Source organism: Chinchilla lanigera, unplaced genomic scaffold (genome assembly GCF_000276665.1).
Source record: "Chinchilla lanigera isolate Chin_1 unplaced genomic scaffold, ChiLan1.0 scaffold00001, whole genome shotgun sequence".
NCBI classification, from domain to species: Eukaryota; Metazoa; Chordata; class Mammalia; order Rodentia; family Chinchillidae; genus Chinchilla; species Chinchilla lanigera.
In genome coordinates this window covers 35288170-35358753 of record NW_004955402.1, presented here as the reverse complement: position 1 = coordinate 35358753, position 70584 = coordinate 35288170, and the positions used below count along the sequence as shown (strand labels likewise).

The 70584-nt window shown below is 43.0% G+C and overlaps 3 protein-coding genes across 18 annotated transcripts; all 3 read left to right on the top strand.

The window, feature by feature from the left end:
- The first annotated feature begins 17862 nt into the window (after positions 1-17862).
- Positions 17863-23234, top strand: Cxxc1 (CXXC finger protein 1). Of its 4 annotated transcripts, none has more exons than XM_005372924.1 (15): positions 17863-17968; positions 18636-18754; positions 18855-18955; positions 19430-19665; positions 19754-19930; positions 20320-20346; positions 20424-20669; positions 20836-20955; positions 21114-21298; positions 21564-21771; positions 21851-21961; positions 22101-22150; positions 22297-22393; positions 22611-22763; positions 22839-23234. In XM_005372924.1, the coding sequence occupies exons 1-15, from the start codon at positions 17966-17968 to the stop codon at positions 22983-22985; spliced, it is 1980 nt and encodes a 659-aa protein (XP_005372981.1). In that variant the 5' UTR covers positions 17863-17965; the 3' UTR covers positions 22986-23234. The 4 variants fall into 4 exon arrangements, with proteins under 4 accessions (XP_005372981.1, XP_013366148.1, XP_013366153.1 ...); XM_013510694.1 differs by having other exon boundaries at positions 20836-20964; XM_005372925.2 differs by having other exon boundaries at positions 17864-17968; positions 20836-20943.
- Positions 23235-24002: 768 nt separating this feature from the next.
- Mbd1 (methyl-CpG binding domain protein 1) lies at positions 24003-37999 on the top strand. Of its 12 annotated transcripts, none has more exons than XM_013510642.1 (17): positions 24004-24293; positions 25607-25741; positions 29582-29696; positions 29795-29961; positions 30049-30131; positions 30374-30414; positions 30819-30965; positions 31059-31187; positions 31368-31442; positions 31687-31803; positions 31887-31955; positions 32601-32768; positions 33093-33392; positions 33486-33623; positions 33962-34093; positions 34180-34241; positions 37462-37999. In XM_013510642.1, the coding sequence occupies exons 1-17, from the start codon at positions 24076-24078 to the stop codon at positions 37601-37603; spliced, it is 2238 nt and encodes a 745-aa protein (XP_013366096.1). In that variant the 5' UTR covers positions 24004-24075; the 3' UTR covers positions 37604-37999. The 12 variants fall into 12 exon arrangements, with proteins under 12 accessions (XP_013366115.1, XP_013366096.1, XP_013366141.1 ...); XM_013510646.1 differs by lacking the exon at positions 37462-37999 and adding an exon at positions 35393-36874 and having other exon boundaries at positions 24006-24293; XM_013510687.1 differs by lacking the exon at positions 31368-31442 and having other exon boundaries at positions 24005-24293; positions 32604-32768.
- Positions 38000-39953: 1954 nt separating this feature from the next.
- Cfap53 (cilia and flagella associated protein 53) lies at positions 39954-63747 on the top strand. Of its 2 annotated transcripts, XM_005372915.2 has the most exons (8): positions 39955-40160; positions 45074-45303; positions 45970-46143; positions 53969-54272; positions 55323-55541; positions 59152-59368; positions 61570-61672; positions 63512-63747. In XM_005372915.2, the coding sequence occupies exons 1-8, from the start codon at positions 40092-40094 to the stop codon at positions 63738-63740; spliced, it is 1545 nt and encodes a 514-aa protein (XP_005372972.1). In that variant the 5' UTR covers positions 39955-40091; the 3' UTR covers positions 63741-63747. The 2 variants fall into 2 exon arrangements, with proteins under 2 accessions (XP_013366160.1, XP_005372972.1); XM_013510706.1 differs by lacking the exon at positions 55323-55541 and having other exon boundaries at positions 39954-40160.
- Positions 63748-70584: the final 6837 nt, after the last annotated feature.

Below are 70584 nucleotides of genomic sequence, written 5' to 3'. Positions count from 1 at the left end.
CAATACAATTAAACTAAACAACATACGGGTCAAAAAGGAAGTCTCAAGGGAAAAAAGAAATGTTGAACTAAAAGTAATTAAAATGCTTAACTGAGCAAAACATAGACGCAAAACTATTAATAAAAAGTTATCTCTATACGTAGAGAATGTTTTTTGGTAATATACAACAATGCCCAATCAGCAGGGTATGTAGAGGAATAGGTTTCCAAGATTATGTATGTATTATAAAACACAAATTACATACACTAAAGGTGAATTTAGACATTGAATATTTCCTCTTCACATTAAGAAAATCTAAAGGGAGCCACTGGAATTATTCCTGCAGTGCAGAACCTCAGGCAGAGGGTGCACCCAGGGCTACCTGGATGGAAGGAAATCACATATTCCAGCGTCATTGGTTCCCAAGCCTACTGGCTCCATTTCTGACCAATGTCCCCACCCAAATGGTTACCCTTCTCTGAGTGTGACTGCCAGGACAACCAAACCAGTATGCATGGAAGGACCAGAAATGTATCCAGCCAGTCATTTGAGTTAGTGCAGCTACAGGTGAAAGACCCACTGCCAATGTAATTATCATGGTAAACTAGGCATTGGGGATATAATGGGACACTAGGCACAACCCAGTCCAATGGACCAACAGTTAGGGCTCTGTTTAAGAGAAAATATGAGCTCATGTTTGAAGGAACAGCTTTTACTATCCACCACAGTTGGCTTAGATCCATCTTATGTATCAGTTCTATATTTGGAGAAACATCATTTGGTTAGTTGGGCCTCAAAAGACTTCCCTGAGAGGTTGTTAATGGGGTACTGGGGTTCTGTGTTCCTTCCTGGGGTACTTTTTAGGCTCTGGTTGTCCTGAACAAAGAATTGCAGAGGCAAAAAAATGGCAAGGTTTTACATTTATTAAAGCTATTAAGGGTAAGAAAAGAAGGGAGAAATGTTCTGAAAAGAAGTGCTCTGCAGAGTAAGTGTGGACCAATTAAAGTAGGAAAAGAAATAAACTCTGCAGAGCTCCACAGAATGGGCCACTGAGAAAGAAAGAAGGCAGCGGCCACAAGGCCAACGGTCACTGTCCTTTATACCCCCATTCTTGTGCCAGAAGAATTGAAGATAGTATTCTCTGACTGGTACCAGGTTCAGGGCTTGGAAGCTGTTCTGTGTATGTCCTCGATAGCTGTGATTGACAGGCCACCCTGGCTTGTAGAGATTCTTTGCATTACCCTAATATCCTGCCTCAAGCATCTCCTTGACTGTGGAGAAGGGTGTCACAGAACACTCATCTGATTGAGAGGCAGGAGATCTGGGTCCGAGTTCCCTGTTATGTAGTATGATAGCCAAGACCCTTCCTGAGCTGTGCAAGGTCATTGAATTATACACAATTTTGGTTTCTACACTGTTGTTACACTATCACCTCCAACCATGTCAACTGCTAGGCAGGAAGGATGGGTTTATATGCACCCATTTTTATGCTATGGTGGCACAAAAATGCTGCAGAATGTTGACATCCAGAAAAGTCACATAAACAACTGGCCCACGGACCTGGATTCATTTGTGACTGCAAACCAGTTTCACCAGGCCAGACTCCTCTGTCCATACTTAGACAAGCAGAATTATTAATTATGCCTCCACTGAATGCAGAGCTTGGTAGAGGCAACAAAATGAGCTTGGAGAAGTTTGTGTTTCACTTTTTAGGAGGCTAGTCCCTGTCTTCAAGTAGCTTATAATCTACAGTGAAACAAATCATTATTTGTTGCTACAAAGAAGTACTACACTGTCTGTTATAGTAGCTTTGGAAAGAGAAAAGAGCTATACTCAGTTTTATGAAGGACATAGCATTTGTAAAGAATTTTACACTTCACACGTGTCACACCCGAATCAATGAAGAGACCTGCTTCCTTTTCTCTCTAGATAGGACTGTGGATCTGAAGCTACCCAGCTTAGACTACAGCCTCCTGTACACTGCAGAATTGAAGGTGGTATTTGCAGATAAGCTTTGTAGGTTTATCTCCTTGTGAGTATATCTCTTTTTAATCAGGAGATATAGTTTTAAAAGGTACCAGAGTCACATATGAGAATTAGCTTCCCAGCTCTGAAATTGAGCTTCACACCTTGGTACTTGGAATCAATAGAAGCAGGAAAAATCTACCAACCAATCAGAGGTACAGGTCAACTCAACACTTTGGATCACTAAGGAAATAAAGGCAAAGAAGAGAAGGCAAGAGTAGAAAGATGACATGTCTGCTCCTCTCCAGGAGTTAGAATGTGCTAAGAAATGTGGTAGGTGTGCAGGTGTGAGATGAACAAAGAGATTTCGGGAAAGGAAGGATTTGAAATCACTGAAAGAACCTAACTAAATGATTTGTAAGTATGCCCAGCCCAAGGCTCAAGGAGCTCATGCAGCCCTAGACAGTTAATAATGTGGCCTCCCAAGGTCATAAACTTTCAATGTTCCTATGTGAATTTTAGCAGTATTTTTCATTACTTTATTGTGCAGCACTCGAGTGTAGAAAGAAAAACCCTGATCATGTCTCCCTACAACACTTTTATAAGTCTTATCTTCCCAAAGAAAACCTCACTTCACAATCATCCCTTGCTCATGTCATCACTTTTTGGTAGTACATTTGTGAACTACTAGCTTTGGTGATGAAGCACATGAAGAGTACAGTCAGATCAAATGTTTCCGAGTACCTTGAGAATAAAGAATTCCAACCATGTATTTGAACCAAACATTGATGCATTAGTTCAAAAAAAAAAAAAGGAAGGGGGAGGGTAAGTATCCACTAATTCTGTGTTTATATTGCCCTTTTTTCTTTCTTTCTTTCTTTCTTTCTTTCTTTCTTTCTTTCTTTCTTTCTTTCTTTCTTTCTTTTTTTGATACCAGGAATCAAACTGAGGACCTTGGGCTTGCCAGGCAAGGGCTTATGCCACTGAGCTATATCCCCAGCCCTATATTGCCCTCTTTTTAAAATTGTTACAGAGCTGGGCATGGTGGCACATGCCTGTAATCTCAGCACTTGGGAGGCTGAGGTAGGAGGATCATTGTGAGTTTGAAGCCAGCCTAGGTTACAAAGTGAGTTCAATACCAGCCTGAGGGAGACCCTGTCTTAAAAAGACAAAAAAAAGTTACAAAAAATATTTTAAAAAGAAAATTTTGTAATTTATATACATTAACAATATGATACACTTTATATTCAGCCCATGACAATTCTTCTTAACTCAGTGAGGAGCAGTCAAGTCAGAAGATTGGACACCCATGAAAATGAATGAGTAATGGCAGGTAGCAGTGACTCTAAACATCTCTGTGAGCCAATAGTTAAAAATGTAACATTCCAAGTAAAAAGACACCACTTGTTGGTGAGTTTTTCCCCTTGAGTTGCTTTATTTAACCCTTACAAGAGCCTTTGTTGGAGGATATTGATTTTGCTCATTGTTTACAGTTGAGGATAGTGATATTCAAAAGAACAATTGTTTTACACTATTGAGCCACTAATATTGCTAATGCCTAAAACCTAACCAACATTAAAAAAAGATCTTGTTCTTTAAGTCACTGAACTATAAATTGTAAACTTTGGTTTTAGAAGCCATTATTTGAGACCTTAAGACCCCAAGTACCTATAAAACCCTTTATTCTGTGACCTCATCATGGTTTTGAAAATACTAAGGCTATGCCTGGATGGGCATCACTTTGTTGTCAGAGGACATTCCATGTCTCAGGTCCACATTGCAGGTCATTCCAGGTCCATCTAGAAACTAAGTCCTTCCCAGACCATGGATAATGGTCATTCAAGATGCGCCAAGACTTCAAGGATATAATATCTGTACTAAGCTGCTGTCCGTGCTGCTTGTCATCCTCATTTGCCCTTCTCAGCCAGGTTAGTATTCTCAGTGCTGCAGCTGCTCAGTCTGTCCCTTCTACCCATGAGTCACCTTCCCTTCCTGACCTAGGGCCTTGGTTCTGCAGGTGGAGTTTCTGCTGTGATTCGCATCACAATCCAGCTAGCCTCTATTCCTGACTGTGTATTCCTAAAACACAACAATGATAACAAGGCGGTGGTGTACTGGAGATGCCTCATCACTGAGAGCTAATTTGCAAATTTTAACAAGCTTTATAAGCTAGTTGTTAAAAACAGCCACTATTAAAAAGTAAATGATAGGCATGGTGGGCCATGCCTATAATTTCAGTACTTGGGAGGCTGAGGCAGGAGGATCATTGCGAGTTCGAGGTCAGCATGGGCTACAAGGTGAGCTCAAGGCCAGCCTGAACTGCATAGCGAGACCTGTCTCAAAAAGACCAATAATAATAATAATAATAAATTATAGGAACATATAATTTAAAAATTCTACACTGAAGCAAAGGTCATATACCATTATCACGTTTTGCAATATTGTTTACATGCTGATACCCCCCGCCCCTTGACCTACACATTCAATGCCAAAATGATAAATAAAAATAATAGTTGAGGTCTTAAAATTTCTGATTTCAGCCAGGCATGATAGCACATTACTATAATCCCAGTATGTAGGAAGCTGAAGCAGGAGGATTGCAAGTTTGAGCCCGGCCTGGACAATTTAGTGAGACCCTGTCTTAAAATTTAAAGACTGTTGGACCCTAGGTCAGTGGTGGCAAACCTATGACACTCGTAGAGCCAGAGTAGGCACTCAGAGCCCTCTCTGTTGGCATGCAAGCCAAGTCACCAGCCAAGGTTTGACAAATTATCAGCAGGCATACAACAGCAAGGATCACATTAATTGTGCAAATGTATATCAAATGCAAACTTTTACCTTTCAATAAAAAGCTGTTTGTGTCATTAAAAGCTCTGTTATTGATTTTATCTTAAGTTAAAAGATGTTAATATATGAATTGTTTTTTCTAAACTATAACCTCAGTGTTCAGGTTTAATGGCAGTGTTTGCACTTTGCAACAAACAAGTGGGTTTTGGGTTGCAGTCTCGGCACTCAGTCTCTAAAAGGTTTTCCACCACTGGTACAATTTTTTTTTTCATGTATTTACTTTTAACTTGTTTCTTTATATTGAGGGAGTAGTTTTTGTACAGAGCACAAAATTAGGTCGTATTTATCTTGAAGAGTTTCTCCCTTATCACTTATTGATATGGTGGAATTTAGGTGTACAATGTCCCTTTGTGTGTGTGTATGTTTTTTCTATCAGACTTTTACTTTTCCTGTGTCACACAGTTCCTACTTTCCTACTTGTTATGGGCTAATTCTATTTAAAATTCCTTTTCAAAATTTATCTATTGAACTTGTAGATATTTCTCCTTGCATGATTTTTGGGTTATTCTAGGAAATATCATACTTTTTTTTTTTTTTGAAACATGGTCTCACTATGCAGTTCAGGCTGCCCTTGAGCTCACTTTGTAGCCCAGGCTGGTCTCGAACTCCCACGGATCCTCCTGCCTCAGCCTCCTGAGTGCTGGGATTACAGGTGTTGGCCACCACAGTCTGCTACCATGCTTATCTTTAACTTCTTCATCCTCTTATGATTAGTGTTTAACGTCATATAAATTTTAAGAACCCTGCAACCGCGCAGGTCCATTTACCCCCTCCCCTGTTCTTTTATGTTCATTGTCACATGTATTACATTTATATAACCACAATAGTGTTAATCACTTACAAAAATATTTTTACTTTAACCAGATATGAACTATTTTAGATATTTTTTATTTTCTTCCTGATTATCTTGATTTGCATCTGATATAATTTCCCCCTTAGTCTGAAGAAAATCCTTTAGTATTTCTTGGTGTGTAGTCTTCTGTCATAGTTCTTTTAGTTTTATTTAAATTGCTTTATCTCTTGGATGATGCCAAGGTCTGCTGCCACCTGGAGCAGTAGCCAAATTTTCTTCTCTGTTGACCATAGGTGTCGAATACCTGGATTGCTGGACACTTTGAATCCAATTCTAAGGAGCAAATTCTCTGTGCCACCGCCATTTTGGAACATGGTGCTCTGTGGCTTTCTTCTCAAAGCAAAATCTTTCATATTTGCAGTTTTGAGGCTGCAAAGGGTGGAGACTTGCTGCTTCTTTTGATGCCCTCAGGCCATCTTTTTGATTCTCTTGTGCCTTCTCAGTTATAGAGATCTCCTCAACTCTGTCTTTGTAATCCACAGCTTTACTGGAGCTTCCTTTCTGGCCAAACTCAAAATATTTTAAATTGTCCTGCTGGGCTCTTTGCTCTTGATTCTCAACATTAATCTGGCTAAAAGCCCTCCACAGTAGCCATGCCACTGCCCCAATGTTCCACTGCCTTGAAATTTCTTCTGCCAGATTAATAAGTCCACCACTCTTAATCTCATTCTTAAGCAAAGTCTCTGGACACAAGCATGATGCAGAAAACTTTCTGCCAAGCCATAACATACACCGTCTGGAGTCCAGCACTCAGTGCAGTCCTTCTTCCCAGAAGAAACCTCCCAAACCCCATCTTTACCAGCAGGATTTCTACCAGCCTTCTGGTCTTCTAAACTCTGACCAGAATCAACCATACAGAACAGCTGCAGGCATTCCAGCTCTGTTCTTTCAGATGACATCTCAGAACCTTTCCAAACACTTCCCACAAGCCATTTCCAAAGGCTCTTGCTTTGGAAATTTGTGTAAATCTACATCTAGATGGAAATAAATAAGGAAAGAGTGTTAGGTGATAAACCTTAGTGACAGTATATATAGTACTATTTCTTCCCCTTTTTATTTCCCAAATTGAAGAAAATGTTAAGGGGAAATATTGCTGTGAGAAAAATTTTGGCCATTCTGACTTTTCAGTTGTGTATGTCTGTTATGGTTTGTGTTTGGATGTCCTCCCAAAGCCTCACGCAGTCGTGGGGTGGGGTTTTAGAGTTTATGATTGATCCATGATCCAATGCTGGGATTATGGGTATGAGTGCTACACCCCCTCCAGGGCGGATAGTTTGCATATGTAAGGGAGGGAAAATGGCTGCTTACTACTACTCCTCCCTTTTGCTCTGGCTGCAGGGATTACATCATGGCAGGACCACATAGTGAAGCAAGCTGCCCATCTCATAGAGGTGGGGAAGAAATAGGGAGAAGAGGTACTATTTCCTTCAAGGGCAGGCCCCCACTGACCAGAAGACCTCCTCATAGGCCACACCTCTAAAATTTCCCACAGCCCCCAGTATTATTAAGTTTGGGAGTAAGTCTTTAACTCCTTGATCACTGTCCTGTCAAGTGTAACTTCTAGGTCTGGATTGGCAGGGTGGGCATTGCAGTAGCCTGATAAATGACTTAGGTTCCTTGAGTCTCAACTACTTTAACTGAAAATGGATAGTCTATATGATACACTTGTAAAGATCAAATAAGAATTGATATGTGTAAACAATTATAAACTGAATCATGTAATTACATTTTTCATATCATTATTACCATTATTTTCAAGTTCTACTATAGATAGAATCGCACAAGTTTGACTTTTCTACAAAGCTCTTTGCTACTCTTTTTCTATGCTTACAAAAAGAAAAATTAAATACTAGAATTATCATACAGAATTTTTAAACTACCCATATAACTAGCCACTCTAGTCATTTTGAAGTGAATGAAAAAACAGGAATTCTCCACAGAGAAAATTGGAGCTATAAAAAAAGATACACATGGAAATTTCTGAATTGAAAGATTTAAAAACTGAATTAATACAAAGTAGGGATATGGGATTCATTCAATAGCAGAAAGTAAATAACAGAGGAAGAAGTTGTGTAATTTAAATATAAATCAATAAAAATTATACAGTCTGAAAAATAAAGGAGAAATACTTGAGAAGCAATGAAAAGAGCCTTGAAAATCTTTTGGATAATGTAAAAAGTCCCACTTTCATGTCATTGGAGTCTCAAAAGAAGAGAATGAGGTTGGTGCAGAAGAAATATTTTTTAAAAAGGACTGAAACTTCTTGAATTTAGTGAAACACATAAATTTACAAACCTAAGCAGCTCAGTGAGGGCTGGAGTGTAGCTCAGTAGAATAGGTCTTACCTAGCAGGTGTGAGGCCATGAATTCAACCTAGCACTGAAGAAGGAGGAGAAGAAAGGGGAATCTAAACAGGGTTTCAAAGACAAAAAAATCATGCTCAAAAACATCACAATCAAACTATCAAACCCAAAGTGAAGGAAAAATTATTGAAAGTAGCCAAAAGAAGCTGGTCAGAATGGCATAAGCCTGTGAGCCCAGCACTCAGGAGGCTGAGGCAGGAGGATTGCTGCAAGTACGAGGCCATCCTGGGGTACACAGTGAGGTCAAGACCAGTCTGGAATATGTAATCTGATCCTTCCAAAAAGAAAAAAGAGAAGAAAAGTAGCCAGAAGAAAACAACACAGGCAAACAATGATTGAAATGCTTGTTTTTAGAAACCACAGAAGAGTGGAAAATTTTTTTTCAAGCTCTCAAAAGTGACTAGAACTAGAGTACTATTTCTGTTTAAAGAAGAAATGAATAAAAATTTAAAAATGGCTGTTTAGTGGTTGAAATTTTCTTATTTTTTTATCGTGAACTCACTATCAACAGAAAGAGATACACAGTAGAAGAAAGCAGGATTGGACACAGTGAAATATGAAACCGCTGTGCACAGTCTCAGTGCAGTCTACCACATAGCTGTCAGAGTTGCCTTGTGTTGGGGCAGGCTAGGAAGGGATGCTTTATGCACCATGTGATGGATGCTTCACTGGATGTAAACTGTCCAGGAAAGGGCTGTGACTTGGTGAGTCAACTATTTTTAGCCTAGGCAATTCAGAAGTAGGCTAACAATTAAAAAAGCTCCCACTAGCAATGCTATATACTGTTCAGTCATGAAATAGGGCCAGGGTACATTAGAAACTCTACTATACCTGCATATTCCATTACCTAATTATGCTCCAGAATAGGTTATCTGGCCCATTATCAGTGTTCTGTCTTACTTTTTCTGTTTCTCATTTTGCTCCTCCACCAGGTAGAAGGAGATGGCTTACAGATGTTCTTGAGAAGTTTAGAATAGACTGCATCCTCTTAGGAGCAATTATGCTTAGATTTACTGTTTAGAGAAATAGGGTTAGAAGTGAGTTGTAGCTGAGGGGATAGAAACCAAGTCAGGAATAATGGAGACATGAAGGTCAAGTGTGAACAGGGTAATTGTGGAAGGACACAATCTTCCATGACAAAAGTGCCTTCACAGCTCCCTACACCTTCACAGAAAAGCCCAATATCTTTAGAATGACATATAAAGGCACTGTTATCCTGGTCCCTGCCTACCTTACCAGCCTCAGCTCAAAGTACCCTTGCCAGGCAGTTTACCCCATAGGAGTAGCTGTTAGTGGTGGTATCATTTCCATGTGCCCCTTACTCCCATGGCCCAAAACCACCGAGTAGATAATGCGGTTCAAGGACTCCTATAGGTACTTTTACTCATACGGTATTAGTCATTTGCCCATTGCTGGGACAAAAATATCCAAAACCTACAGCTTAGAAGAGAAGAGGTTTATTTGGCACAAAGTTTCCAGTGGGTACAGTGCAAAATCATCTGACTCTAAGGCAGAAATGCATGGTAGAAGATCATAATGGAGTACCGTTGCTCATCCCATGGCAGCCAGGAAACAGGGAAAGCAAAGAGAGGTTGGTAATAAGAATATATCTTTCTAGGTAATGCTCAGTAACCCACCTCCTTCAACCAGGCCCCACCTCCAAACTCAAGACGTTTGGGGGACATTTTAGATATAAACCATAACATGCTGCCCTGGCTTCCAAAAGACTCACATCCATCTCGTTAAACAAAATGCACTTAGTCCCTTTCAAAGAGTTTCCAAAGTCTTAATTTTTAATTAATTTAATTTTAATTAACTTTTCCAAAGCATTGCTGAGAAGTCCACATGCAAAGTTTCCTCTGAGACACAAGGCAAATTCTTTTCTATGATATGCAATAGCACAGGGCAAACATTTCTACCCCAAAAGGAAGGAATAGGAAAATAGAATTAGGGGCAGGGCGTGGTGGCGCACGCCTGTAATCCCAGCACTTGGGAGGCTGAGGCAGGAGAATCACTGCAAGTTCGAGACCAGTGTGAGCTACAAAGTAAGCACAAAACCAGCCTGAACTGCATAATGAGACCCTGTCTCAAAAAGACAAACCAACAACAAAAAAAAAGAAAACAGAATTAGGATCAAAGCAACACCAAAACTCAGCACGGCAAGCAGTAATTGCTGTAGCTGCATGGTCAGCACCCTACGAAGTTCATGTTGAGATGCGGGCTCCAAAGGGCATAAGGAGCACACCCCATGGCCTTGGTGGTTGCAGCTCACATGGTCTCTCTTGGGCTGCCTCCACTTGCTGCCTACAGCTTTCCTCAGTAGACATTTTATGTTCTTGGCATCTTTAACTTCCTGGAATTTCCACTGCACCTTCAGCGTCATTCTCACATCTTCACACACTGCCTTCTTATGGCTCCTGGTAGGGCCTATAACCCTGTCACACATTTTTAGCTGGTCTCCCAGGCCTTCTAAAATCTTAGTGTAAGCTCCTTTGACCCCATAACTCTTACTTTTTGAATGTTTAAAAAATCAGCACCACATAGATGATGCCAAATTCAACTGCCAGTTTGAGCAGTAGCTGAGCTCCCTTGGATCATGGCTGCAAGGGGCGTCTGAGTGCCTGGATGGCTGAACTTGTGGATATACCTTCTTTAGGCATCCCTGAATGAACAGGTGTCCCAGAGATTCTCTTTTCAGATGAAATATTTACAGTTTTGTACCCATTTGCAGTGAGTAGGGTCTCACTGATTTCTGTAATGCCCTCAAGGCATTTTTCTTCCTGTCCCTATACAAAGTACTTGACTTCTTTTAATGCTAATCTTTTCAGCAACCATTATTTCCTTCTCTAGAACTATTCAGGTGCTTCCTTTCTGTGAAACTGCAGTTTTCCAACCATTCAGCTCTGCCATTTGCTACTGATTCTCACTGTAAATCAGAAGCCAACAGTATCCATACTATAGCCTGTACATTGAGCTGTCTTGAAAATTTTTCTGCCAATTTAATTAGTCTGTGTCCTTAATCTCAGTCTTCTGCAAAATCTCATGGAATGTGAAAGATGTACATAAATCTTCTTCCAGATCACAGCATATATGATCCCTAGTCCAACTGCAAATGGAGCCTTTGTTCCAAACTGAAAACTGCTGAGCCTGGCCTTTACTGTCTGCATTCCTATCATCATTCTGGCCTTCTCAGATTTGACCAGTATGATTTATCAAAGACTGTTCACAATATCCTAGGGCTTCTCTAGCCCACATTTCTAAAACTTTCCAAATGCTTTCTGCAAACCAGTTCCAGTGGCTTCTGAACTACATGGTCAGGTATAGTTGTTACTGAACAGTTGCATAGCCTTCAAGAGGCTACAGTAGTTGAAGCTGCTCAATTTAGAGGTCCCAGATTTGCAAACAACAAAAGACTCTAACACCAAGGTAAAAGCAATAAAACAAAGTTTAATAAACTGTTAATTGACATATACATGCTTAAATAGAAGAAAGAGAAATTATAGGCAAAAAGTTATATCACTGATTGGAAGAGCTTCAACACCTGACATTTTAATTGCAATGGTGGGGAATCCTAGTATGTGACTTTCAGGGTTCTGACTGGGAGGGGTCAAGGCAGAGCACTCTCTCCATGGATGCAAAGTCCGCCTACCAGTAAGGCCCCTTAAACAGCAGTTGAGATAAAAGTGCTAGTGTTCCAACTATATGCATGACCAGAAGCAGGGACTATGTGGCCCCCAAGAACTGATCAAGTGCCCAAAGGAACAAACATCTATATCTTCTAGATATATAAGGATTAGACTTTCCTTGAGAGTGGGCCAAGATCATAAGGAGTTTCTGCTTATGTCAGGATGCTTTACCAAGGCACCTCAACATAGAACAAGGTCACAATACTCTGTTGTGTAAAACGAAGTTCTTTCTAAACTTAATTTTAACCCTTCAGATTGGTGTCAGTCTCACCTGATATCCAGTGTCATAGTATCCTGAACAAAGACTTGAGTAGGACACATGGAAGTATAAAAAAGGCAGAGATTTATTAAAGGAAAGTATGCTTCACAGAGCAGGAGCAGGCTGATGAGAAAATGCAAGAATGAGTTAGACTCACAGTGGCCCCATTTGCTTTAGGTTTGAAATTAAAGTATACTTGGCAGAAGTCCAAAATGTGAAGCACCTAGAGATGATAACTGCTAAGAATGAAAGTACACTCTCCAGAACAGAGGACAGGCAGAGCCAGAGATGGCAACTGCCAGTACCAAAAGAAAACCCCCAAGGATGGAGACAAGCATCTCCAGTGAAGGGAATTCCCATGAGTTTTCCTAGATTGTTTCTCTTGTTTTCCTAAAATTTAGGAAGTTGTCAGAGTGGTAACCGGCTTTCTTTCCAATGAACTATGAATCTTCACCTTCACATCCAGAAGGGGAAATTGATGTACTTATATGACCCTAGACAGAAGCAGTACAGCTGCCAAAACCCTCAGGGAGGGGATCAAGACTGCAATGCTAATGATAAAATGACCATGGCTTTACCTTCCCTTACCTGAAGACAGTTAGAGCACCTGCTCCTCAAACCCATGCTAGGGTCAAGGAAATGTGATAAGGGCAAGAGCACAGGTTTTAGGCTCTGTCAAGATGTTAAGAAAATATGATGAGAGCAGGATGATTTTTTGGTCTTCAAAAGCCAGAAGGCATCCTGTCTATTGTGAGCTTAAGTCTAAGATGTCTCCTACTTTGTCTATCTCCTGCCTCACAGTCACAGCAATGAACCCATTCCTAGTACCAGTTTTCTTTATTATTCACTTTCCTATCACTGAGACAGAATACCCAACATCAATAACTTAAGGATGAGAGGTTTATTTCAATCATAGTTTCCAGTGGATTCCAACCAAACCAAGAGCACAGTGGAGGGCAGATGCTCATCCAAGGGCAGCCAGAAAGTAGAAAGAGCAAGGAGGAGCCAGGGACAAGAATATATTCCTCCAGATCATGCCTCAGTGGTCACCTCAGAACACAAGCCTTGTGAGGGATATTTTATACCGAAACCACAACACGTGTCCACAGCAGCATTGGAGATCAAGATGAGTCAGATCCCAGGATGGATAACATGTAATGTCGATCCATTCAAGTTTAGAAAGTGTAAAACACTTCTTAGCTTACTTGGGCTGCACTGAGTGAAGAGAAATTGTCTTGGGCCACAAATGAAATATATAATATACCTAATGTACAAAAAGTAACAAAACTTCTTTTATTATTTTATAATAAAATTATTTTATTATAACACTAAAACTCAATAACACAATGTAATTTACAGCATAAAGTTAGAAGAGTACTGGGTGTTCACTGGCAAAATATAGCAGCTGGTTAATTTTAACTTTAAACTTTCTCATTGTCAGTTTACAAGTGTGCTTCTTAATGTGTTGAGATTCTGAATCATGTGTGGCTATTAAATAAAAACTGTTTCTTCTCAAAAAAAAGCCAAGCAAACAAACCAAAAAACCCCTAAATAACACAAGCCCAAATTTAATCATTAAATGAGGAAACTCACTGTCTGATTAACTATAAACACCTATTTTTTTCCGTGTAGTGCAGGCTGGCCTTGAACTTGTGGCAATCCTCCTGCCTCAGCCTCCCAAGTGCTGGGATTATAGGTGTACACCACCACGGCCAGCCTAAACACCTATCTTTACATGTACACATGTGTATGTAGTGGAAATACTATTATAAGTAATCATTGCATTTACTTGGCAAGTCATACAAGTGCATGTAATATCTGATACACACCTTTTTTTTTGTTTTGTTTTGGGTCTTTTTTTGTACCAAGAATCTAACTCAGGACCTTGTGCTTGCCAGGCAGGTGCTTGTGCTGCTGAGCTATATTCCCATCCCACACATCAGTTTTGATTAGACTGATTGTGTATGGTGAATGCAGGAAGTGGAGTCAGCACAGCATTGGACCCTCTCCTACACAGCATTCTGTTGCCATCCATGTAGCTCATGCTCTTGCACTATGCAACTGAGACTTGGAAAATCTCTAAAATTTATAAAATAATGTTAAAAGTTCACCGTCTTGTGAGGCCACATTACTAGCTATCCATGGCAGCATTTGGCCTCTGGCTGCATGTTGGACCCACCTGCTCTAAAACTAAAAGTCCTTTTCAGTCTTAGGAATTAAAATTCAGGAGAGGCATATAGTTCTGAATAAGTATTCCAATGAAGTTAGAGAACATAGCAGCATATATGGGTAAGCAGTGTTGATTTACTATAAAATAGTAAATATTATTTGGTAGGAATCACCTTTAAGATAGAATAGGGGCAGCATGACCGGTATAAGACAAAAAATACATATACTTAGCCAGGTGTTGTGGGACTGCCTATAATCCCAGCCACTCCAGAGGCCGAGCCAGGATGGTTGCAATTTAGAGGTCAGCCTGGACAAGTCTAAGGCCAGTCTGGGCTGCATAGCAAGATCCTGTCTCCAAAAAACAAACAAACAAAAAGACAGAAGACTCCTATCTCAAAGTCTCGTGGAAGACTCTCTTGAAAGAAAGAAAGAAAGAAAGAAAGAAAGAAAGAAAGAAAGAAAGAAAGAAAAGATATATACTTACTGAAAATATTATAAAAGAAGAGTGCAATAATCTTTTATCATGAACCTTGCCTCTGGACACAACATAATTATCTAGTTGTTCTGATTGTTGCAGATCTTACATGTGGGGAAAGGACAGTGATTGCTAGTGGACTGATTACTGATGGTCGGCGTATGATCCCCTGCTGAACTGAGTGCACATGGTGCTGGGTGTGGGAGACTCGCCCAAGCATTGTTACCATCAGCTGAGAGGCAGAAGAGGAAAGGGATAATGAATTTCTCCTGTTGGTCTTAGTTACGTTCTTGGTTCTAATAAAAGGTGATTGAGATGAGTGACGAGGGCGGCAGTCCAAGAGACTGTGAGTCCCCTCATCTCAGACTTTTAGCTCTTCTTGTCTCTTCTACTTCCCTTTTTTCATCTGCGGGTACCTCGTTCTCAGGACCTGTCACTATAGTTAATACCAACCCCTACAGTCAAAAGGTAGACATGAAGCAGCTCTTCCTCTGCAGAGCTTGCAAGATTTTTTAAATGGTAATTTCTTTATCCTTACCTGGTTTTCAAAGGTTTTCAAAGGATGGTTTTCAAAGGAAGGCATACTGTTGTAGTTAGGGTTTACAAGGGAAAAGATTTAAGACAGGACACATAATTCATACAATTATTTTATAATATTTACCCAAAGAGTCAAATGTAAAAGAGTGTGGAGAATCTGTCCACACACTACAGACCCAAAGAATCCAGCTGAGGGCCTGGATCCCATGGCAATGTCCTGCGTAAGTCCAGCTAAAAAGACCTAGAGCCCGTGGCAATGCCCCCCACGAGTCCACCTGCAGACCTAAAGCCCATGAAAATGTCTCATGCAAGTCTGTTTCAAGGGTCTGCACTGGAAAAGCCCAAAGGTCAGTGGTGGATGCTAGAAAGTCTGCTCCAGCTGGCTGAGGTATCTGCACTGGAGCCAGGAAGTGACACTCAAAGAATCAGAGCTCCCCTGAAAAGAACCACAGCCATCCACAGCAACAGTGAAGTCTTGATCTTCGTCCAATGATGAAAACAGCTGAGTTCATATCAGGAAAGCCATCAAGATGAGCTTCTCTGGGAGAATCAACAGCAGCACACCACCCTCCCCACCAGTTCTCTTTTTCTGCTCCCGGCAACAATCCTCAAATGGGCCTTCCACTCGCAGCACCACACTGATTCAGTTCAGTTGAGTGTTACAAGTTGACCATTAGCTAATCCACCACACATATTGACAGGCACCTTAAAGTCTAAGTATGTCCTCTGAGCTAGGGAGAACTAAAAACTTCAAGCCAATGGAAACTTAGACTTAAGACAAGGAGCCATGTGGACCAAAATTAAGATGGGGTGCTGACCATAAAATTACAACATAGACTATAATGGGAAAAACCAGGAAAGATATACTGTAACTGTGTTGGATTCAGACCCAGGATATTATTAAACCCATCAACTCTCCAAAGCCTTATTTGGTTTCACTTTTATGGTATTTTTAAAAATTTTGTTTTCACAACCTCTAAGAAGATAACCAGGAATAAGCCTGAAGATTTATATTTAAAACATTTATGGCAACTTTTAGAATAACATTTGGAAATGTTTTGTCAACCTACAACAGAATCTTACATAAGAATGTGTAAGAAAAAGAGTTTATGCCAAGAGTGAAAATGACCATCCAGGAAACACTTATCTAGTCGCCCAGAATAAGTACTCTCATGTCGTTCTATTCAGGGGGTCAGGTCCTGTGAACGAGGTGCCTGAGGATGAAAAGAAAAAGTAAGAGAGACAAGAAAAACAAGAGGAGCAAAAGTCTGGGATCAGGGGGCTTACAGCCTCTCAGACTGCAGCCCCGATTACCAATCTCCGTCACTTTTTATTGAGCCACCTTTTATTGCGCGAGAACCAAGAGAACCAAGCGCGTAGCTAGTACAAATGGGCGGATACCAAACATTTTAGTAAGAATAATTGAAGGATTATCCTTCTCCACTTGTAATCCAAAATACGCCTGTAATCCCAGCACTCAAGAGGCTGAGCCAGGAGAATCGTAAACTCAAGGCTAATCTGGGCTGTATAATGAAGCCTTACCTTAAGAAACTCTAACAAATAATAAACAAATCACTGTGTCCTCAGTGCATTCTAACCAAAGAATGTCCTTCTCCACAGTCCCATAGAACCATGAGGCCTTTGGGGTGAGGGCGGAGCAGGGTCAGCAAACAGTGAAGTTGTATTAGTAGGCAAAGATAGCACGGTTAGTTGATTGGTCCTTGTGCATTATGTGACACCTTCCGGAAAGATGTGGTGATTTTACAAGTTATTTATTACTCTAATGGTGTCAAAAATAAGATAAAACTGTTAAAAGTTAAAATTAACTAGATCGTGAGTCTGGAATCCTGATGGACTTGACTGCTGTGGAATCTCTGTCCTCCTGCCCTGACAGGAATCTGCAGACCCCTTTCTTTTGTGTATGTCTTCAATCCTGTATGTTGAACAACAAAAAAGTAAACTGTGCCATACTTAGGCTATTGTTCAGCTTATAGAATCAAAATGAAATTTGCAAGTATTTTCAGGACTATATTTAAATAAAATAAATAGAAGCAGCACTGCACCAGACCTGGATGAGGAACTTTAAGGAGTGAAAGCCCGGGAAATAGCAGAGGCTTGTGATGTTGGAGATCGCAGGGGGAATGATTTCCTTTGCCCGGGTAAGGCACACAACCTGTCAAAATCTCACTGATACACGTGAATGGGAAAGTAACTGAAGTAATTGGAAGAATAAATGACACCTGATCCAAGGAGAATTTCGGGAGCAGCTGCTTGTTGCAGCCAGTGTACGGAGTCGGCTGCCATGATGGCGGCTACCTTGTAAAATCCAGAATTAGAACGCCTCCATGTTGTGCCTGGGAACGCAGGAAGTCGGTCCCCTGACGAAATCAGATTCCAAGATGACGACATTTGTGTGGAAACACGAAGTAGGTGCGGCCATATTGCCTTTAACGACGAGGAATTGCAAGCAGCCACTGTACGGACTCGATTTACAAGATGGCAGTGCCCTCTAAAAAGCATCATTATAGATGCGACCATGTTTCCCTTGAACGTGGGGAATTCGGCAACCATATGGACTCTTTAGTCAAGATGGTGGCGCCTGAGGGACATTCACAGGCACGGGAGGGTGGTGGTGGGCGGGCGGGGGCGATCTATTTGTTTGACACAGAACCGTCGCACTGAGCATGCGCAGTAGGACTACGGTGCCCGGGAGGTGCGATCGTAGCGGAAGTAGTTGTGGGCGCTTTTGCAACCGCCGCGGACGCCGCCGAGGTGTTTGTGTAGGTTCGCGGGACTCCGGCTGGAGAGTGAGAGTGAGCCGGGAGCGGAGATATGGTGAGTACAGGGTCCAGGCAGGGGTTTGGCGATAGAGGTCGGTGGGGTTAAAACTGGTGTCTGGACAGACGCGCGGAGCGTCTTTGGTGAGCAGAAACCCGAGTCTGTGGGCCGTATGGTGGGAGTCTGTGGAGAACGATAGTGTGTGAGGGGAACCTTCTTGTGGTTCTGTGCTGAGCTGTTGCAGGGTTCGTGGTGGAAGTTTAGTGGGTACCTCAGACGGCAGTTCTGTGGGCAGCTGTGACGGGGCTTCTTTGGACAGAGGGATGAGGGGTTTGTGGTGAGCCTGTTGGACAGTCTGTGTCAAGGCTCCTAGTACGTGGGGAACCGTGACGGAAAGTGTGCAGAACAACTTCAGGGTTAACTGTGTAGGATCCCTGATGGGATTCGGTTAAGACTTCTGACCGGGACATAGGGTGAGATGCACCCATGGGAGTGAGGATAGGCGCTTGGCAGATCTGTGGCAGAATTTCGGAGAGTTACAAGGCAGGACATGAGGTATCTGGCTGAGTGATGGGGATCTATGGGAACCACGACAGAGGGACTTGGGGAGCTGCGGTGGGCAGTTCATAGGCGGAATGGGAAGCTGTGGTGAGCCATGGTGGAGCTGTAATGGGGAGATGACAACTTGGGTTGTCCAAGGAGCCATAATGGGGGTGTTCCACAGGAAGGAGATGGTTCAGACCCAGAGCCTCCAGACGCAGGGGAGGACAGCAAGTCAGAGAATGGGGAGAATGCACCCATCTATTGCATCTGCCGAAAACCAGACATCAACTGCTTCATGATGTAAGTTAGGGAGAGACTGGTAGGGCTGACATCTGGCAAGGTTGGGGAGGCCAGTTGGGCATACCCTTCACATCTCTCCCATCCACCCCATCCTCTGCAGTGGATGTGACAGCTGTAATGAGTGGTTCCATGGGGACTGCATCCGGATCACTGAGAAGATGGCCAAGGCCATCCGAGAGTGGTACTGTCGGGAGTGCCGAGGTGAGGGCATATTCTGGGATGCTTATGGAGAGCAGGTTGGGCTACAGGGAGGAGGAAGAGCTGTGGTAGAAGGGATCACGGGTAGCAGGTGGTATATGTCTGTGGGCTGAGTGTTTGTTGGTTTGTGGTAAGCTTGATTGTGAACTGCATTGTAAACGCTGACAAGCTTACTGATACATAAGTAATTCTGCCCTGGAGCGGGGGGCAGAACAGGTAGATCAGACAGTAAAAGAAAAGGAAGAAAGGGATTCTGGGACAATTGAAGCCCACCAGGCTAACTATCTTTTTTTGCCAGGTGTGGTGGTGCACGCCTCTAATCCCAACACTTGGGAGGCTGAGGCAGGAGTATCACTGAGAGTTTGAGGCCAGCCTGGACTACATAGCCCAAGGCCAGCCTGAACTACATAGTGAGATTCTGTCTCAAAAAAAAAAGAAAAGCTCCCATTCCAGACCAACTATCCCTTTACCCCACAGAGAAAGACCCTAAACTGGAGATTCGCTATCGGCACAAAAAGTCACGGGAGCGGGATGGCAATGAACGGGACAGCAGTGAGCCCCGGGATGAGGGTGGAGGGCGCAAGAGGCCTGTCCCAGATCCAGACCTGCAGCGCCGGGCAGGATCAGGGACAGGGGTCGGGGCCATGCTTGCTCGGGGCTCTCCTTCACCCCACAAATCCTCTCCGCAGCCACTGGTGGTCACACCTAGTCAGGTGAGTGGCAGTGGTTGGGGTAGGTATGGTGGCCCCATCTTGAGCCATTGCTAAATTCCTGATTTCTGTACTGGGCAACATCTCTTAGCATCACCAGCAGCAACAGCAAATCAAAAGGTCAGCTCGAATGTGCGGTGAGTGTGAGGCATGCCGGCGTACAGAGGACTGTGGCCACTGTGACTTCTGCCGTGACATGAAGAAATTCGGGGGCCCCAACAAGATCCGGCAGAAGTGTCGGCTTCGCCAGTGTCAGCTGCGAGCCCGGGTGAGCATGGACAGAGCTGGTCAGGGTCAGGTGGGAGTGCATGGCTGGGAGGTCCAGGTAGGGCTGTTTGAGACTAGGAATGGTGGGCCCAGGTGGGATGAAGCCTGATTTTGTCCGGGCAGGAGGGAAGGCCTAGCATGTGTCAATAAATACTACATGACTAAATGTGCTGGGCTGGCAGAAGAACCCCTGAACCCTAGATGAGCAGGGTAGACCCAGGTGTGTATAGGTAGTTGGGCATGTCAGAACACAGCAGGCAGGGATGAACATGTCCTGCTGGTGAGGGGTATGGGGACAGTTGTGTCAAGGGAAAAGAGGAGGGTGGGACTAGGGCAGGGGTACCCTCCATCTATCTGGGGCTGACCTAGGCCTTCCTCCTGCCGGCACAGGAATCGTACAAGTACTTCCCTTCCTCGGTGAGTCCAGCCCCCCAGGGCGGGGCAGGGCATGCGGGCAGGGCGGTCAGGGCCAGTCCTGAGATTCTGCCCTGCAGCTCTCGCCGGTGACACCTTCAGAGTCCTTGCCAAGGCCCCGCCGGCCACCGCCCACTCAGCAGCAGCCACAGCCATCACAGAAGCTGGGCCGCATCCGTGAAGATGAGGGGGCAGTGGCGTCATCCGCCGTCAAGGAACCACCCGAGGCTACAGCCACACCTGAACCACTCTCAGATGAGGACCTAACACTGGATCCTGACCTGTACCAGGATTTCTGTGCAGGGGCCTTTGATGACCATGGCCTAGTAAGCACCAAGAACCTTCCTTGGTGGAAGGATAAAGGTTATAGAAGCAGAGATATTCTTAAAGGGAGAGGAGAAGGCAGAGAGCTTGCAGGGTTGCTTTGGGAAGTGAATGGGTGGTGGTATCGTCCAGAGTGGGCAGGTGGATCACTACATACCCTGCTTACAGCCCTGGATGAGTGACACAGAAGAGTCTCCATTCCTGGACCCTGCACTTAGGAAGAGGGCAGTGAAAGTGAAGCATGTAAAGCGTCGGGAGAAGAAGTCTGAGAAGAAGGTGATGGAGAGGGTAAAATGGGTATGAGAAGGCATGAGAAGGGTGGAGAGGGAGGTGTAGAGGTCAAGGACTGGATGGGGCAAGAGCCAGAAAATGCTGGAATGGAGAGGGAGACAGGGTCTGAGGATGACTTTTGATTCCACTGTGACCTCACCTGTCTCATCCCACAGAAGGAGGAGAGATACAAGCGGCATCGGCAGAAACAGAAGCACAAGGATAAATGGAAGCACCCAGAGAGGGCTGATGCCAAGGACCCTGCATCACTACCACAGTGCCTGGGACCTGGCTGTGTGCGTGCCGCTCAGCCAGGCTCCAAGTATTGCTCAGATGACTGTGGCATGAAGCTGGCAGCCAAGTGAGTTTTTCTTGGGGGCTGGGAGTCAGGAAATACAGAGTAGGGCATGACCAGAGCCCCTCTGTATATCTACCGGTCAGCCACCCATCCAGCATCTGGATGGTCACTCATCTCTCATCCATCTGCCCATTCATCCAGCATTCAGTCACTATCTGCCCATCCACTTTGCATTTGGCCTTTCACCTATTGTCCTTCCACCATTTTATAACCCATTTTGTTATCTGCCACCTTCCTTGCCTGCACTCTGTCCACTGTCTCTTTGCAGCCGCATCTATGAGATCCTGCCCCAGCGCATCCAGCAGTGGCAGCAGAGCCCTTGCATTGCTGAAGAGCATGGCAAGAAGCTGCTAGAACGCATTCGCCGTGAGCAGCAGAGTGCCCGTACTCGCCTTCAGGAAATGGAACGCAGATTCCATGAGCTTGAGGCCATCATTCTGCGTGCCAAGCAGCAGGCTGTGCGCGAGGATGAGGAGGTTAGGAAGCGTGAACCTAGTAGGGCAGGGTCAAATACCTGGTCACACCTGGCCTCATCATTTCTTCTACCCCATGCAGAGCAATGAGAATGACAGTGATGACACAGACTTGCAGATATTCTGTGTCTCTTGCGGGCACCCCATCAACCCACGTGTTGCCTTGCGCCACATGGAGCGCTGCTATGCCAAGGTCAGGGTGTCAGCCTAGGGGGTGAATGGTGTGGGAATAGCAGTGGGCCCACGGGGGACAGATGTGTTGTTCTGGTGGTGTCTTGGGAGGGCATGCAGCACACATTCACAATTACCTCCATTTGTGTTTATTCCTCCAGTATGAGAGCCAGACGTCCTTTGGATCCATGTACCCAACACGCATTGAAGGGTGAGTGAAGGTGTCATAGGGAGTTACAGGAGGGGGAACAAGGGTAGGGTCAGAAGTGGAATATGTGTGGAGTTCAGACAGGAAATGAGCATGAGCAAGGATAGGTGGTTTCTTCTCACGCTCCATTACCATCTCTAAACTCCTAGGGCCACACGACTCTTCTGTGATGTCTATAATCCTCAGAGCAAAACATACTGTAAGCGGCTCCAGGTGCTATGTCCCGAGCACTCACGGGACCCCAAAGTAAGGTTTTTCCTCAATTCTCCCCATTCTGCTCCTCATCTCATCCTCCTTCGCTTCCTTTTTCCTACTTGACAACTCTCATTCCTTTCTCCTCCTTGAATCACCTCTTCCTCCCCTTTTCCATGTCCCCGAACTCCATTCCTTCTCTGTGAGCACTGTCCCATTCTTCCTCTACCCTCACCACCATTACTCATCCCCACCCTTGGTTTCTCTGCAGGTGCCAGCCGATGAGGTATGTGGGTGCCCCCTTGTACGTGACGTCTTCGAGCTCACTGGTGACTTCTGCCGCCTACCCAAGCGCCAGTGCAATCGCCATTACTGCTGGGAGAAGCTGCGGCGTGCAGAAGTGGACTTGGAGCGTGTGCGAGTGGTAGGTGTCATGCTGGCAAGGGTTAGGGGGAACCGCAGGAGCTGTTTCTCATGGCTCCTTCCACTCCCTTGGCAGTGGTACAAGCTGGACGAGCTATTTGAGCAGGAGCGCAATGTACGGACGGCCATGACAAACCGGGCAGGGCTGCTGGCCCTAATGCTGCACCAAACGATCCAGCATGACCCACTCACTACCGACCTGCGCTCCAGTGCTGACCGCTGAGCCTCATCAGCCCAGAGCCCCTCACACCCTGCATTCCAGTCAGGAGAGTGGCCCTGAGCCTCCTTTTGTTCCTTCTGTCCCTGTACCTATCCCCCTTTTGACTGTCCATTTGCCCTTACAAAAGGTTCTCAGAATTTTCCTGAGTGTCTGTCTCTGTCTGTTGTCTGTGCTTGGGTGGGACTGTGGAGTCCACTCACCCTTGCCTTCCCCTTGCCCTGCATTTTGTTAATAAAATTTTGAAGAACTGAGGAAGATAACTCCTGATGACCTTCACGCTCGCTGCGCTGCAGTTGCAACTGCATTCTTAGCCCCTGCGTGAGATGGGCGGTGGCACACCTGTACTCAGGAGGCCGCAGCGCGCTAGGCTGTGAGTATCTAGTCCACCCACTCTGCTTCTTTGGGCTGCGGGCTTTGACCTGCCAAGGGAGATGAGCCCCGGCACCTCTGTGCGCAGCCTGCCTTGGGCTGGTGGTAACTGTAGGTCAGCTCTCAGCCGCTGCGGTGGTCTGGCTCCCCTGTGCCAGGCGGAGGTGCAGTGGGCGTCTCTTTCCCTGCTTTGGGGACACGTTTTTCACCTGGAGCCCACTAGGCTTGTGCAGAGAGCCGCACCCTACTCCACCCGCTCCCATTGAAGGCACGAAGACTCACCCCCTGAGTCTACTTGCAATGTGCCACCACTTCCTTGCCCCCACCCGGTTCCGCGGAAGGAGCTGGGGCGGCTCAGGAAGAACGCAGGACACTAACTGGGACTCTAACCGAGCGGGTGGGGGCCGGAGAGGGCCGGCAGGGCGTGCTGGCCGGGTTAGGCCGTGCGTCAGCTGACGGGGCGCTGCTGACTGCTTGTGGAGACAAGGGCCCCGCGGCATGGTACGGGCGCAAACCGACCCTCCACACCCCCTGAAGTTGAGACTGGACTGCACGGGGAAGGACGCGCCAGCTGGGACAGCGAGCGGCGCAGGCGCAGCTCCCGGACGGGTGCATTAACTGCGGTTGGAATCAGTGCGCAGGCGCAGCACGCAAAGGGCGCGCGCTGCTGTGAAGCTTCAGCCCTCCGGCGCCGCAGCCTCTGCTGTTAGGGTACGCGCCGCCAATGCAGGGCGCAGGTTTCACTTCGGGGGCGGAGCCTGAGAAGCAGGCAACGGATTTCCGGTTCCGGGAGCAACGAACAGCGGCGGAGACAACTGCTACCGTTTGGAGGAGGCGGCTGCGGAGGAGGAAGAGTAGAGCTAGGCGGGACGCGCAGGCGGGACCCTCACCATGGGTCCGAGGCCCTAGAGCGGCGGAAGCTACGGGGCTGGTGCCAAGCTGGTGAGACAGGCATAGGAGTGGAGAGCGCTCGGGAGGAGGGTAGGAAGGAATTGAGGCTCAGAATGCTGACGGGAGGAATGAAAGGCCCTCGGGCCGAGGAGGTAGAGGAATGGCGGCGTCGGCACATTAAAAGGGGGGAACAGAGGGAGTTAGATGGAGGACAGGATGGAATGTGGCTCAGAATGCTGATAGGACTATCAGGACCTCGGAATGAAGACGAGGTGGAATGGGCGAGACTAGGAAGTGCAGGGGGAGACACCGGGCCTTCCAAGTTGAGAGAGAAGTGGGGGTTCATAATGCTCAGAGAAGAAAGTAAGGGGCACTTAGGTGATGACAGAGAGAAATGGGGGACTCATATGGAGAGTGAATAGAGCATCAGGAGGCCGGCAGAGATGTCATGATCCTGTGACACGAACGGTGAGGAAAGTGGGGACAGTTTGGAGTGCTGAAGGCGAAATCAGGTTTTCTCAGGCCCAGGAGGAATGGAGGATGAAACCATTGAAGGGGAAAAGTGGATTACTTTCTGGCTGTAAAGAAGACAGGTAGAGGGACTTAGGGGCAGAGATTGGGGCAGCTGTGGACCAGAACGCCGAAGGAACAGAAATTGAGGGTAGGGGAGCTCTTGGACTGTGACATGGAGATGTGGGAGGTTTCCAGACTCAGGATAGGAAGAATGAGGGGGCTGTTCAGAGCAGTGATACTCAGGAGCAGGGGCTCACTCACAGAGGATGCAGTGGAAGTTGAAGTCATAATACCGAAATAGCAGGATAATTACGAGAATATTGCCCTGGAGGAAGAAGTAGGACAGTTAAAATCCTGAAAGAAAAAAATTGGCAACTCTTAGGTCAACAAGAAGAGGAATAGGAGGAGGTCAGAGAAATGAGTCTTCTTAGGCTGAGGGTGAGAACTGTGAGGGTGTTAGGGTGACAAAGGAAAGATAGGATCCCTTATGTTAAAGTCAGGGAGGATCTCTTGTGCCAAAGACAGGAATGAAGAAGAATGAGAGAGGCTTGGTTTTGTGGTGAAAAGAAATGATGGACTCAGTCTGAGAATGGTGAACAGTGGCAGCTAGCAGATTAAGGAGGAGGAGAAGGAATGAAGAGCTCCTGGGAAGAATAAGGGTGAGAATGGGGTTTTCTCTCCCATCACGAGCTAGTTCCCTGTGGCAAGTGTTAGGTTTTAGGCGGAGAATTAAAGGATGCCAGTGATTTGTGTGGATTGGGGCAGTTTACCTCTCTCTGGAGCCTCAGATTCTCCCTACCCTTCTCTAGAGCCACAGTTTCTCCCATACCCGACCCTTCCCCACCTTGCAGGCTGCTGCTGCTTCCTGAGGCCTCCATGGCTGAGGACTGGCTGGACTGCCCAGCTCTGGGCCCTGGCTGGAAGCGACGTGAAGTCTATCGCAAGTCAGGGGCCACCTGTGGACGCTCAGACACCTATTACCAGAGGTACTGGGTGGGTTATGGGCAGAGTCAGGGGAGGGGTTGAGCCTGGTTAGATGTAAATTAAGAGAAAGTGTGGTTAAATTTATGGGTAGACTTCAAATTATGCACATAGTCAATCCTCAATATTCAGATTTCATCTTTGAAAATTCACCTACTTAATAAAATTTATTTGACCAAAGTTAATATGGTACTTTCGTGGTTATTCACAGATACACAGAGCAGTTAAAAATTTGAGTCATCCTATCACATATTCCCAACCAACATTGAACAAGGCCTTTTTGTGTCAGCTTTCATATTGTAAATAAGTATCCTTTATGTGGTCTGTTTAGTGCCACGTTTTTCTCATTTTTGTATACTTTTCTTGTGATTTTGCTGTTTAAAATGACCCCCAGATTTAAGTAGTGAAGTGCCTGCCATCTAGTGTTTTTAGCTCAAGAAGGTTGTCATAGCCGGGCATGGTGGCGCATGCCTGTAATCCCAGCACTCTAGAGGCTGAGGCAGGAGGATCGTTGCGAGTTCCAGGCCAGCTTGGGCTACAAAGCGAGCTCAAGGTCAGCCTGAACTGCATAGTGAGACCCTGTGTCAAAAAGAAAAATAAAGAAGGGTGTGATGTGCATTATGGAGAAAATGCCTGTCAGATAAACTTCATTTGAGCATGAATTACAATACTGTTAGCTGTGAGTTTAGTGTTACGAATCAAAAGCATGGTACATCCAGAAAAAGAAGAGAAAACTTGGCAGTATGTATGTGAGGCTGCTGTGGGAAGTACAAAAAGTAACATTTGTATTACTTGAGGAAAAGCAGCTAAATTTGTGGAGCCGTAAAATAACCAGTAAAACATTTTGTACAGCGTTATTATGAGGAAAGCAAAAGACGTTACCCAGTATTTGGAAAATACAAGCCTATCTCAGCTAATCCTGGCTGGCACATTTCAAAAGTGGTATGGCATGAAAAACGTTAAACTTACATGCTGTTCAGGTATAGATGAGGAATCTGTGGAGAAAAGTCTTAAAGATATTTGCTTCATGTTATACAGGATAAGGGTTATTTAATAGAATAAGCTTTCAGTGCCAGTGAGACTGACTTACTTGATGAGGACGTTGGCAGATGAACCTACATGGCAGAAACAGCCTCTAAAGCCCCTGGCTTTAAATCATTCAGACCTGGCAATCATTTATAAAAATACATAGATTAAGAAAGGTATCTTTAAACGAACACCTAAAATAATATTTTATGTATTGATGAGTTAATAAAAATGTGACCAAAGGTTTGTTGAAACTTAACCCTATGTTTTTTCTAGGAACATTGATTCCTTGTACAGTAATTCAGGGTTGATGGCAGCATTAAAAACCATAACTACCATGAATAATAAAAATTGACTGTAAACATAAAATCGTGTTTATAAATATTTACATGTTTTAGACGTAATAGTGATACAGTTATTAAACTTTCTATGCTCTTTGTCTTCTTTTTGTGTCAAAGTTGCCATTTCCCTAAAGGAATACAGTAAAACCATAAACAGTTCCTTTTGTTTATATTTAATTAACTTTTAAACATAATTGCATATTTGTATAAAACTTTCAGAACTTATAATTTTCAGGAACTGTCAGATCTGAGATTTTATCCTACTTAGATACATTCATTTCAGTTTTGTGGGGCTGGTAGAAAATATGAGTCTTCTGGGTCAGAGATGGAAAAGAGTTTATTACACCATTTGCAAGATCCAAAATGTCATTGTTTTTGTGCTAGTACCTTGAATCCCAGTCTCCACCTAGTGACATGAAGATGGTCGAGTAACAGGTACCACATGTAGAGTGGATTATATTACAGGGAAACAACTGAACTTACGGAATTAAATCTTTTCTAATATTAGGATAGTAAATATGTTTGCTTTTTGCTCTGGAAGGAGACCCCATTTTTATCTTCCAAGGTTGTTTGAAAAGATAGTTTATTATAAAAGACAATCAGTACCTACATAGAACTGAATAGACTCAGGGAGTATTTTTTCCCATTGTCAAATATTTATAATTTATGTAGTTACATTTTTGTATATTTTTAAGCATTTCTGTTACACATTTTCTTTATTTGATTATGTAATGCTTACATATTTTACGTATTATTTGATATGTTTGTGTTCTCATTTGTGTTTTTATTTACATAAAATGTTTTCAGTAACACTAGTATTGGGTTGTAGATAAGTCTTTTTTTTTCTTTTTGGTTTTGAGAACTGAACTCAAGACTTTGTATATGCCAGATAAGCATTCTTCCACTGAACTACACTCTACATTTATTTTTTTAAAGGTCTTTAACATTCTTTTTTCTGTTTTTGTGGTGCTGGAAATCAAACCCAGAGCCTTGCACATGCTAGGCAAGCACTCTGCCACTGAGCTACAACCCCAGTAGCTCCTATGGCAGTGGTGGCAAACCTATGGCATGTGTGTTATTTTTCTTTTAAGACAAAAGATGTTAATGTATAAGTTGATTTTTCTAAACTGAAACTGAAATATTTAGGTTTAATTGTAGTGCTCGTGCTTTGCGATAGGTAAGTGAGTTTTGGGTTGTAGTTTGGGCCCTTGGCTCTAGAAGGTTTGCCATCACTGCCCTTAAAGTTCCTTTTTTTAAAAAAAGAAGTCATACTTTTAATCAGGCCATCCTTGAACTCCTGTGTTTAATCAGTCCTCCTGCCTCAACCTCTCAAGTAGTTGAGAGGTGCGCATGTGTTTTTTTTTAGTTTATTTTTTGAGACCAGATCTCACTATGTTGCCCAGACTGGGCTCAAACTTGTTCTTCCTGCCTTAGCCTCTCAAATAGCTAGGATTATAGGCTTGTACCACCATGCCTAGCTGTTTGCATTTATACAGTTATGTGTTGCATTTAACAAAGAAATACATTTTGAGAAATGCATCATTAGGTGAATTCATTGTGCCAGCATCATTGAGCGTAGTTACACAAAACTAGATGGTGTATAGATGATACAGCCATGCATTGCTTAAGGACGGAGATATGTTTTAAGGAAGATGGCAGGCAATTTCACCACATAAGCATTATAGAATGTACTTATACAAACTAAGACTAAGACAGCTAGTACTGTGTCACTGGGCAATATCCTATGGGACCACTTTTGTATATTTGGTTTGCTGTTGGTCAAAATATCATGTGGCATATATGTGTATATATATGTGTGTGTGTGTGTGTGTGTGATGAATAAGGCTAATGCCTGTTTAACATACTATTTTACAGTAAATTTTACAGTAAATACTATTTTACAGTAAATTTTTTTTGTGCGGGGAATCAAACTCAGGACCTCATGCTTGCCAGGCAGGTGCTTACACCACTGAGCTATCTCCCCGGCCCTACAGTAAATTTTTTTATAAATAGGAACATACTCAAGTGGTAAAAAGCATATAGTAAATATATAAACCAGTAATAATCACTTAGTATGTACTACATATAATTATATTTGATGTACTTGTATATAATTGGCAGCACAGGTTTGTTTACACGAGCCTCACCACAGAACGTAATGCATTGTGCCGTGACATAATGGTGGCAGTGTTGCTAGACAATAATAATTATTTAGCTCTATTATAATCTAATTGGACTGCCATAAAATATGTGGTTTGTCATTGACCAAAACATTGTACAGCTTGTGACCATGTTTGTACACAGGCTGATATTTAGTCATATTTAATATGTATTTCCGTTACTCAGAATTAGCATAGGACCTGGGTAGGCCTCAGGCCCGTTCCAGGTTGCTGCCTGTATCCTGCTAACTGAGAGGGTTGAATGCGTAGAATGGCATTGGCTGTACCTGGGTACCAACTCATCCTGGCCCATCCCCAGCCCCACAGGAGACAGGATCCGAAGCAAAGTTGAGCTCACCCGATACTTGGGCCCTGCGTGTGACCTCAGCCTTTTCGACTTCAAACAAGGCATCTTGTGCTATTCAACCCCTAAGGTACTTCATGATGTGGGGGGCCCAGGGCAGAGGGTGACTATGATTTGTGACACCCATATACTGACCCACGTTCTTCCTGTCCTCACCCTCATCTCTAGGCCCGTTCTGTGGCTGTCCCCAGCAAGAAACGGAAGAAGGCTTCAAAGCCAGCCAAGGCTCAGAAACGTCATGTTGGACCCCAGAAGAGTAAAGTCAGGAAAGAGACCCGAGAAGATGAAGCCAAGGCTGATACAGACACAGCCCCAGCTTCATTCCCTGCACCTGGGTGAGTGTTCGCCTAAGTTTAGCCAGGTAGGAGAGGGTTGAAACCAGTGGTGCTCTTAGGGCCCCACACCTGTCTTTCCCATCTCAGGTGCTGTGAGAACTGTGGAATCAGCTTCTCAGGGGATGGTACTGGAAGGCAGCGGCTCAAGACATTGTGCAAAGACTGCAGAGGTGACCGGCCTCCTGGGGGATGGAACACTTGGAGACAGGAGCTGGGGCAGACCGGGTGTCAGGCTAGGTTAGAGGTTGATTGGTGGATGTTAGGACAGAGGCTAGTGGCATGGTTGGCAGTTGGATTTAGGAAGTGTGAAATGTGGGTAGAGGTTGAGTGGTGAAAGGGAGTCAAGGCCAAGGCACTGGGTGAAGCCAAGTGTCTATTCTTCCCTTCCCACTTTTCTCTGTCCCTCTCCCAGCACAGAGAATTGCCTTCAATCGGGAGCAGAGGATGTTTAAGGTAAGAGCGGTGTGCTTTTTCCTCACAGCGCTGTAGTGGGAGCAAGACGTGATGGGGCTGGTAGAGGTTCTGAAGGATTGGTGATAGTTCACAGGGTATGTGAGTCCTTTTAGAGGACTAAATAAATATGTCCACCCATAGAAGACATAGTAAGGAGAATTAATAGGGTGTCTATCAATAGACACAGGGATGAAGTTAACGGGACCATTAGACATTGTAGACTCAATGTTGGTGACTAATGAGTAATTACAAGATACAGTGATGAGGTTAATGGGGGACTAATGGACATGGTGATAGGAGCTGAAGTTGGGTCAGCAGACAGGAAGGAGTAAGGGAGTAAGGTAGTAAGTTAGCCTGGAGCTATCCTATCTGGGCCTGTGACTTATGCCCCTTATTTCTGGCAGCGTGTGGGCTGTGGAGAGTGTGCAGCCTGCCGAGTAACTGAAGACTGCGGGGCCTGTTCCACCTGCCTCTTGCAGTTGCCCCACGATGTGGCCTCAGGGCTGTTCTGCAAGTGTGAGCGGAGACGCTGCCTCCGGATTGTGGAGAGGGTGAGTTCGGCAGGTGGGGTGGGCCCAAGGCTCACCCCAGTTTCTGGCCCTCATAGCCCTGACCCCTTGCATCACACCTCCGGCCCCCCACAGAGCCGAGGGTGTGGAGTGTGCCGGGGCTGTCAGACCCAAGAGGACTGTGGCCGTTGCCGAGTCTGCCTTCGCCCTCCCCGCCCTGGTCTTAGGCGCCAGTGGAGGTGTGTGCAGCGGCGCTGCCTTCGGGTGAGTCAGGCTGGAGGGGCCAGCACTGGCGGGACCAAGGCTGGGCCAGAGCTCATTCTGCTGTAAAAGTTACCGCCACTGCTGCTTCCTCTCAACCTGGCCTTGTCCACCTCATATCTTCTTTTCTTTCCCATCTTACACTCACCTTCCTGACCCCACCTACCTGCCTTTGTCTGCCAGCATCTTGCTCACCGGCTCAGTCGCCATCGTCAGCGATGTCAGCGACGCCCTCCCCTGGCTGTGGCTCCCCCTGCTGTGAGTGCTCCACTGCACAGGGTCCTATGCATGCTTTTGCTCTTTTTTGTTTGAGGTAGGGTCTCACTATGTCCTGGGAAAGGCTGTCCTTGAACATGTGATCCTGTTGCCTTAGCTTCCCAAGTGCTGGTATTATATGCATGTGCCACTATGCCTGGCGTGTCACGCATGCTTTCTGTATTCCTAGGGGATCCTATGTGTGGCTGGTGCCACCAAACCCTGACCGTTCTTTTGGCTCTCCCAGGGTAAACGTGGCCGCCGCAGGGGAGGCTCTGATTCCAAGACGGTTGCCCAGCAACACTCTCAAGCTCAGTCACTGCCTACCCCTCCTGCAGCAGAGACCCCAGAGCCTGTAGAACTGGTAAGGCCCTGATGGGCAGGGGGAAAGCACAACCCCAACCTTACCCAGTACCTACCCTGACCCCTCCCCGTTTGCCTCTGCAGCATGCCAGCGCCCTGGTACCCTCACCACCTGCCGAAGTCATCTATTACTGGGTAGACGAGGACGAGCTAGTGAGTGGCCCCACCCTACCTGGATAAGCCTAGACATTCTTAGACGCTTGATTAACTCCAAAAAAGCAGTTGCTGTAATGGGCCTAATAGGGGCACAACAAGGCTCAGAAATGGGTACTAGAATAGGATGAGCAGTGATGAGGAAGGATTAATATGGGATCAGCAGGTACAGTGACAGTGCCTAATATCAGATGAATCAACACTGGTGGCTAACACAGGACCAGGAGACACAATGGTGGAGCCGATAGAGGAGCAGGGAGCTTAGTGACTAGTGTTCATGCAGAATGAGCGGATATAGCCAGCAGCTGATGGGAGCTAATAGAGGGCTAACGAAGTCCTGCTGGAAGTCGGGGTCAAAAGCGTTGTCTTGGTAGCTGGTCAAAGAGCAGCAGATACTGTGATGATACCATGATGAAGCAGCCACAGTCCTAATGGTATTGAAGCCCAGCTGGCACAGTGATACTGGTTAATGTTGAACTTGCCAATGCTGGAGTGTGATAAATGGGGAGTCAGCAGACTGAGACTAGTGTGCAGCTGGCTGTCCCAATGGGACAGAAAGAGCACCAGGAACAGCACTGGAATGGGCATTGAGAATAGCCTCTCCTAGTCCTAGTGACAGCACCACCATTCCCCCCCCCACCCCAGCAGCCCTACACGAACCGCCGGCAGAACCGCAAGTGCGGGGCCTGTGCAGCCTGCCTACGGCGGATGGACTGTGGCCGCTGCGACTTCTGCTGCGACAAGCCCAAATTCGGGGGCAGCAACCAGAAGCGCCAGAAGTGTCGTTGGCGCCAGTGCCTGCAATTTGCCATGGTGGGTGGGGCAGGAAGGGTCAAGTGGATGGGATAGGTTGGGCCAGGTACTCCAGTGCCTGGGAGTGGTGGGCAGGCCTGTTAGGTGGTTGGGAGGTACAGTGGCTCCAGCCAAGGATTAGTAGTAGACATTGTGCTGGGGTGAATGAATGTAGGTTACACAGGCACTGCTAATGGGAGACTGGCAGGCTCATTGATGAGGGCTGATACATAACAAAATTCTGTTCTGGAACTAAGGGGAAGTTAGTAGGCACGCTGAGTAGGGAAGGGTGGGTGTGGTTGGTCAAGGCACTAGGTGGCCATAGTACCCCATCTCTCCTCACAGAAGCGGCTGCTGCCCAGTACCGGGTCAGGGTCTGAGGAGTGGGCAGGATCGCCCTCACTTTACCCTCGTCGAAAGAGACCAGGTTCTGCTCGACGGCCCCGTTTGGGCCCTACTGTGAAGTCCCCTTTGACTACGCGCACAGCCCGACCAGGTCGTGCCCAGGCTCCACTGAAGCAGGAAGCTGGTGGTGGCTTTGTGCTGCCTCCACCTGGCACCGACCTTGTGTTTTTGCGGGAGGGCGCCAGCAGTCCTGTGCAGGTGCCAGGTCCTGCTACAGCTTCTACAGAAGCTCCATTGCAGGTGAGGGCCCCACTGTACCCTTCCCTTCCCTGTGCCACCCAGCCTCCTGCCAGGGAGCTGAGAACATGTCTGCTGCCATCCTCCCTTATGCAGGAGGCCCAGTGCTCTGGCCTGAGTTGGGTTGTGGCCTTACCTCAGGTGAAGCAAGAGAAGGCAGATGCCCACGAAGAGTGGACACCGGGCACAGCCGTCCTGACTTCTCCCACATTGCAGCCTGACTGCGCTAGCAAGGTGGGGGCAGTGCTAGATGTTCTGTTGGTGCCATAATGGGTGGTCTGTAAGCAGAGTGATAGTGAGCTCTGATGGTAGCACTGAGAGTGATAGGTGTGCTGATTGTGGCTGTTCTGCACAATTATCCACAGGCAACTAGCTTTGCCCACTTTGCTGCCCAGCTAATAGGAAAATGGAGAGCAGTGAGGAGTAGTAAAGGATTATAGGCACAAATTGGCATTTCTGTGCTGAACTGTGAAGGAAGTGAGATATGTCAACACAATGGCAGGTTGGCTGATAGGGACTTTCCTCAGTCCAACCGTGTCCTTCTAACTGCTGCCCTTTCCCACTTCTCCCAGGCAGTAGACCCGGGCCTGCCACCTGTGAAGCAAGAGCCACCTGACCCTGAGGAGGGAAAGGAGGAGAACAAGGATGGCTGTGTCTCCGAATCGGCCCCAGAGGAGGAGGCAGGAGGGGCTGGCACACCCGTGGTCAGTGCTGGGGGACACCCGTCCCTGCCCTGATCTTTCCTTAGCCCCTCCAGCCATGTTGACCCATGATGTTAATTCTTCCCTAGATCACGGAGATTTTCAGCCTGGGTGGAACCCGCTTCCGGGACACAGCAGCCTGGTTGCCAAGGTGTGCCCCACACAGTGAAGGGTGGGGATGGGTTGGATGCCGGCCAGATGTGGACCCTGAATTTTGAAAGTAGAGCCAGCTATTTGGGTACAGAGGGAGATAAAGACCCATCTGCTGTACTGTTCACAACTAGTGCAGAGGGGTTTGCAGCACCCTAGAGATTTCTGCTGAGACTCAGTACAGTAGCATTCTGGATCAGGATCTCATTTTGGGAAAGGGGGAAAAGACCTGATACTCTGATGAGATTTGAAAGAAAATTAAATAGTAGAGAATTTGGTCCCTACCACCCTAAGAAAATCCTGTAAGGGCCAGATTTAGTAGTATCTAAGCTCTTACTCAGAGGATCATCATCATCATCTGAGATCTTGAAGGCCTTTGGAGTCTCTCAGAGACCACTGGGTGTTCTGGACAATAGAAAGAGGGTGTATCACAGAGATATTGCTGGGCTGACCTGAGTAATGGATTAGTTAGGGAATGTGGGTCTTGAGCTGACTCTGTGGGTAGATACAGCTACATGACCTTTGGCTTGTCCTGTGCCTCCCAGAGCAGCCTCTGTGGAGGGGCTTAGGCAGTGTCTCTTGAGCCTTTTCTGGTGAGGTTATTCTTTCAGATATTATGCAGAACTTCTCCATTAGACCTGGCAATAGGATAAATGGTAGATGCCTATAAGGCCTGAGATGGTGGGAGTAAAACTGAGGAATGCTGACTCCTGCAGAAGGCCATGCACAGAACCTTAAGAGACGGAGCAGAAACCATTGGCTAAGCAGCTAGATTCCCTTATTCCTACAAACCAGTTCCAGCAGACCAGAACCCCTCCAGCTACACCCAGAGTATGACTTAGTTACTGACTGACCTCTGTTGGGTGTGCAGCAGTTTGAGGGGCCTAGTGATGACAGCATTGAGTCCTATAAGGCTTGCCCTTCAGAAGACAGGATCCCTACTTGAGCCATCATTTCTCTGCATGCAAAATAATTACGTGTTACGGAGAAGATGCTGGGCTGTCTGAGCTGGTAATATTTAAGAAGAAAAGATACAGGATAATTAAGTGGAAATGGGTGGAGGATGCAGAACAGTAGGAAATGGTTTTGTTATACTCCATTTTGTATATAGCAAACCTCATTCAACATATAGACCTGCTCCCTCTTCTCTAGGTCCAAGGACCTTAAAAAACCTGGAGCTAGAAAGCAGTAGACTGGAGGCTTCTGCAGACTGTAGAACTCAAGGTGATATTTGCAGACCGGCTTCACAAGACAACCCTGATCTCCTAGGGACTGGACCATAGATTGGTTACAGGGCTGTGTGTATCAGCCCTAAAAGGAAAACTTCCCAGCAAACTTGAGGAGCAGGCCTACTCAGTACTTCAAACTTACGGGAAGCAGCTGGAAAGAAAAAGTCAGAATAGAAAGTTGGTGCATCTCCTCCCAAAAGGAGAGATTGGACAGAGGGGTTGAGGAGGTTGGGTAGGGAAGGGGATGCAATTAAAGCCACCACAAACAAGCTAAACAAGCCATCTTCACAAATTAAGTGGCTTCTGATGAGACCTGGCAGTGTCTCTAAACATTTTCTCAGGGAGACAACAATTGAAAATGCAATGTGAATAAATGAGAAAAGGAAAGTAACTGCTGTTCATTGAGCTTCTGTGGATCTAATGTTTTGAATCCTCAAAGCAGTCTTTTTAGGCAAATTGATCTGTGCAGTTTTGCAGATGATAAGACTGAGACTCCAATGAGATGAACTTTCCCAATATCAAATAGCTAGATTGGTAAAGCTAGAATTGTACTCCGGCTATAAAGGCTTTGTTCTTTAAGGCACTAAACTGTTAACTGCAATCCTATGTGCAATAATGTGTAATATTGCAGTAATAGTTTTCAGTGACTTTGGAAATAGACAGTGGATTACTGTAAATAATGTATAAATCCGTTATACTCCTGCCTTTAGCATGGTTTAAGGAGTGCCAAAGCTATACGGATGGGGTCACCTTGTTTTCAGAGCAGCTATTCTTGTAGAAACTGGGTTCACCACAGGCCCCATATGCTGCATAGTAATCTTCAAACCCTAAAGGGTGTCTTCTCCATTGCCTGCTGTCCATTTTGCTTGTCAAACTGACTCCTCAGCCTCAGTCAGAACAGTCTGGAACTAAAGCTGCCAGCCTGGCCCATCTCTCCTGACAATGGGTGTCTCCTGCTTTCTCATGACCTCTCTGCTTGGTTCCTTCCCCTCAAACCAAATGTCTACTAGGAGGCTAATTCCTGCCTCCAGTTCTGCTCTAGGGCCAGCCTTGGCTCAGCCTTACCTCACTCAGCATGCTTCATTCATAACATGCCAAAAGATCAGACATGTAATTTGTTTAGCTTTATAGGGCCAAGACTGACAGTGCCTCCTTAAATTTTGTATCCTCCCTTGCCTTACCTAGTCCCAGCCCTGCAGTAGGAGTTAATTGAGATACAAATTAGTCATTTCCATTTGTAACTCAGAAATTCTCTGCCACTGTCCTCTCCTTTTCCTCTGCCTTGCCTTATTTAGCCCATCCCCAGCCAAGACTGGGTAATCTGTTACTGCTTTTTACCCCTAGGGTCCAACACCCAACCCTAGTACTCTGGTAATTCTAACAGTGATGTTCTAAGGAAAATGTATTTGACTGGCATTCTGACTCCTGAGTGAAGAGTCTGATTACCATACGAATGGATTAGGGTATAATCAGAAGAACCAAAATACAGATGATATACATGTGTATTTTAAGGATTTGTCAGAGGGATTTGAACCTGTGTGATTATGGGAGCTGATTAAATAGACTCTGTAAGGCTGTTGTCCATCTCATGCTGGAGCTTGAAGTCTGCAGTGAGGCAATCAGAAAGGGAAGATGTATATAAATTATGGGAAACTTGAGGACACATTGGAGCCCACAAGCAAGAGTCAGCATCAGTGTGGATGGCCTAGCATCCATGTCAGTCTCTCGCCATCTTCTATCTTGATGTGGGTATCCTGCAGAAGAAACTGGTGCTCTTCCTCACACAGCTAATACATCTGGCCCAGGATTAGAGAGGCTGATGGAAGATGCTAGGGAAGGTGGAGCAGCTGCAGGCCTCTCGGCTGCCCCACACCAACAGGGTGAGCCAGCAAATAAGTGACAGCACGCATGGACCGCAGCAGTGCCTGGTGTCCTTTCACCAATCTTCCAAGTGTAAAAACAATATGCTGCTTCTCCACTTCTGCTCTGCAGTTCTCAGGCAAAATGTCCCTTGTGGCCTGACCTAGCCAGAAGCACACTGAGAACGGAGTTCTGGAAACAGCCTAACCAAGATGAGATGTTACAAAGCCACCCTGCCACGAATCAGCTCCTAAGGGTCTCACTACTCGCATGAAAATAACTTGATAAAACTACGTTAATGAAAATGTAAAGCTGAAGACCACAGGAAGTACAGAAATTCCACCCAGCTCACCCAGAATAAACTTGCTGATCTTGGCTGTTTTTGTACTGTTCAAGTATTGAAAACCTGGTCCATGGTAGGCACTGAACTTAATACTGGGATACAGAAATTAAAAAGATATGGTCCATATGATTTTATTTAATGTTATCCATGTGTATTACAAGTGGTGAATGGATTTCCAAATTTGTCATGGAATGTAATGCTGAAAATACAGAACTCATGAAATATGGGGAAGCCAGTCTTTGTGAGATCCTTGTTGGGGCATAGAAAGAATTGGAAATTTAGTTTCTGACTTTAAGCAGTTCTATTTAAAAATAACTTTTAAATGATTTTTATTGTCCCATTTGTTGATTTGTATGTTTAGCATTTCTTTGATGTGTGCCTTGATGTTGGTAACAGTGTTGACTGACTCGGAGAAACTAAGGTAGTGGGAGGCAGGATCAAGACCACTTCTGTTGAAGAACCCAGACACACCACTTCAGTAGGCCTTCCAGAGGGTGATTGAAATCTGAGGTTCCTGGTGCTGGACCCTTGGCCCAGCCCTCCCGTCCCCCCAGGGGCCCGCCGAGGGGTGGTTTTGCACTGAAGTCGTCAGACCAGCTGAAAGGCATTACCCTCACCTGTGGCTGGCCCGGCAGGAATGGGGCGGGGCCTCTACACGGGCGCAAGGCCCGTTGTGGGCTGAGGTCAGAAGGCAGCGACTGTCCCTCTTCAAATAGTGGAGAAAAAGGCAACACTAGAGTTAAATTGCCAGGCTTGCCCAGGGAGAAGGCGCGGCACGACAGCCTCAGAACTGAAAATGGAGCTTATGAAGGCAGCCAGCTGTCCAGGGCCTTTCCGTCGCCGTCGCCGCTGAAAACTGAACATCACGGCACATCGGACCCTTCCCCAGTTTCGCTGGGCTGGAGGGTGCCGGACGCTGGTTTCAGTGTTTTTTCCCCGAGCGGGTGGGATCAGGCTCATTAGTGGCCCAGAACCCTTAAAAACCGAAATGCAGACATCCAGGAGCCATAGCCCCTCAGGACACTGTCAAGGGAACCCAGACAATTTCCTAACTTCTTTCTTTTTTGTTTGTTTCAGGCTACGTAAACTCTTAACAGTAAATGAAAATGAGTATTTTACCGAACTGCAATTGAAAGAAGAAGCATTATAGGAGGAGAAAAAATAATTAAATGAAATTATTAGAAGAAAGACATATTTTGTGAAAAGCTGAACCAGCAATTCAGGAAATGGAATCCAAATCTAGAAATGTACCACATAGAAAATCCGAAGCAGGTGGATTACAAACGATTAAGGAATGCTAATTTACTGCGACCTTAAGAGGGTGTAAACATTAGTCCTAAGGCGGTTATTAGTATACCTCAGTGACTGTCGTAGTTACTGATACTTTTCTTGTGTTCTAGTTAGTGTTCTTTGTGGCCCCTACTTTAGAATGGGAGTACCAAAGTGTCATTCTTAATTGGCTTTTAGGTACTAACTACCAACTTGCTCTTGATGGGAAATACAACTGTGGTTTCCACCCACGCCAAGGCCCAGTCTAGTTTCCTGATCTGTGTTGCCGGTTCTCCTGCCTAGTATCCTGATGCTCAGGAACCGATTACCTGGACTTCTAAGCGGCATCCTGACTCTGGTCCACAGTGACCCCTCGTTTGAGACTTTTTAAAAAAAATTGTGCCCAGCCAGGTCACACCAGTGCCCCCACCAGCCCATTTGATCTCCCTTTCCTAGGATAACCCGACGTCTAAGTCCTGTTTTCTGCCCAGTGCAGTAGAATGACTTTATTAAGAGATTTATTATTACAGTTTGGATGATTTGATAAAGCACTTTGGCTCCCTGGGCCTTAAATCTACTTCGATGTAAAATGAAGATAGTAATACCTGCTGTTCCATCAACCCTGTAAGATAATCGTCAGGCTTAAAGGTTGTATCTGTGAAAATATCTTGCAAATTGTAAAGAACTACACAAATACAAGGTTGTCTTGTGATGATTACTATCGCCATTATTGCGAATAACCTAGGTACAAAATTTAGTCTTCCCACAAAATGTCCACGTCTTCCTTGTGCTTTTAGACCCATCACAGTCTATAAATAGGGTGGAATGGAATTATAATTAGACCTTCAACTTTCCTCGGGTTAAAGGGTTTTTTTCCGGCCATTCTGAGCCCAGGAGGAGCCAGTGGCGGTCTGGCCAGGGGTGGGAACTCAGCTGCTGGCTCAGACCCAACTCCTGGGCTGCAAGAGGAAGTTGCGAGTGCTGGCGTCTGTGGGCCCCATGGCAACGAGACCGACTTCCGCTTGACCCGCCCACCTCCACTGCTCTCACCTCGAGGCTCACTATAGCAACCAGATCTGCGTTGGTAGAGGAGGCAGGTTCCGCAGGTCACTGTAGTTCCTCGTCGCAGTCATACCAACAGGAGTCAAAGATGTACAGCCAGCGATTTGGTATTGTACAGCGAGAGATCAAGGGCCCCACTCCCAAAGTGGTGATCATGGTAAGCGCAAGATAACGGATGCATAACCCTGTAGTTTTCTCCATCTCCCCGCCCTCCAGCCTAGCACAGCACAGCCTGTCTTCCTAGTTGGGGTTTTCTGTAGGACAACAGTTACGGAGGATACGGAGGGTTGAGTTTTAAAAGAAACGTAAGGTGGCTCACCTACCTATCCCCCATCCATTCATTCCCTACCACTTTCCTCTCCCACCCAACCTCCAGTCAGCACATAAAGAGTCGTATTTGGAGAATCACTACTTGAGATCTTGGGGATTTTCAGTCTCCAAGACATGGAAAAGGCACTGAGTGGGAAGCACCCGGATCTGGGGTGGTGGTGATTCAGCAGAATGGTCTTGAGCTGATCCTGTGCCCTCAGGAAAGTCGTCTGTGAAAGGGGCATTGAACTGTGAGAGGATATGTGTGACTATGGAACCTTTCCTTTGCCAACTGAACCAGTAACTGGGCAGCGGGCAGAAGTACCCATGCGGACCACACCACGTGGTGGCTTCCAAGGTTGGGGTGATAGTGGTAGGCCATGGGAATGCTCTGTGTTGCAGAGCTTGATAGATCTTGCTGAGAACCCCTAAAACTATTGGTCTAAGCACCTATAGTACTTTGTTCCTACAAATTAGTTTCTACAAGCCAGAAAATCTGCCTGTATCATCAGGCAGCTACAGTTCCTCCTTGAGCCCCTGCTGTGTGCATAGAAACTTGGAAGGTATAAAAGTGAGTCCAGTGACCTGGAAAGTTTACTTTTCATTAGAAGCATTATCCCTGCCTTCACAGAACATCAACTAGTTGCAGAACCAACTTGCTCATGCATGAACCATTAAAGATTAATGGTAAATTATATATTCTTTGTAATGGCAGTTTGTGGAAAAAAGATCAAGGACAATCAAGGATACAATTGTATTATTCTCCATTGTGCACACAGGAAATTTCAGTCAATCTTTGAACCTGCTCCTTTTTCTGTAGGTCCAAGTACTATAAGATAAGGAGCTGGAAGGCAGTAGACGGGAATAATCTAGATGGATTTAATGAAGGAAAGATACTGATCTTCTTTGGGTCCTATATCCAAACACAGTGCTTGGGGGCTAGGCCATTTGTTGGCTGCTGGCTGTTGCTTATGTTGGAAACCACTAGGGAACAGAAAAAAATACCCCCAAATAAAAAAAGCAGGGATATTGAAGACTTGTGCTTATAGAAGAATTAGGAGAAAAAGGGAAAGGCCAGAGTTGGTGCATATGTTCCTCAGGTATCTGAGTGTGATAAGAAATATAGATGTTAGAGGGTAACCGAATTATGTTAGAGGAAGAATTATAGCCACTAAGAGATAAGGCTTGCACCCTAAACAGTTCTCCAGGAGAAAACAATTTAAAATGTAATGCAAATACACACTGGAAAGGCATTAATTTTGTTCATATGACAAATGAGAAAACTGAGACTCAATGAGATTAAGTAACTCGCTGAACACTGGTGGATGGATGTCAGAATTAAATTTAGGTTGAAGGCATTATTCTTCTTAAAACATTAAACTGTAAACTGTACTTCTGGAAACTATAATAGTAACAAAAGCCTTCAATGACCTTGAAAATACTGAGTCATTAGTAAATCCTGTGTTATCCTGCCTTCAGCGTGTTTCAGATCTTCAGTGCCCAATATGGTAACCACTAGCTACAACATGGCTTTTTTTTTTTTTAAGATAGAGTCTTCAGTCTGGCCTTGAACTTGTGGCAATCCTCTTGCCTCAGCCTTCTTAGTGCTGGGATTACAGGTGTATGCCACCATTTCTGACTCACATAGGCTTTTAACCACTTGAAGTGTTCCTAGGGTCATATGTTGAAATGATAATATTTTGGATATATTGGTTAAATTAAAATATATTATCAAAATTAATTTCTTCTAACTTTTTAAATGTTGCTACTAGAAATTACATATATGTTTTATATTGTATTTCTACTAAGCAATACAGATTTTTGAACAATAACAAGATGGCCTAGTTTAGCATCACTTGGTTAGAGAATTCTAGGTCACACTTTATTCATTTGGAGACTGAGACCTTCCCAGACTAGAGCATTGCTAGAAAGCCTCAAGCCTTAAAGGGCTTCCTGGTCTTCTAGCTACTGCTCATGCTGTTTTCCACTGCCCTTCACCCCAATTTCTCTCTTTGAAAAAAAGGTATCACAGAGCCTAGTTCCTGTCCTGACAACTCAAGAGAATTGCTTATGGATGACTTTAGCTCATGTTTCCTATTTTCAGCCCACATATATACCAGGAGCCTGAGTTCCTGTTGTGGCCCTGCTCTGCCTTGCTGTCACAGATTCTGCATTCACAAAATGCCAAAATGTTAGAGAATAGTAGTTAACTGGCTCCAAATGGTTCTAATATAGATTGGCTACTTCTCATATAACACCCAACAATATCTTCAGTCTCCCTCCCACTTCAGATTGGCCTCATCTTGCTCAGTTACATGTAGGTACCTATATGTGACCCCCAAGCCCAAAATCTCTCATCAAGCTATCTTCACATATTGGTTTTCTTTTCCCGGGAGATTTTATCACAAGTACTAAGCATCCATATTTTGCTAATCCTGACACTGATAAATTTTAAATATAATTTATCAGGATGACTCTTTGCTTCATAAGTTCAACAATTTTTCACTGTGAATCAGCACCCCAAAGGCTCACAACCTACCTAAGGATGAAATAATAAAACTGTTGCCGGAAATATCAACCTTGGACTGGAAGTATAGCTCAGCAGTAGAGTGCTTAGGTTTAATCCCTAAGACTAAAAATAAATAAGAAAGAAGGAAGGAAGGAAGGAAGGAAGGAAGGAAGGAAGGAAGGAAGGAAAGAAGGAAGGAAGGGAGGGAGGGAGGGAGGGAGGAAGGAAAGAAGGAAGAAAGAAAAAGAGAAAGAAAGAAAAAGAAAGAAAGAAAGAAAGGAAGGAAGGAAGGAAGGAAGGAAGGAAGGAAGGAAGGAAGGAAGAAAAAGAAAAAGAAAGAAAAAGAAAGAAAAAGAAAAGAAAACGGGCTGGGGATTTAGCTCAGCGGCAAAGCGCCTGCCTGGCAAGCGCAAGGTCGTGAGTTCGGTTCCCGGTACCGGAGAAATACCAAAAAAAAGAAAAGAAAACATAAAGCTCAGAGTATCAGTTCCATAGTGGCTGCAGGAGATTCAGAAATAGCATCAAATCCATCCAGAAACTTTTGTATATTCACCCATCCATTTGTACTGAGGTAGGAATGGTGCTCAATGGTAGGAACACAAAAATGGAGAAGCTGTACAGTACTCTGTAAGATTTTGTTTAGTGTGTATTCAAAATGTGCATACATTTGCAACTGTTTAATGGTTTTTGTATTGTATTTAAAAAAATACGTTTACAGAAATGGATGCTATCTCAAAACGTCAGGAACAAAGTCCTTGTACCCAAACTTCTGCAAACCATAGAAATACGAATAATGCTCTACCACAGCTTTTTAAAATTTTTCTTTTCCTGGCTCTCCCTCCTCCTTCCTCTCTTCATTGCTTCTTCTTTCTTAGTTCTTCACTGTCACAACTCTCTCTCTCACTCTCTGACCACCCCTTCTTATTTAGCCTATAGACTTAAGTGGTAGCCCCTTTCTCATATTTTGATGGCGGTACTGTGGTATAACAATATGTAAAGTTGATGTCAAGATCAAGATAAGGAATGAAAAGACCTCTAACTTTTTTTGAGGTAGGGTCTCAGTATATAGTTCAGGCTGGCCTTGAACTTACTATGTAGCCCAGGGCTAGCCTTGAACTTGCAGCAATCCTCCTCTCTCAGTCTCCCAAGTGCTGAGATTATAGACATGTGCCACCACTCCTGGCTAAAGACCTCTAATTCTTGTTCTATCCGGGTCTGCCTTTACTATTTGAAGCACCTTGGGCACATGGGTTTGATTAAATGCTCTCTAGAATCCTACAAATATATGAAGTTTATCCTTTCAAACACTTTAAAAATACAATTTATACACTGTGACTTGACCCTCTTTTTTTTTACTTCACAATGTCACAAAAGCAATAGGCATTCAATAGATACCCTACTTTGAATTTTGAATTTAAGTCTTTTCTAAGATGTTATGGCTTGTATCTAAATGTCCCCTTCCAAAGCTTCATGCGCTCATTGGTGGGGCTTTTCAGAGATGGCTGTATTTAGGGTGTGTGAATGTTGACTATGGGTGTGTGATAACTGGATTAGGCCCACCCTGGGTGTGGTTTGCAGCCTGAATAGAATATAAAAAGAAAGAGAGGCTCACTGCTTTGCTGCTTCATGCCTGCCCTGCCATTGACTGTTTCTCCTTTGCCATGCCACCCTGCCTGGGAACCAGTCTACTGTTGACTGACACCTCTAAAAACTGTGAGCTAAAATAAACTTGTTCCTCCTTTAACTTATGGGTGTCAGCTATTTTGTCTCAGTAATGAAAAAGTAACTAAGACACAAGGCTACCAATAACTAGTGTGATAATATCAAGATGCTGGGAAGAGCATCAAGTCATAGCTTTCAGTGACCATAAGATCATGAGGGTGAATATGAAATACTCTCCACAGTGTACTGTGTTGCTAAACTGTGATGTTCAGTGGGTTAGGTGTGTTGAATACATGTTTTTATTTATGGAATTTTCATCTTACAATGAATTTGTCAGGAAGTAGCCCCATCAAAAGACAAGGAGCATCTGTATTTGATACTGATATTATGACATTTTAAGTATAAGCTCAGAATGAAACAGGTTACTCCTTAGGTGCTTAAGCTGTATTCAGTTTTTAAAAGATGTATTAGTTTTTTTATGCCCAATTTTATTTAGTATGAGTATGAGTATTGGTAAAGGTCATGATTAATTGAAAATATCCTATTGATATTTGGTTTATTATAAGTGATAGTTTCTTTTTTATTTTAAGAGAGCCAAGCCTCCCAAAGGCCCAGGAACTGAGCAACATTTGGAAAGAATCCAACGCAGCCACCAGAAGCATCATGCTACTTTGGCTTCTATTAAGTCAATTGAGCAGGATCGCCTCAAAGTTGAGTGGGACCAGCGCATTGACCGCAAGTTTCTTAACAGCCTTGTGCAAGCAAGAATTAAAGATGCCATGCAAGGGTTTATCATCAACACTGAAGAAAGACGAAATAAGTAAGGCTACAAACCTGGTGGCCCATACTACAAGGCATTTCTGAAACCACACCTTGATATTGCCCTGTCAGAAAATCAAGTGTGAGGCAAGCATGGTGATGCAGGGCTGTAAAATCTCAGCCCTTTGGTACAGTACGTTGCAACGAGAAGATCGCAAATTCAAACCCACTCTAGGCAAACAACTTAATGACCTAGCAAGTCCCTGCCTTAAGATGAAAAATACAAAAAAGCCCTGGGGATGTAGCTCAATATGAAACCCCGGGTTCAACGCCCAGTACTGTGTGCGCACACACACACATGCAAGCACACACAAATAGACAAGAATTCAAGTATAGTCAAGATCATGGCTGAGTTATTCGTAGCTGAATCAGTAACAATTGCTTATGAATTTTTTACTTTTGATAGAACCCAAAGGAATATGTTGTTTTATATTTTGTTTCTTCAACTGAAATCTGTCCATTTTACTTCGTTTGTTGAAGATACATATTTCATAGTTCACCTGTATATGACCAAATAAAATATAGCACAGATCAGTGTCTTATTTTATGGAAGGCTACAGTGATCTTTTTCTGCTACAAAGTTTATGATTTGACAATTTTGATACTTATTATAGCAAAAATCAATAAAACGTGTGACACTTTTAATTTTTTTGTCTATTTGTTTTAGGTTACGTGAACTTTTAGCATCAGAAGAAAATGAGTATTTTATTGAAATGCAACAGAAAGGAGAAACCATTGAGGAGAAAAAAGATAAAATGAGAGAGAAAACCAGATTATTGAAAGAGAAGAAAGAAAAAGAAAGACAGGATTTTGTGGCGGAAAAGTTAGACCAACAATTCAGGTAATGGAGTAGTGAAACACATAGATTCTGAATTTGGCATAGTAAAAAAGATTGAGAAATTCTAAATTACAGTAAATTATAGGGGAGTGTGCATAGTAATCATAGGTTTAAGCTTTGCTAATTATATTTATAGATAACTGAAAACACAGGTACTGAGTTTGTGTGAAAACTCAGCTATAGTGTTCTGAGCTTGTTTCCCAATTAGAATGAAGTACCAAGTGATTTTGTTACTGATTTTGGCTATTTACCTCATTCTTGTTGCTGGCAGGAAATTTTTTTAAAGCCTTGTCCTAGGAATTCTTTGATTAAGTTGGGCCTGCTCCCTACTGCTGTTGTCTCTATCTGTGCTGAATGTGTATTAGGCTCCCTGTTCTTTAGTGAATGCCTGTATTCTGATCCTCAGGGTCTAATCACCTGGACTTCTGTTCACTTCCGATCCCTAGCCACGGTGATCCCATTTTTAGATTTTGGGCCTTCAGTGTACTCACTCTGATTCTGTGGTTGCCTGCATCTGTTTATATATATATAGGTTCTTGAATCTGTGCCCTAATTTCAGCCCAGTGCTGTGCACTTACAGTTGGAAGATGTGTAGGAAAGACTATCGTTTGAGATGACCTATAGCATCACATCATCAAAAGCTTTCTGCATGCTTTTAGCTTCACAAACTAAGAGATGCCTTACCTTTTACAGCAAAGATATTCCAAAAATTCTCAATGTCTCCCTAGAGCTACAGCTCTTAGAGCAAGATCATACTCCTAATGTATAATTTAATTACATTCTTCAGCCATATTTTTAGTATGTTTTATACTTCTGAAAGGGTGATAAAATTGCTGTCTTATTTATGAGGTTTGTTTGTTTATTTTGCTCCTTTCCGTGCAGAGATGATTACATGATGTGACCCATGAAATGTCCAAAATCACCTACTTCATGTGCCTTTTAATTTTAGAGTAACTGATTAAGATTTTATCTTCAGAAAAGATTTTTAAAATTCAAATATTAGGCTGGATGTGGTGGCATATCCCTGTAATCCCAGCACTCAAGAGGCTGAGGCAAGAGGATCACTGCAAGTTCAAGGCCGGCCTGGGCTATAGTGAGACCTTGTCTCAAAAAGACAAAAAACAAACAAAACAAAACAAAAAGAACAGTAAAATTCAAATATTATCCAGAAGGGTTTATAACATAGTCATTAGCGTTCATTCAATAATTTAATTTTTTTTCACATTTATTGGGGAAAAGGAATGGGAATAGAAATAGTTCCTGAGAGACAGAAGATGTCCCGAATGGGTTGCCAATGAGCTCACTTTTCAAATGAAGTTTTATAGTTGCTTAGGTAATATTGATCCAATGGTAGCAAGGGCGTATGAGTGACATCATTAACCTTGGTCAATAACGTATAGCCTTAGTCTTGTCTTTAGTCTTAGTCTTAGTGAGTGGGAGAGGATGACCCACTCCTAATGAGATAAGGGGAAATCCCAAAGGGTGATACCAATAATTTCAAATTTGTTTGTCCTTTAGCGAAGTATGTAACTCTAGCCATTGTGACTTTAATCTTCTTCAGATCTACCTCCAGCCACAGGTTTGATGCATTCTCATCTTCTGCACTGACTCACTGCCTGGAGGGCCCAGCCCTGCCTGACTGCCCACTATATTTCTACTCAACTTAGCTGTCCATAGTACCCACCCCCAACAGACATCCCTAACTGTGGTTAAGGGAGAAGGGGCGTAGTTTCCATCTAGCTGCTTTGAGCTGAGAAGCGTTAGTATAGGGGAAACCACAGTCTGGGGCCTTCTCTAGAGAGCTAAACTAATGGACCTTGATTAGAAGTCACTTTGCAGTTTAGTAGTTTTAAATTCCCTTGATGATGTCGATCTAGTGGATCCTGGGAAAAGGTGTCTGGCACCTTTGTTGTTGGTTCCATCTGTATGATCACTTGGAGTTTGGCAGCCTCTCCTTCCAGATATCTTGGTGGGACTTCCAAGATGATTGAGGGGAAATGCTAGATGGCGGATATGTTGAGTTCATGTTCCCTGAAGTTGAAGAAGGAATTCTAAGGAACAACGGAGGTTAAGAGTAGGAAAATTGGGGGTGGGGTCGGAGATAGGAATAGCTCCTGAGAGACAGGAGGGGTCCCAGATGGGTTGCTCCACATTCAGTAAATTGTTTTGAGCCCCTTCTTTGTGCTGGACTCTGTGATAGAAAAATAGATTGATTAGCTTAGGAAAAACAAATGTCACTTAGGTCATCAGGTCACCAACTATGAGTGAGGCAAGCTGGAACAGATGGTCCAAGAGTAATGTAAACCCTGGGTTAAAATTTGGGCAGAATACAGAAGGAATACAAGCGTTCATTTTTCACAGTATTAAAAATTTAAGTAGGTCAGAAATCCAAAGGTCATTAGGTGACAACCAGGTACATGGAGAGATCAGAGAAAAGCTTTTGAAATCTCTCTATTATTGACAGCAACTCCATAAAGGTTCTGTTAACAGTGCAGACTGCCCTAATCCTTCCTACAAGAGGCCTGCAGGAAAAGTAAGCTACTGCAGGGAGTATGAGTACAGGTTACAGGGGGAGCTGCTGAAAGAGGGCCATAAAGAAAACCAGAATAGGGATACACAGGGCCAGAGAGACTTGCCACTTGCCCTGTCTTGCAGATAGGAAATGTAGTTTCACAGGTAGGAATTTGCCTAGGTCTTTAAGCTTGTAGCGGCCAAACTAATGTTTGACTTAGATTTTCCAGCCTATCTAGAGTCCCATTCTCAATGGGATTTGGACATCTGTCCTACTTGCTATGTGGAAGAAAATGCTGAGAAGGTAGTGGGGAAACTAGCAAAGTAACTCTCAATGGCCTATTCATACTTTCTATTTCTTAGAATTGTTTCTTATTATATTAAGAAAAAAAGAATGCTCATAAGGGATTTGTGCTCTTAAAAAATTAATGAATTTAGCAGCATATTACAGATTTCACTTCTGATTTCTTGCTAGTTAAATTGTTAGTATTTTTAAAGAAATAAATCATTCTGCAGTAATATAATTAACCTGAAAGCAAATTCTTTTCACTATTTTTTAATGCAAAACATCCAACTCTTTGATGCAGAACAGCAAACATATTTTTGAGTAAGGATACTATATTAGGTCCCATTACTAAAAGTATAAGTGAGGCTTTAATATGTACATAAAACAAAATAATTTTTCTTCTGTTTATTTTTATATTCTATTATATGACTATAACAGTATATTTGTCTGTTCTCCAGGTGATAGACATTTTGTTAGTTTCCAGTTTGGATTCTTATGAAGACTCTTAGTTATTTTGCTATGAATATTCTTGTCTTTTGGTGGATATAGATAAATACATTCATTTCCTTTAGATGTATACTTGGTGAGATTCCTAAAATTTTTGATACCTGGAGTGGATCATTATCAGTGATCTCATCATTTATACAACAAAATTATTTTCAGTAATAATAACAAAATGAATGAATAATAACAAAAAAGATAACCAGTGATTTCTTTTTTTTTTTTTTAAGTTTTTAATGTTTAGACAATTGTATAGTCATGGAAAGTGCAAAGATAATACAGAGGTCCCAGATACCCTTCACTCATTTTTCCTCAATGGTTGCATCTTGTGTAACTGAGTACAGTATTAGAAAGAGGAAACTGACAGTGGTGCAGTATGTGTGTGTGCTTCTGTGAACACTACCACATTCAAGATACACATCTGTTTGCTTGTACAGTGGCTCAAGCATGTAATCCCCGTTACTTGAAAGGCTAAATTGGGAGGATCACGAGTTCAGGGCCATTCTGGGCCACTTAGTAAGACCCTGTCTCAAAATGTTAAAAGATTGAGGGATATAGTTAAGTGGAAGAGCACTTACCTAGCATGTACAAGGCCTTGGGTTCAATCCCCAGTGCCAAAAAAGTCTTAGTCACTTTTCTCATTGTGGAGTCCCAATACCTGACTCCTACAATTTAAAGAAGAAAAAGTTTATTTTAGCTCACAATTTGTAGCAGTTTCCATCTGTAGTTGAGTGGCTCCAAGGCAGGGTGGCATGACAAGGGACATGTGAGGCAGGAAGCAGCAAGCCATCAAGGGAGGAGGATATACACTTCCAGGCCATATCCACAATGACTCTCCTTTTCCCACCAGACTTCACTTTTCAACTTTCCAATATCACAGCAGCTATCAACTCATCAGTGAACTAATCTACTATCACACACCCATGATCCAGTTATCTTCCAAAAGCTCCATTTGAGTGCTGAAGCTTTGGAGGGTATCTTAGTTACTTTTCTCATTGCTAAGACTCAATGCCCAACACCCAAAGTTAAAGGAAGAAAGGTTTATTCCAGCCCACAGTTTGTAGAGGTTTCAGTCCATAATCAGCTGGCTCTGAGGCAGGGCAGCATGCCAGAGAGGAGAAATAGTCCATGGCATGGCAGGACAGGCAGAAAACAGCAAGCAGCAGCAGTAGTAGCAGAAGTTGCCCTTATATTCTATCCATTCTATGATCTTATTGATTAGTGCCCCACATCCAAGGTGGGGCATCCTTAATCACAGCATCACACACTTAATCCCAGCATCACATACCCTAGATCCAGCTACCTCTGGAGCCGCACTGCAAAGAAACTGCATGAGGCTCTGGGGGAACAACTAGATATAACAGACAATAAAGAAAAAAGGAAATACTCAACCATCCATCACCACAGAGGTTTCCCTGCTGCAACCCTTTATCCCTCATCCCAGTCATCCACAGCATTCCTAACCCCTGTCAACCACTAAATCTCTACTTCCATAATTTCATCAATTTTTAAAATATTGTATAATTGGAGTCATTATACGTGATCTTTTGAGGTTAGCCTTTTCCACTCAATGTGATAATGCCTTTGAAGTCCTTCAAAGTTGTTGCAGGTGTTACTAGTTTGTCTTTTACTGGTACATTACATGGATGTACTTATTTTTTTAGCCATTCACTTATTGAAGGACATTTTGATTGTTTTTAGTTTGAGGCTATTATAAATGAATTTTAAAGAAATATTTATGTGAAATATTTGTGTTTTTATGTAAGCATGAGTTTTATTTCTTTAGGATCATTGCTATATGCTATTGCTGTAGCATATGTGTGTATTTAGTGTTTAAAGAAATTGCTAAACTTCTAGAGTGGCTGTACTTCTTTTTATTCCCACCAGGAATATATGATTGAAGTAGTTTTTTGTATCGTCATTTTTTTCTTTTTGTCAGTACTATGGATTGAACCTTTGCACTGAGCTACATTCCCAGTGCTTTTTTATTTTTTTATTTTGAGGCAGAGTCTCACAAAGTCACTAAGTTGCTCAAGCTGGCCTTGAACTTTTAATCCTCCTGCCGCAGCTTCCTGAGTTCTGGGACTGTGAATGTGAACCATCATGCCTAGCTCATCACTATTTGTCTCTTAGCTATTCTGGTAAGTTTGTAGTGATACGTCATCCTGAGCTCACGTGGCATTTCCTTAATGGTTGGTGATACTGAACAACTTTTTGTGTGCTTATTTGCCATTCGTACATCCTCTTTTATGCAATGTTTCTGCTGTTTTGTCCATTTTCTAATTAGATTGTGGTTTTCTAGCTGTTAAATTTTGAGAGTTTTTTTATATATACTAGGTGAGTCCTTTGTCAAATATGTGGTTTGTGAAATGTTTTCCTAATCTGTGCTTGTCTTTTGAGGCTCTTCAAAGGGTCTTTCGCAAAGCCAATTATTAAAATATCAATGAATTTCAATTTGCCAGTGTTTATTTTATGTTATCCTTTTGCTACATTGTGAGCTTTCTTTTAAATGTTCTATATCTTTGCATAATTAATGATTAGATTACAAATTATGGCAGGCATTTTGGGGGGTTTTCAGTTGTTTTTATTAAACAAACACTAAAAGTAGTACAGTTCCCTAGTTTCCACCCCCAAATATTTGGTTTTAGTCATTCACTCATCTGCCCTGGGAAGAGGGGAGGAAAGAATTTTGAAAATAGCTCTAGGTAATTTTAAATGCATATGGTGTTGAGAATCACAGCCCTGAAATTAAAATGGGGCTCTCAGTCTGTTTAGTGTTGCTATAACTAAAATATTTGAGGCTGGACAACTTATAAAGTAAAGAGGTTTATTTGATTCACTATTCTGGTGACGGGTCCAAATAGTATAGTACCAGTGTCCTGGCATGGGCCCTCTGGCAGTGGCATAATATGATGGAGAAGTGGCAAGGGGAGCTGCTGTGTGCAGGGGGGCACATCTGCAAGTGAAAAAGCAAGAGATGGGGAGGGCGCCTTGCTCTTCATAATAACGTTAATCCATGCATGAGGATGGTGCCCATGGCCTGATTACCTCCCACTAGGCCCCTCCTTTTTAAAGTCCCACCCCCTCCCAACACCACTGAGTACCAAACTTCTAGTACATGAACCTTCGTAAAGCATATGCAAACCATAGAGGGCTCAAGGAAGAACTTCTGAAGACATCTGACTTACTGAGCTGAAAGAAAGGATGAGATCTGAACACTTCCTGAAAGCATTTCTTCCTGAATGGTGCATCAGGCTGGGTGTGAAAAGGCAGTAGGGCAGCAACAATAGGGATGTTTGCTCAACTTGGGGAGGAACCTCTTTGGTGAGATTGCCCTGCCAGAGTTATAGGAGCAATGTGGAAGCTTCACCATGACATGCTGACCCCATCCATAGCGTTTTCCTTGGCAGTGGTAGCAGTCAGTGTCTCTTAACTAACCCTAATCCACTAAATAGTACAGTTATAAAGAGTGGAGCTGAGGGACCTGGACGTCGGCCATCACTCCTTTCCACCCACTTAATTCTAAGCAGTATCCTATGGTCTTTCCTGCTTCCACTGTCCTAAGAGAGGTAGAAAATAAAATAACAAAAACCCAGCAGATCTCTGATACTTTATGTGAGAACACGTGCATATTGGATCTCCTAGCCTGACCTTAGGCACTTTCACCCTATTCTCACCCCATAAATACGTCAATCATTAGTTAAGATCAGAGTGAATGCTGTTGAGAGCCCCTAAAATGACTCAGCACCCTGTCAGTCATTCCGAATGTTAATCACACTACAGATTCAAGCGGAGGTTCCTGGGCTGAGATGCAAATCCTTTCAACTCCAAAAGCCTAATTTATCTAAGTGTGATGTTGCTATTGCCATTTCTGTGTGCTATGGCCTGTATACAGCGCTGGTACTGTCTGTCACCCTGCCACCTTTTTGTGTCTGAGCCTTATCTTTTGTGGGCACAGACTTGCCCTAAGCGCAGCTTCCTATGATCTTCAATATAGCTGCTTGCCACTACTGGATATACCCTTCGCAGTTCTTTCCTTGTTGTACACAAAAGCCTGGCCTATATAGACCCATTCCATTTTTAACACTTAAAATTCAATACGCACCACTCCTCTGTTTCTTCTACAGTAATAGTGATCATGACTGAGAGTGATAGTGATAGGTAATATTCACCATTTATTGTGCCCCCATCTGTCAGGTACTCACATCTGTTCTCTCTCATCTGTACTAGAAGCTTGAATGGCAGTTATCTTACAGATTAGGAAACACGCTCCGATAGGCAGTTTTTGATCCACAGTCACACAGGAAATGGCGAAACTAGGACTCAGAGCCTGTTCTTCCTGACTGCAGTGTCTGGGTTTGAGCAGGGGCTTCCTGGCGCCTGCCTCCCTGCTGCTCCCTCGTGTTTCCTGTGCACAGATGGCCGACGTCCAGGTCTTTGAGTCTTTTTACTGCTGTGAAGGACTGTAGGTATGTGCCGAAAGAGAGCAGTGCCTCACGAAAGACTGTCTCTTTCAAAACCGTTCTTTAGGGAACGCTGCGAAGAGCTCCGCAATGAATTGTTCTGCATCCATCAGAAGACAGTGTGTGAGGAGCGGAAAGCACAGATCGCTTTCAATGAAGAGCAGAAGAGGCAAAAAGCGGTAGAAGAGCAGATGTTCGCAAGGCTCTGGGAGGAGGACCGCCTAGCCAAAGAAAAGCGAGAAGCCCAACAAGAGAGGAGACAGAAGGAGCTGGTGGAGAACACGCGCCTGGGGCTGAACGCCCAGGTCACCAGCAGGCAGGCGCAAAGGCAGGCGGCGCAGCGGCTGAAAGAAGAGGAGGCGCGCCTGCTGGTGGGCATTTTCCTGCACCGCGAGCGGGGGAGGGCCTCTTGGGTGGACTATAACTTGCAGGCTCGTTACCGTACAGTGTGCCTGAGGGCCCGCGCAGGTTTACAGGGAGCACATTTCCATTTTTGGACTCTTACTGTTGTTTAATAATGTATACAAATCTGTGAGGTAGGATCGAAATATAGTGAATGTTTAAATTTTAGAATTTTTATTTCAGTAAAAGACATTGCCATGAACCTCCGCAAAATACTCCTTGCTTTGAACATTCTTATCCCATCATTCTTGTCACTTTCTGAAGCAGTTCTGAAAATCTAGTTTCATGAGTGTCTTTTTGAGATGTGACAAAAAATACTCGATGGTGAATGCTGCGGCCCAGTGCCAGCCAAGGGAAAGGCAGGCTCCTACAAACATTATGCTGAGTTCTCATCTATCTTTTTCACTAGATCTGGCACCGTGCAACTTTTTACTCAAAAGGTAAACATTTTGAATCAGCTGGGCATTGAAGCAGCCATGACAGTGCAACTGAAGACACTTTAGAAAAAGGACTTCCAGAACTGCTTGAGAAAGTTGCAAAAGCAGTGGGATAAGTATGTTGGAAGTGAGGGGGAGGTATGTTGAGGAGGATTAAAGGCAACGTGTCTTTTACTGTAAATACATTTTTAAAAATTTAAATATTCACCATAGTTTTCAGTCACACCTCATAGATGTACAGACATGCACAGATGCACACAGGTCAGCACACCAAAATATTGAGAGTAGTGGTGGATGAGAGTACTGGGATTAAAGGTGACTTCTCTTTGTACTTTTTTGCATTTTCAAAATCCACAGTTACTTACTACCTAATAATCACATACAGATGCAGCAATTCTCTGAAGCTCTCTTGCTGACTGCCATGAATAGATGTTTTATTTCTTATAGTACCTCTGAATTTAGGTGTGTGTGTGTGTGTGTCTGCATAAGTCTAGTTTCTAAGAAATCCCTGAGTCTCATTTCATATAGCACGTCTTGTCTTATAGTGATTGATGCATTATCTTTACTATTGTTCAACCTTAGGAAGAGGACAATGCACAGGTTAAACTTGAACATGAACAAAAAAAGCTAAACAAACAGAAGACAAAACAGGAAGTTAGAAACGTCTTGCAGAAGGCCTTACAAGAGAAGATGGAATATATTCAGCAGGAATACAGAGAAGAGCAGGATTTGAACATGAAACTTGTGCAAAGAGCCCTTCAAGATTTACAGGAAGAGGCAGATAAAAAGAAGCAAAAAAGAGTAAGATATTTACTTAGTGCTTGCTAGGTGCTGGACAGGATTTCCTGTTGAGTTCTCAGTCACGTGGAAAATGGCCCAAAGTATAACGGTGCTGCTCTGAGCACCAGCACCACCCAAAGGAGACAAAACAAATCCACAGGCTCCAGAATTAGAATCCCCAAATTAAATCTCGGGAGGAACAAGACGTCTGTGTCTTAACAAGCAGTCCTGGGTGATTCTCATGCTCACTGAAGTTTGAGAACTTCTGGAATTTGAGAAGACATCACTGAGAAAGTGACATTTGAGTTGAAACTTACGGATACGTAAGATCTTGGGGTTAGGTAAAGCGACTAGTGTAGGCTGGAGATATAGCTCAGTGGCTCAGCACCTGCCTGTCAAGTGTGAGGTCCTGAGTTTGATTCCCAGTACTCCCCCTAAAACAAATAATAAGGTTGTAATATTGACATTGATCCAGTCAACATGCAGAACATTTCCATCACCACAAGGATGTGCCATACAGCTCTTTCCTAATCAGCCTCTTGCCTAGCCCTCTCCTTAATTACCATTTGCAAACCGTAGCCTTTTCCATTTTTGATAGTTTTATTTCAATAATGTTACACAAAGGTATATAATGTTTTGGAATTTTTTATTGCATATAGTATATAATGTTTTGGAATTTTTTATTGCCCATAATCTTGGAGATTTATCCAAGCTATTCTATCTATTAGCAGTTCATTTCTTTTTATTCTTGAGTAGGAGTCATAGTATAAGTTGACTACAAATTGTTTAACCACTCACCTGTTGAAGGATATTTATATTGCTTCCAGTTTATGGCTATTCTGAGTAAAATTACTATGAACATTTGACTGTAGGTTTTTTTGTGGACACACATTTTCATTTTTTGGGATAAATGCCCAGAAGTATAATTGCTAGATCATAGGATGGTTGCATTTTAATTTTATGAAGAAACCAAAAGGGCTGAGGTATGGGGTGTAACTCAGTGGTAGAGTACAGTGTTTTGTTTGCACTGTAATCCCCTGGGTTTAATGTCCAACAGAGAGAGGGACAGGGGAGGGAGAGAGGGAGGGAGAGAGAAAAGGGGGAAGGGGAAAGAAGGAAGGAAGGAAATAAGGAAGGAAGGAAGGGAGGAAAGAATGAAAGAAGGAAAGAAGGAAAGAAGGAAGGAAGGAAGCAAGGAAGGAAGCAAGGAAGGAAGGAAGGAAGGAAGGAAGGAAGGAAGGAAAAAGAAAGGGAGGAAACTGTAAAATTGTTTTTCAGGATAGTTGTACTTCCCACCAGCAGTGCAAGAGCAATCCAGTTTCCCTACATTCTGATTAGCATTTGATGTTGTAACTGTTGTTACTTTATCGTGAAAGATGTGTAGTGATATCTTTATTCTGGTAGATGTATAGTGATATCCCATTAACATTTATTTAATTTGCATTTCTTTAATGGCAAATGATGCTGAACAACTTTTTATGTGCTTATCTGGCATCTGTACATAGTCTTCAGTGAAATGTCTCTTGCCCATTTACTAACTGACTTGCTTGTACTTTTTATTAAGTTTCTGTTTTCAATTGAATCATTTTCTTTTGAGAGTATAATTATTTTTTGGCGGGGGGTTGGTTTTTTTCTGTTACCAGGAATCAAACTCACGACCTTGAACTTGCCAGGCAGGTGCTGTGCCGCTGAGCTAAATCCCCAGCCCCAAGAATATAATTATTGAAATATGATTCATGTAACATACAGCTCACCCATTTAAAGTGCAGAGTTCAGTGGAATTTAGTGTATTTGTAGGCATTATGTAACCATCACCATCGTCTGTTTTAGAACATTGTCACTGATTCTTCTGCTTACCTACCCTGAGCCCCTAAGCAGCTACTAACCTACTTTCTGTCTCTATAGATTTCTCTGTCCTGGATTATCATATGAATGAAATCATATGTTATATGACCTTTTCATTGGGTTCTTTTACTTAGCATAGTGTTTTCACGGTTTATCCATGTTATAACATGTATCATTTTATTGATTCCTTATTTGGCTGTGTAATATTCCACTGTATGGCTATATCACATTTTGTTTATCCATGCCAGTTGGTGGACATTTGGGTTGTTTTTACTTTTGGGTTATTGTGAATAATGTGCTGTGAACATTCATTTACACTTTTTATGTGGACATATGTTTTCATTTCTTTTGGGCATATATCCTGGAGTAGAATTGTGGGGTCATAGGTAACTATGTTTAAACTTTTGGTAACTGCCAAACTATTTTCCAAAATGGCAACATCATTTTACGTTCTTACCAGCAGAGCATGAGGATTCTGATTTCTCCACATGCTCATCAACACCTGTTATTGTCTTTTTGTTGTTGTTGTTTTAGCCACCCTAATACATCTGAAGTGATATCTCAGTATGGTTTTGATTTACAGTTCCCTAAAACTAATCATGTTGAACTTCTTTTCATGTGCTGATTGGCCATTTGTACATCTTCCTTGGAAAACTCGGAAGTCTATTGACCTTGTTTGCCCATTTTTTAGTTGGTTAACTGTCTTTTCTTATTTAGATGAACTCATGGCAGGCTCAGTGATGCACACCTATCATTTCAGGAGCAGGAGGCAGGAAGATCACAAATTTGAGCCCAACTTGGACAGCTTAGTGAGACCCTGTCTTAAAATAAAGGGGGCTGAGGTTGTAGCTCACTGTGGGAGCCTGGCATGCACGGGTTCAATCCTTAGTATTATAAAAAAATCACATTATGAGATCATTGCTGCTACTTGGAAGTAATCAACTAAAAATAATGCATTCTAAGCCAAGAGTTGTTTACCGCATCTGCACGTTATACTCACCTGGGAAACTTAAAAATTTTCCACTAAAGTGAAGGCTCTGGGGATGAGACTCAGCTCTCAGTGCTTTTGTTTCCCTCCTCGAACTGGTGAAGATGAAACCTAAGACCTGTGCATGTTAAGTAAATGCTCTAAAGCTAAGCTACACCCTCAGTTCTTCCCAGTACTTATTAAAGTTTCCCTACATTATTCTAGAGTGTAATTATTAGGTGATTACCACTCAGGGAGACAGTGCTATAATAGTTGTAGTGACTTATTTTGTAAGGTTAAGATTTCATCAACCTAAAGAAAAATAACCTTTATCATTGAAAATGATTTGGCAACTGCTTTGAGAAATACTTTGGGAAAATATTTTAATTAATTTATTCAAAAAATACTGTGAAACAGATACAAAAAACAGCATAATGAGTCCCTATATATCTACCACCTAGCTTCACAAGTCATCAATTAATGGCCTTTTCTTTCTCTCTGTCTTTCTTTTTCTTTCTTTCTTGCTTGCTTGCTTGCTTTCTATAGGATCTCACTGTATAGTTCAAGCTGCCACTGAACTCATAGTGATCTTCCTGCCCCAGTCTTCCAGATGCTGGGATTATAGGTGTCCACCACCATGCAGATTTCATCTGCAGCCACCAGCAATCTTCAGTATTTTGAAGTAAACCCTAGATATAATAGTTCAGCTACTAATATTTTAGTGGATGGCTCTAAAAGATTGAGATTGTGTCTTTATTTTTAAACTTAATTGTTTCATTAGTATCACTGTCACACATAAAAATTCTAATTTTTATGTAGGAAGATACGGTAAGAGAACAGAAGATATATCTTCAATATTTGGTACAGCGACGTGAGGAAGAAAAAGCTCAGGAGAAAGAATTGGACAGAATATTAGAGGAAGAGAAGCAAAAGAAGTTAGCTGAGAAGGACAAGGAGCTGAGACTTGAAAAGGAGGCAAGGAAACAACTCATGAATGAAGTTATGTGTACAAGAGAACTCCAAGTTCAAGAAAAGTGTAAGCAACTGAATTACAGTTATTTCGTTGTTTGCCTTTACTTAGGTTTAGGTAACAATCAAGATATTTAAGTAGGTGTGTATGATATACTGGGAGTGAGGCAAAAATTAATTAAAGTAAGGTACTTTCTTTTGTAAACTTTAAATGTATATGAAGAATTTATATTGCAACAGATTCTGAGCAGCACCAGGGGAGATATTCTCAAAGTTAAAGGGAAGATACAGCATTTGAATCCCTTGTACCTTGGTGACTGTAAGGGTCGTGACACTCGCCGCATGAAGGAAGACTCCAAGAGACGTTCTCTCATGCAAAAAGCAAGGGGATTTTTATTCACCAAGCATGCATGGGGCTCACTGAACTCGCAGGAACAGAGAGCCCCGAGCCAGGTTAGCTCTGGCTTTTTAACCTGAAAAACCACAAAGGAGGGGAGTTGCAAGCGTCACTACAGAAGCAGATAGCATTGGTTAGTTTATATTGTTCTTTACACTTATTGGTTCCCTATGACGGTGTGTGTGTGTGTGTGTGTGTGTGTGTGTGTGTGTGTGTGTGTGTGTGCAGGAATGCGGAGGTCTTCCGCTCATGGACAGAGGAGGGGAAGGCGCTCTGTGTCAACACAAGGTGTTCTTTCTCCCAAGGACAGGAGATAATGTCCAGACATTCCCAGCGTCTCCTTTCCGGGCAATCTCATGCTGCTTATCTATGGGTCAGAAGCCAGCTGGTTCCCACAAAAATCTTTACTTTTACATTTCTACAGTGACGATGAGGCACAGGAGAAGGTGGGATACCTTCCCCCTCATCGCTTTTATCTTCCCTTTTTTCTTTGCAGTGGTGTTTCCCTGTTTCCACATCTTTGCTTAGCAAGCTTTCTCTGCATATGGAGGCTCTTGAGCTTGAGATTCAAGACCAGCTCAAATACTTGTGTTCTTCCACTCAAAATGAGTCCTCTTGCTAGGGCTTTCACTATGCCTTGCTCACATCTCAGCTGACCCGCTGACCGGGAAGGTTTCCATCTGGAGAACATTCTCAAAATTTAGGACATTCTCCCCGTTTTTAGCCTGAATCCACTCCATATCAGTTACTAAATGTTTTCTTCATAAAAGAAGCTTAAATTATTCTTACAAGGATATGCTTTGTTTTAAGTTTTCTGCAAATTACATCTGTGCAGAGGTGGCCTTTTCTCAGGAAACTCACTGGACCTGGCTGCATTGTGCTGCCAAGTGACATATAGTATCAACCCTGTGAGGTGCTTAAGTGGGCTTTATGGCTACTTTTAATCTCATAGTTATAGTATGTCTTGTATAATACACTACACTACTATTCCCTCAGCCTCAGCTTGGTCACAGAGTAATGTTTTTTGAAAGAGTTACCTGCTCCCGTCAGATTTCTGTCACTTCCAGAGATGCAATACATAGACACATTTAATTTCAGGGTAACAGTACATCTCATACAAGTGGTCTTTGTAAAGGAAAACTAGGGGCTGGGGATATAGCTCAGTGACACAGTGCCTGGCAAGCGCAAGGTCTTGAGTTTGATTCCTGGTACCCTCCCCTCTCCAAAAAAGAAAACTAATCCTGGTTCTGTTGATTAATTCTCCACTCCAGGAATTATCATAGCATTCAAAAATTGTTGAGCCAGTATTAGATAGAATTTTTAGAAAAAATTTTAGAAGAGAATTTACAAACTGAAAAGATTTTTATAGTCATCAATGATAATTTCAAATAATTGGACACCATGAAAAATTTGAATATTTGGTATCATTTATAAGCAAAGAAACAAAATCAAACACAATTCCACAACCCAGGAATTATCTATTCACAACTTGGAGTATTTCCATTATGTATATAATTTTCCCTCACAGATTAGGAATATGTGGTTGGTTGCATTTATTCTTTTGTGCATGCCCTTTACTTTCTTTGTCTTATTTTCTATTGGGATGCCTCAGTTTTTCTTATCAACTTATAAGAACTTTACCTATTATAAAATATTTGTTTTGTAGTCTCTTTGAATAAGAAAAATTTGTCAAGAGGAAGGCAATGTGGATCATGCATACAAGAACTGCTTCTTTCTTCTTGATCCAAGGTCCAACCCAGTGACTCCAAGTTCCACCCTCCTGAAGACAGTATGACTTTGGTGCCCAGAAAGATATGAGCAGGTCTTGTGAACAAGGCATTTGGCAAATAACTTCTTTTTGCCTTTTTCAGTACAACGAAAAGCCAAAGAACAGGAAGAACGTGTTATGGAACAGGAACGCATAAATGAAGGTCTTAAAGAACTTGACCGTGAGGAGAAGGAGAATTTTGCAAGGTACAGTTAGGTTTTATTTATCATTTTTACCCCCACAACCAGATTTTTAACACAGAGAACAATGTGCCATATTGACAGCCCATCCTAAGGTTTTCTAGGGGCCTCACACAAGTCCCCTTGACTAAGGTATGCTTAAGAGTAACAGATAAAACACCTGTCCCTTGGGAAGTTCCAAGGGCTTTAGGAGCTCTGCATCAGGAACTAGGGACAAAAAATAAATAAAATTCTTCTTATGTCACAGCTAATATTAAAAATGTAATTTATAAATTGTGAAATGGCACAGCCTCTATAGAAAACAGTATGGAGTTTCCTTTACAAAAAAAGAAAATTAAAGTAGAACTTGCACATGATCCAGAAATCTGGGATTCCAAAAGAATTGAAAGCAATGTCTCCAAGAGATACTTTCATATCCACATTCACAGTAGCACTGTTTACAGTATGAGGAAGAAGTAACCCAAACATCCATTAACAAATGAAAGTCCAAACAAAATGTAGCATGTATAAAATTTTAGTGATCGGGGCTGGGGATTTAGCTCAGTGGCAAAAAGCGCCTGCCTGGCAAGCGCAAGGTCGTGAGTTCGGTTCCCGGTACCGGAAAAAAAAAAAAAAAAAAAAAAAAATTTTTAGTGATCAAGAGATCTCTGAAATAAAAGCAGTTATTGTGGTATTATAGGTGCTAGCCAGAAAAAGGACCAGGTCTTGGGTGTGACTTACAGGATCATGATAGGATTTAAGGTTTATCACTATACCTTTTTGTTGGATTGGTCCACAGCTTTGAACTGTTTGACTTTTTTTATCTCTTCCCTCATCCCTCCTTGGGCCATTATAAGTAAATTTGGGACATCTCAGAATTTTTTATTATCAATACAATGGACTAAGCCTTCAAAAGATAGGAAATCCTGTCACATTCTGCAATATGGTTGAATCTTGAGGACATTATGTTAAGTGAAACAAGCCACTCACAAAAAGACAAATACTGTATCATTCCACATTTATGAGATACCTAATCCACAGAAACATTAAGTAGAATGTGGTTATCAGGGGCTGAGGGAAGAGAGGGGAAAGAGAATTGGAAGTTAATGTTTATAGAGTGTCATATTTGCAAGATGGAAACGTTTTGGAAATCTCTTTTACAACAATGTGAATACACTTAATTACTATACTGTATACTTAAAATCGTTAAGGTGGCAAATATTGTTATGTGGGTTTTTTATTGCAATAAAACACATCTCAGAAATTTTTAAGTATGTCACTTTATAGTAAACGTGTGGCTTATATTATCTAAGCCAAAACATTGTCTGGTTAATACTGAACAGAGTGGTAGAATGACCCACCCAGTCCTCAGCAGTACCAGACCACTGCAGGCCTGCCCTATTTAGATCTTAAGCAGAAAAGAGAACAGACAGGCCAGCTTCTGGAAGGACAAATGAAAAGCCAAAGTAGCATGCCTTTGTAAACCCGTTATTGAGTTTTTCATCTGTTTACCATTCTCCCTGATTTTTTTCCTCATTATTGGGTTTTAAAACCAGGAAGTGATGAGCTACATCCTCAGCCCTTTTAAAATTTTTTTCAAAACAGAATCTCACCAAATTGCCTGGGTTGCCCTTGAATTTAAGTCTGCCTGCCTCAGCCTTGTGAGGGTCTGGGATTACAAACATGCACCACCATGCCTGGCTTTCCAAAAAATTCATTGTGAAAATTTTTAGATATACAAGCTCTTACTCTGATTTTACTGGAAATCTTAATTTGGTTTCACAAGTTATATCTTAATTGTAATGTTCTAAGCAAATCCACATGCTTACTTTTATAATTTTATATTTGACATTTCTAATGTTTTAGACGCTGTGGTGTAGCCCAGGAGTACAGGAAGCAACTTGAGATGCAAATAGCCCACCAGCAGCAAGCCCGAGAGGCGGAGAAGGAAGAGAAGCGCCGAGAGTTTGAAGCAGGGGTAGCAGCAAACCAGAGCTGCCTGGACAAGATCCAGGAGATCTTGTCCAGCCATCCTGTGCTCCCCCGGAACATCCATCCCATGCGGAGGGCATGCCCTAATAAACTGCCAACATAGTTCCTTAGCCATCCGTGTATCTTTTCTTGGTCTTTTATATTTTTAACTTACTTGATGTTCCTTTTAACTCATGGATAAACCATGCTTTTTTTCAAGGTTTACATAATTTGTTATACATAATTTTCTTCTTTCACATAAATTTGTTTTTTTTTAAGATGTCATAAACTTACAAATCAGAATAGTCTGTTTCATATCTTAGTTTTCCCCCAACTTGCTTCCACCTCTCCCATTCTTATACACTTACTAGTAACTATATTTTCTGATATCTACCTACCCATTTCCTCTTTCCTCTCCCCTCCCTTTGGTTTTTGCTTTATTTATAATTTAGTGTCAACAGGCACTTATGCAGGCAAGACTGGGACTGACAGCCACTTTTCATGAGCTCACATAGCCAGTCATTCAGTGCATGTTTATCAAGTGTCTCTTACGTGCCAGGCGCCATGGAAGACCCTGAGGCTTGTAGAGAGCAGGCTGTGCTCTGCCCTTAGTTACGCCATTTTAGAAAGCAGCACTGTGCCCTGAGTTATTCCATTGTGAGTGAAAATGCTAAGGACAAATGACTTCCCATCTTGTGGGTGCAAGTAGACAACTGCCAGAAGTTGGACACATAAAGCTTGCCGAGAAGAACAATCGCCAGTTGACAGCACAATTATAAGGTAAGATAAATAACCCATTCGTGTTAGTAAACAATTACCATCTGTGAACTTTCTGAATTAAACCAGGGACACATAGACACTTGGACATATTGGACCATATCAGGGACACCAGGCACATGAATTTATCAGACAGACCAAAGAATGATGCACCCCCCCCACCAGAAACATCTAAAAGACTGTAAACAGAGTGTAACCACCACTGAAAATGGAAGTTTAAAAGTTAGATTTTTTTTTTTCTTTTAGAGATAGGCAACTTCTCCAAACTTGCTCTTGTTGAGCATATAACCAACCCTTCCTCCTCTCCACCCCAAAGAAACAACAGAATATGCAGATGCTAACACCAGGAGGCCTGGAGCCCAGTGTTCTCACAAGAAACCGGACAAAGGAAGTGATAAAGCAAGTTGGAGATCTGCATCTCTCTGTGCTCCTCCTCCCCTCTGTCCCTCACTATGAAAGACCCCTGGTCATCTGTACACAGTGAGATGATGATTTGAGGCAAATAGGATGCCCTGTTTCCTTGGAGCTAACTTTAAATAAATCTTTCTCCTAAAATATATGGCCTCCCTTGGTTTGGTCAGCAATGAGCAAATGAACCTAAGCTATGAACCTAAGTGGCCAATAACAGTAGCAACACTGACTCATCACCTATCACAGACCACATATCAGAGCCTCTGGCCCACAAGTTACCATGGTGATAAACTTCTGACTCTGATTCTGGAAATCAGCTCAATACAGGTTTCCTTACCCTTTGATGCTGCCCACTTCAAGAGCCATCCAGATTCTTACACCTTGGTAGCCATCCAGATTCTACACTTGGGTTCACCTAATCCCTTATCTGACCACCTATAGTCTCTGTTCACATTTGTACAGTATGGACTCTTTACTTTTGCTCTCGGTACTGTCTGTCCAAATCCTATGGCTATCTTGACCCTTTCCTAGCCTCTTTGTAACAACAGTACCATTTGAAATGTGGTACATGATTTGAGCGTCATAGATATTAGTAGTTAAGATTGGAGTGGGGCCTGAAGATGTGGCTAAGTGATAGTGTTCTTCTCTAGCATGTGCAAGGCCCTGAGTTTAATCCGCTGTACTTAAAAAAAAAAAAAGAAAAGAAAAGAAAAGAAAAAAAGAGAAAAAGAAATGAAATACAAAAGTTGCAATTTCCATGGTCACAGCTACCTGTTGAAGTTAGAAGTACTCCATGAAGTAACACTGCTAAAAATGATGTAGCTTGTGAATTTATTAACAGTCAATAAATTCTGACATTGTGAGAAGACACAAATATGTCAGTCTATGTCACTCATGACAAGGCTTCAGCAAAAATTAAACAAGCCCCTCACTCTTGTGGAGTTTATATTCTAGTGGAGAAAAATAAGCCATAACTGTTAAGTACTACAAAGAAGGAAATGACAGAATGTAATTTTATTTTATTTTATTTATTATTTTATTTATGATGGTCAGAAAAGTCCTGTCTGACTTTGGAAGAGAGATCTGAATGAACCAACTATTGGAAAACAACTCCAGGCAGAGAGGAAAGAGCCAGTGCAAAGGCCCTGGGGCAGAAGCCTGCATAGTACATTTGAGATATGCCGTATTTGTGCTGAAATAAAGCAAGTAAAAAGAGAATGAAAGAAAATTAAAAGTGCTAGGTGCCAGATGATGAAAGGCCTTGGAGCCATGGCAAAATCCGGCTTCTCCTTGTCTATTGGAAGCTGTTGTAGGGCTTCCAGCGGTGAGCAACACAATATGATAAGAAGTTTCTGACAGCATGTTGAAAATAGACACTGGGGAGACAGAAACAGGGGTGTCAGTTAAGAAGCAATAGTAAAAACCAGATAGGTAATAGTGAAGAACCAGCACAAGACGACCTATAACCATCCTTTCCTTTTGTATTCATGCCCTATTGCACCAAGACCAATAATGTTATGGTTTAGATCTAAAGTGTTTCTCCCTGCAAAGTGTCATATGTTCAAATATGTGGCTTTCAGAATGTGATTGGATCTTGGGGGCACTGCACTCCTCAGTGGGTTAATACAGTGGTGGGAGGAGGTGGGTTACTGGGAGCTGACCTATAAGGGTTTATTCTTAAACACTTCCTTCTGATTTTTGGCTACCAAAGGCTGAGCAGCTTCCCTCTGTCATGTCCTTCCATCATTCCTTGGAGCCACCCAGCCATGGACTGAACTCCATGAACTGGAAACTGTGAGCTAAATAAACCTCTTCTTGTTTAAAGTGTATATATCAGGTATTTTGTCCCAGTGATGGGAATATGAAAAGATGTAACTTCCAAGTCTAGGTCATATAAGACACAGCTGTTTCGGTCTGTCTCTTGGAATGTTACCTCAGGGCAAAGCTGTCAGCCACTGGTAAGGATTGGGTGGATGCTCAGGGAGCCCTCTGGAGAAGCTCACTGTGCATTGTACATTCCAGCCATGGGCCTGAGTGACCTTGGAAGAAGGTCCTTTAGCGCCGACATCAGGCAGGCATCAAGTTGACCCCAGCCCTCTTCACATCTTGACTGCAGTTTCCTGAAAGACTTTGAACCAGAACCCTTCTACCAAACTGCTCCAGCTTCTGACTCACAGAAACTCTGAGAGATAACGCATGTTTCTGTAATTTTATTTTGAATACAACCTCATACTGTTTCTGTTTCCGAATTTGGAAAGACTATAGACCAGATCTCATTCCTGGAGAGTCACTAGGCACATAGAAGTATCAAAAGATTCTGGGGAGCCCTAAGTGAACTAAATCCAGAGCAACCTTTGTTTAATCTTGTCCTAGCCACACTCACTGGATCACATCTATTAAAATACAACACTGCTCCAGAAGTGCTCATCTTCCTCTTGCATGTTCACGTAATTTATTACATCATTCCCATAAGGTATTCAAATGCTTCCTATAGGGTATTCCTTTCTAAATAAAGCAGTATTTTATTTCTAGAATCTCTGGCCAATGTTCTCATGTAAAATTTATGGACAAATTTATGCTTCTAGATTAAAGTTTAAATGGGGCATGGAGGTTCATTCCTGTAATCCCAGCACCTGAGAAGCTGATTGTCATGCATTCAAGGCCAGCCTGGGCTACACAGTGAGTTCAAGGCCTGGCTGAACTACATAGCAAGACCCTGTCTCAGAAAAAAAGTAGATTAAAGTTAAAGAACTATGTTTAGATTATTCCCTACTATAAACTTCAACCATCATTAGTGACTTTTAAGTGATTTCAGAGAGATTTGGAACCATCACCCCAATCCAGTCTTAGAATATATCTATTAACTCAGATAACAGAAATAAATAATTCATAACTTTTAAACTGCTTACTGTTCTGAGTGGCATGATAAAATGTCATATCATTCTTCCTGCCTAAGACATGAATCAACCCTTTGTCCAGTGTATCCTCACTACCGTGCTCCCCACCTATTACTCACTATGTAGCCGTTTTAGTTACTATATCAATTCTCACAGTATCACAGTACTGTGTTCAAGTAATCTTTATTTTACCTCATAATGGCCCCCGAATGCAAAAGTATTAATTCTAGCAATTGGAATATGTCAAAGATAATCCATTAAGTTATAAAATTAAGCATTCCTGAAGAAACTATATTGCAATGGAATTCCTCAAACAAGCCCCAGATGGGCAACTTCTTCATTTCAAAACTGACAGACAGGTACTAGGAGGTCTGTGACATAAGGCTATTTTGAGATTTTAGAAGCCAAGCCATTTCTTCTGACTTTTTGTATCTGAACTGACATTTTCATTCCTATTAGGTAAATTTTCCAGGATGGATGTTAGATTTGGTTCCCTAGTCACAAGTTGACAAAGAACAAATCCTTAGTTTGACAAGTCTTCTCACTAAGAATGCAGTAAGGTGTTATCTTAATTCAATGATAAGAATTTCCTCCCTTTACCTTAACCCACCTATGTAATGCTTTCACCAAAGTATTCACTGGTGTAGTGGTTTATTTATTTTTTGTTTAGTTTTGTATTGAGACAGACTCTCACTATGTAGTTTGGGCTGGGCTTGAACTCAATATGTAGCCCAGTCTGACCTTGAACTTGTGGTGACCCTCCTGCCTCAGCTTCCTGAATGCTGAGATTACAGGTCTTCACCACCACACTCATGGAATGTATTGATTTATGGTTATCTTTGTTCTCTCTCTATAAAGTTCATTATAACTTTTTTGTCTTCAGAACATTTTTTAGGGCAACTCGAATCTGTGTTTCTGGACCGTGGTCACTCATATTTACTTCAGAATACAGTAAACTATTTCCTTATTTCCTTTAAAACACAGTCATTATTTTACATTGACAACGTGCTTCTTTTTAGTAAAAGAAGAAAAGAGTGAAAGTGCAATGAGGTTGTTGTTAGAGACAAGGTCTTGCTATATAGTCCAGGCTGGCCTCAAACTAACAGCGATCTTCCTGCCTCAACCTCCCAAGTGCTAGGATTACAAGTGGGCACCACCATGCCTCACTATAAGAAGATATTTAGAAAGACCACATTCATACAAATTTTATTACAGTACTATATTGTTAGAATTGTTCTTTTTTATCATTACTGTTGTTAGTTATTATTGTGTATAATTTACAAGTTAAACTTAATCATAAGTATGTACATGTTGGAAAAAAACATAGTGTATTTAGGGTTGGGCAGTATCTGCAATTTCAGGAAAACTGGCTAGATTAGAATGCAGCTCCCATGGACAAAGGGGAACTACTGGGTAAGATCTGTGAAGCACTGCTGCCATCTTACTGCTTTTCCTGTGTGTTTACTCATTTATTCCTCATGTTATCTTTAAAGAGAAATCCTGTTATTGTCAAGCTTATTTTACAGCTGAGGAAACTGCAGGACATAGTGAAACTAAGAGAAAACCTAATAAACTTCTTGACAACCCACTTCACTTGCTTTTAGTTGACCTAAAATCATCCGTTTTAGGCTGGGCACAGTGTGCACTCCTCACTCCAGCCACGTGGGAGCTGAGAGATGGAGGACTGCAAGTTCAATGCCAGCTTGGGCAATATTAGTGAAACTCTGACTCAACATAAAAAAATGAGAAGGTCTGGGGATGGAGCACAGCCTTTTCTGGGTTCAGTCTCCAGTACTAAAAAGAATCACCAATTTTAAATGTCACACACCTAAGCAATATTTAATCTCCCACTAGCTTGGCTATAGATAACTCCTCTGACATATTGATCACCACAATAATGGCTGCCTAAGCTGTTTTTCAGGATTATGGAGGCTGCATCTGATGAGCTCAAAATAGTTGAAACCACTGACTCTTCATGTGGGCCTGTGTATGTGTCTGTTGGGTGACCTTTTGATGTGAGAGCAACCCCACTATTCTCTGAACAGGTATCTGATGAAGAGTCCTGAAATCTGATTATTCATGCACACACAAGAGCTTGCTTTCTTACTTCCAAGCACATCTTTGCATACCTTAGATTACTTTGCTTCTTTACCCCATAAATACCCTTCATCTCATCCTTGGGAGGTACCTTTGAGAATTGTTCTCCCATCTCTGCCTCCACCATAGCCACATCATGAATAAACTTCTCTCTGGAAAAATGTGTCATGTCGGTGATTGACACATACTGTGTAGTAGGTAAAACAGGTCTGGTTCAGAAACAATAGCAAGCTAAAAAACTTATCAAAACCACATAGAGTAAATAATAGAGTAAGAAGCATTAAGGTTTGTATTAGAGTCCTCTAGAGGATCAGAGTAAATAACAATATGTGTAATTATGGAAGGGGCTTTATTAGGTAGGCTTACAGTATCAGAGGTGGAAGAGTACACAACGGCTGTCTGCTCACTGGAGGGCTGAAGGATCCAGTAGCTGCTCAGTCCAAGAAGATGGAAGCCACAGAGTAAGAGGGATCAAGGATGTAGCACCAAAGATCAAAGGCCTAGAAGTGCACTGTAGAGTTGTAGTGTGAGTCCACATTAAAAGGCCGAATAAACTGGAGACCAATGTCCAAAAGAAATGGCAAAGCCTGGAGCTCTTCCAAAAGAGGGAATATTTCCTTCTTCTTTCCATTTTTATTCTGCCCAGGGTACAAGCATATTGGTTGGTGCCACCCACATTTAGGGTATGTCTTTCCTCTCAGTTTGCTGGATTTACATATGTTATCCACAGACACACCCAGAGCTGTACTATAATAATCTGCTAGGCAGTTCCTACTCAAATCAAGC

Excerpts from the sequence above, each read along its gene's own strand:
- Cxxc1 (XM_013510694.1), top strand. Across the intron at positions 19,931-20,319 it reads AGTGTCAGCTGCGAGCCCGG|GAATCGTACAAGTACTTCCC; the intron begins GTGAGCATGGAC and ends CTGCCGGCACAG. Across the intron at positions 22,394-22,610 it reads AGCACTCACGGGACCCCAAA|GTGCCAGCCGATGAGGTATG; the intron begins GTAAGGTTTTTC and ends GTTTCTCTGCAG.
- Mbd1 (XM_013510642.1), top strand. The coding sequence starts at position 24,076 with ATGCAGGGCGCAGGTTTCACTTCGGGGGCGGAGCCTGAGAAGCAGGCA. Across the intron at positions 30,415-30,818 it reads GGGAGCAGAGGATGTTTAAG|CGTGTGGGCTGTGGAGAGTG; the intron begins GTAAGAGCGGTG and ends TATTTCTGGCAG. Across the intron at positions 31,188-31,367 it reads TGCAGCGGCGCTGCCTTCGG|CATCTTGCTCACCGGCTCAG; the intron begins GTGAGTCAGGCT and ends TTTGTCTGCCAG.
- Cfap53 (XM_005372915.2), top strand. The coding sequence starts at position 40,092 with ATGTACAGCCAGCGATTTGGTATTGTACAGCGAGAGATCAAGGGCCCC. Across the intron at positions 45,304-45,969 it reads ACTGAAGAAAGACGAAATAA|GTTACGTGAACTTTTAGCAT; the intron begins GTAAGGCTACAA and ends TATTTGTTTTAG. Across the intron at positions 59,369-61,569 it reads ACTCCAAGTTCAAGAAAAGT|TACAACGAAAAGCCAAAGAA; the intron begins GTAAGCAACTGA and ends TGCCTTTTTCAG.